The sequence below is a fragment of the Pteropus medius genome, unplaced genomic scaffold (genome assembly GCF_902729225.1).
Source record: "Pteropus medius unplaced genomic scaffold, Ma_sr-lr_union100, whole genome shotgun sequence".
In the NCBI taxonomy this organism is placed as follows: domain Eukaryota; kingdom Metazoa; phylum Chordata; class Mammalia; order Chiroptera; family Pteropodidae; genus Pteropus; species Pteropus medius.
In genome coordinates, this window is record NW_024349803.1 from 7,068,758 (window position 1) to 7,130,016 (window position 61,259).

The window sequence follows — 61,259 nt, forward strand, 5'->3', positions numbered from 1 at the left end:
AAATTACACATATAGACAAGCTGCATATATTTATGGAAAAGGCCTATCTGTGGGAACATTTAGACCAAGTAAGAGGGTAAGACAATTCAATTGTGGAAACCAGTAGTTGACATCAATTGTCTATAAATCTGTATAGGTCAGAGGTTTACTTTGGAATAGCAGGGAAATCAGGTGGAATTTGCTCTTCTCTTCCCATAGACAGCAGGGACATTAAATAATGGTGTTTGCTGTGAGGGCAATAGTGGGATCAGTGATCTGTTTGTTTTGGCCCTAGGAGCACTAGTCTCTGCTCAGCTTAAGCAGCTACTTCTCAAGGGCTCACCCGATGATCTCAGGATTTGGCTTTTCTGGGTGAAACAGTAATGGGGAGTGAAATCCCTAAGTAATCTTGAATGACACCTTTCAAGAAAATGTGTCACAGGATGGTGAAGACATTCCTTTACTGAGTCCGAAGTCCTAGGTTCTAGCTTTGCCTGCCTTGCTAGGCATTTTCCCAGTTATGTCCTCAATTTTCCTTTTTGTAAAATGAGATCATTGTATAAGGTGGTCTCCAGTACTTAACACATGCCAGGTGTTCTGTAATAATGATAGTCATTTACATCTATTGGTGACTGCTGCATGCTAGCTAGAGCCAGCAATTTAATAGCACTGTGAGTAATCTTCAAAATGACCCTAGAAGGTAGGTATTCATATTTCTATTACTAATGAGAAGATGGGGGCTAAAATAGATAAATAACTTGTCTAACACCACACAGCTTCTAAGTGCCCTAGGATTCAAAGCCGGAGTCTCTGACTCCAATTTCATACCCACTTTATTCCACATATTGCACATAATACCCTGTAGTCCTTAAGAATGGACAGGTAAATAAAAGAAGTACACAGGTAACTGGTATACAGAGAAAACATGCTGCTAGGATCTGTCCGCTGTATTCTCTACGATGCATTGTTTAGGATCTAGTGGTCAGCGTGCTTACAGGGCTTCTCGATGTGGTGTGACCTGATGAGTTTGGCTCACATGAAATTCACAGCACTTAAATGGGGAAGATATTGGTAGTGACACAAATAAAAATAAGAATAATAATGTGCTGGCTACAGTACTAGATGATTTACTTTAATTGCTAATTTAGTTCTCTTAATAACCCTATAAATTAGATATTATCATTAAAAAGATTTTTTAAATAACAGTTGACATTCAACATTGTATTGGTTTCAGATTACAGCATAGTGATTAGACATTTATATAACTTACGAAATGATCCCCCCTTAAGTCTACTACCCACTTGAATTTTTACAATATTATTTACTATATTCCCTATGCTATAATTTACAGCCCATGACTATTTTGTAATGACCAATTTGCATTTCTTAATCCTTTCACCTTTTTAACTCAGTCCCCCCAACTCCTGTTCCATCTGGCAACCATCGAAATGTTTTCTGTATCTATGAGTTTGTTTCTGTTTTGTTTGTTTGTTTATTTTGATTTTTTTTAGATTCCACATATAAGTAAAATCAAATGGTATTCACGTTTCCCTGTCTGACTTATTTCGCTTAGCATAATAAGTAGATATTATTATTTCCATTTACTAGATGAGAAACTGAGGCACTGAGAGTTAATAACTTGCTGAATTCACTGAACAACTGAAAGTCTTACTGTAAAGAAGTGAATGTGTAAAAGCAAATGACCAAACCACACTAGCTTTAGTGGTGTCCCCATTCAGGGAGAACCAGGGCCATGTTCTCCTCTTGTCCTAATCTTGGCAGTTGTGATTATATCTCATATTTACTTAATGCCACTTCTACTACCACTCGGTTTCTGCTTTGTACTGAACAGATGATTTTTGAATACAAGTTTGAGAATAAACTGGGACCAGATCCCTTGACCTGAGGTCCTTTATTTTACAATCCAGACTTCTTGACACCCTGGTGTCCTAGCTCACTTTATAGCAGGCTCTCAGAATTCATCAGCCTTCCTTCCCCGTCCCTAGCATTCCACTTTGTAGCCTAGGAGAAGTCAATTGTCAAAGCGGTCTCTGGAGTGGGAACTAAAGCAGCTCCTGAGACAGATATGACTTGTTTCACAATTTTGCCTGAAGCCAGCCCTGCCATGGAGCTCTAAATTGTGCCTTTGGCCCTGACTTCTAACCTTTTCCCCATCTTTGCCAAGCCTGTCCAAGTGTTCTGCAAACAGTTGTGCCAGAGAAGACCAGCTTTTCCTATATGCCTACCTTTGATCAGGACTTTTGTTCCTTTACACATGAAAGTTTCCAAAGTCTACTCAGCTCCAGGGTCAGTGACCTCTGGAGCTGTTGGTCTAGAGTTCAGGTAAGGCTGGTTTAGGTTGAACTTTATACTTATGAGAAAAGGATTTTCTTAGGAGGTTCTTTTGCTTGCAAAAGGAATAACTCTGGCTTTTGAAATAAGGATACATGGCCTTTAGTCTCTCCTAGTCCATTATAGAATGATTGAATTGAGGAAAAGGAGCTCAGTGTTACAATTGAGCTTTGTAACACTGAAAAATGCTGACCATCTCTGTTCAGTTATTCCTCATTCTGCACATGATCTTGATATCTGCTTCCCTTTCATCTTCTTCTTCCCTTTCCCCACCATTCTCTCTTCTCTTCCCTTTTTTGTTCTTTTCTTCAGTTAAAAAAATATGTATTTGTTTTCCTCCCTTTCCTTTCCTTGAAGTGGCCCAGGGCAGTGGAGCCTGAGAGACTGGGGCTGAGGGCAGGGCTGGGTGGGAGTGGGGGCGGGAGGACTAGAAGATTGATTATGTACAGTCAGCAAAGATCTAAAAATATTGAGAATATTGGGATCCACATTTCTCACTATCAGAGAAGGGACTTGCAAACATGGAAAGGAAAAAAACTGGAGGATTAGCTGTGGTGTTAAACTGACAATGGAAGAATCACTGCAAACTCATGGTTGGAGAGAGAAAGGGAGATAGAGAAATAGGTATAGAGACGTATGTATGGATATCTATCTGTCTGTCTGTCTGTCCGTCTGTCTATCTATCTAATCTATTTTCTAGCTCTGTCTGTTGAAAGATCCTAGTATCAATTTCTCTCCAATAACAGTTACCACACCTAGCACTCAAATTTGGGTTCCTAAGTATATTTCTATGCTAAAAGGATAAAGTTTTCTTAGAGAAATGAGATTCCAGGAACAGAGATTATAGAGCTGATGCAAGGAAAGTACAAATAGGCCTGAATGTCTTATTCTGCCAGAAAGTAAGTGACTAAAAAATAATGGGGCTTGTAAAAAATACACAGGAAAAAGGTTGAAATTCACAACAGTCTGATCACCGACATAAAATGAAGAGGAGGATTCTGGGAAGATGGCAGAGTATGAAGAGCTAGGATTCTATCCCTCAACTAGACCACAATTGAACTGGTAGTATCTGCCTGGTGTAAGTATCTGGGAACACTGGAGTCTATTGCAGGCTTTCAATTTCTAGGGCAGGCTTGGAAGGTAAGTTGCCACTAATTTTAGTCAATTTTGGTTCTTAGCTTGTCAGTGGCTACGTCACCTTACTCCCTGCCTTGTATCGGGCAGCCGTATTTGTATTCCAGGAGCAGCTTGCACACAGCTTGTGGGAGCCAGGGTGGGCAAAAAGGATTCTGTCATGAAAATATTGGGGATACATGTTATGATGACTGATTGCTGCTTTTGAACAGGGAGATGCCGATACAGAGGAGGAAAACCATTATTGTTACGCCTCTCCTCATTGTTGCAAGACCCTCCTCCTCCAGCTGAAGTGACTTCCAGAGAATTTAAATGGCTGACATCTTTTTAACTGCTTCACTTTTTCTTACTTTCTCCCTTTTGAGAGTCAGACATTAAGACTAGGATATTCAAAAGCAACTGCATATCCATGGGAAATTAAAAAGTCACTGCACATACTCAGAGAAAGGAGCAGGATCAATAAGACCTGAAAAGATCTTAAGTTTACATTTCAGGCTGTTCCTCAGCACAGAGACAGCTTATAGCAATGAAATAACAAAAGAAAACAAAACAAAAAACTGCCAACCTTTAGGAAGAAGGAGAATCTAATTTCTAGAGTTACTACATTAATAGATTCAAATGTCCAGTTTTCAACAAAAAATCACAAGGCTACAAAGAAATAGAAAATGGCCCATTCAAAGGGAAAAATAAACCAACAAACTGTCTCTGAAAAAAAAAAATCCTGATGATTGATCTACTATACAAAGACTTTAAAACAACTATCTTAAAAATACTCAATGAACTAAAAGATGTGGAGAAAGTCAAGAAAATGATGTATAAACAAAATGGAAATACCAATAAAGAGATAGAAAGCCTAAAAGGAAACCAAAAAGAAATTTGGAAGCTAAAAAGTATAATAACTGAAACGAAAATTCCATAGAGGGATTTAAAAGCATATTTGAATAGGCAGAAGAAGAGTTAGTAAACTGAAAGATAGGACAATTGAAATTATCGAGTCTGAGCAACATAAATTTAAAAATATGAAAGAAAAGTGAACCAAGCCTAAAGGTTCTTTGCATACCATAATGTGAAACAACATGCATTGTGGGAGTCTCAGAAGGAGAAGAGAAAGAGCAGGAGAATATTTGAAGAAATAGTGACCAAAACTTTCCCAAATTTGATGAATTACATATGAATAGCCAAGAAACTAAACAAACACCAGATAGGATGAACTAAGGGACCCACACTGAGACATATTATAACCAACCGCCAAAAGCCTAAGACAAAAAGAGAATCTTGACTGCAAAAAGAAAAATCTATTCATCACATACAAGGGATCTGCAATAAGATTATAAACAGATTCCTCTTCAGAAATTTTGGGGGCCAGAAGGCAATGGCTGATATCTTTAAAGTGCTAAAGAAAAAAAAACTGTTACAAGAATCCTATATCTGGCAAAATCGTTCTTCAAAAGTGAGGAAGAAATTGAGACATTCCCAGATAAACAAAAGCTGTGAGAGTTTGTTACTACTAGACCTGCCCTTCAAGAAATGATAAAGGGGATTCTGCAGGTTGAAATCAAAGGACACTAAACAATAACTCCAAACTTTATGCAGAAATAAAGTTCACAGTAAAGGAAAACAATGGGAAATTATTAAAGCTAGTGTTATTATAACTCCACATTTTGTTTTCTACATATATGAGACTAATGCATTAAAAATAATTATTAATTTATGTTTTTAGATACACAATGTATAAATATGTAATTTTATGACATCAACAACTGAAAGTGGTGTAGAATGGAGCTTTAAAGGAACAGTTTTTGTATGTTTTTATAATGAAGATGGTATCAATTCAAATTACTGTTATAACGTTAGGATGGTAAATGTTATATTCATGGTAACTACCAAGAAAACAACTATAGAATATACACAAAAGGAAATGAGAATGAAATTTAAATGCTTCACTACAAAAATATCAACAAAACACAAAAGAAGACAATAATGCAGGAAATAAAGAACAAAAAAAGCTATACCACATGGAGAAAACAAATAGTACAATGACAGAGTCAGTCCTTCTTATCAGTAATCATCTTTATTTTTTATTGAGATATTGGTTTATAACATTATATAACTTTCAGGTATATAACATTATAATTTGATATCTATATATACTGTAATGTGCTCACCATCAAAAGTCTAGTTTCCATTCACCACCACGTATTTGACCCCTTTACCCAGGTTGTCCTCCCTTTTTCTTGCTTCTTAAGTAGGCCTGCATTGCTATAAACTTCCCTCTTAGTACCACTTTTGCTGCATTCAAAAGATTTTGGTATGTTGTATTTTTATTTTCATTTGTCTCTAAGTATCTTTTGATTTCTTATTTTATTGACCCAATAGTTGTTCAGAAGCATGTTGTTTAATCTCCACATATTTGCAATTTTTCCAGCTTTCTTCTTTTAGTTGATTTCTAGTTTCATACTGTTGTGGTCAGAAAAGATGCTTGACATGATTTCAACCTTTTAAATTTATTTAGAGTTGTTTTGTGTCCCAACATATAGTTTATCCTTGAGAATGTTACATGTCTACTTGAAGAGAATGTATATTCTGTTGCTTTTGTATAGAATGTTCTGTAATATCTATTAAGTGTATCCAGTCTAATGTATCATTTAAGGCTGATATTTCCTTGTTGACTTTTTGCTTGATGATCTATCCATTGATGTAAGTGGAGTGTTAAAGTCTCCTACTATTATTGCATTGCTCTCTATTTCTCTTCAGGTCTGTTAATAATTGCTTTATATATTTGATGCTCTTAATTTGGGTCCATATACATTAATAAATACTGTGTCTTCTTGATGGATTGTTCCCTTTATCATTATATAATATCTATCTTTGTTTCTTGTTACCGTTTTTGGCTTGAAATCTATTTTGTCTGATATAAATATGGCTACATCCACTTTCTTCTGGATACCACTTGCTTGGAGTATCATCATCTACCCCTTTACTTTGAGCTTACGTTTGTCTTTAGAGTAGAGATGGGTCTTTTGAAGGTAGCATAGTTAGGTCTTGTTTTTTACTCCACCCAGCTACTCTGTGACTTTTGATTGGTGAGTTCAGTGCATTTACATTTAGGGTAATTTTTGGCATATGATGACTTACCACTGCCATTTTATCTTTTGTTTTCTGATAGCTCTGTATCTCCATTGTTTCTTTTCCTTTGTGTTTCTATCTGCTATTTTAGTTTGGAGATTTTCCATGATGTCTGTTTCCTCTTTTTTTCTTTTTTCTGTTTTGTGTCTCAGCTCTGGCTTTTTGTTTTGTGGTTACCATGAGGTTTCCACAAAATTCCTCAGAGATAAAATAGCCCCTTTCTTCCAATAGCATCTTATCTTCACTTGCCAATACAAGTTCCATCTTTTTTTCCCTCTCTTCTTATGTTTAATTATTCCTTTTTATGCTGTGTGTTCATTACTAAACTGAAGTATCTATAGTTATTTTTCATGCTTTTCCCCCTTTAACTCTTACCTTATAATTAAGTGTTTAACACTCTATACGAAAATAGAGTTGCAATTTTCTGCTTCTGTCTGTCACCTTACTCAAAGTTTTGTGTACTTTTGTCTTTTTGTTTTAGATAAAAGAGCTCCTTTTAACATTTCTTGTAATGCAGCTCTTATAGTTGGTGCATTCTCTCCGCTTTTGTTTGTCTGGGAATGTTTTTATTTCTCCTTTATATCTGAAGGGTAACTTTGCTGGATAGAGCATTCTTGTCTGCTGGTTTCTGTCTTTCAATATTTTTAATATATCACTACACTCTCTCCTCGCCTGTAGAGTTTCTGCTGAGAAATATGATGATAGCTTGATGAGGTTTCCTTTGTAGTTTCCTGTATTTTTCTCCCTGGCTGCCATAAGAACTTTTTATCATTGACTTTTGACAATTTTAATGTAATATGTCTTGGAGAAGGTCTTTTTGTGTTGAGATAATTAAGTATTCTATTAACTCCTTGTACTTGTATGTCCAGTTACTTCCCCAGGTTTGGGACGTTCTCATTTATTGTTTATTTGAGTAGGCTCTCTATTCCCTTCTTTGTCTTTCCTCCTTCTAAGATACCCATCAACATTATGTTGCCCTTTCTGATGGAGTTGAATAGTTTTTGTAGAGGTTTTTTTAATGTTAGCTCTCTCTCCCCTTCCACCTGACTCATTTCTACACTTTTGTGTTTCAGCTCGCTAATCCTCTCTTTCACGTGGTCTGCTCTATTTCCAGTGCTTTCTAATGCATGCTTCGTCTCATTTATTGAGTTCTTCAGCTTCATAATTTCTGTATGGTTCTTTTTTAGAGTTTCGACCTCTTTTGTAAAATACTCCTTTTGTTAATTAATTTTATGAACTGCCTTTTCAAATTTTCTTGTATCTCATTGAGTTTCTTTGTGACTGCTATTTTGAATTCTCTATCATTTAGATCACAATTTTCCATGACTCTGAGTTTGGTTACTGGACAGTTGTTACTTTCTTTTTGTCATACTATGTTATTGTGGTTGTTCATGGTGCTTGATGGTTTGTTTCTCTGCTGGTGCATTTAAGAAGTACCTTTCTTATTTAGGTACCATTTTGATTTTAACAATTCGGCAGGTTGATAATTAGAAGTTTTTTGTTTGTTTCCCAGTAGATGGCACTGTCATGCAAGTTTTATTTTCTCTTACCTTTACTACTTGTGCCTCAGGGTTGCTGTTATGCTGTTGCCTTCCAGGTTCCTGTGGTGAAGGGATGCTGCTGCGGTTGTGGGCTTCATCACCTGCATGACCAGTATGGTGGGTGCTCCTGCTCTTTCTAGGTTGTCTGAGTCTTGGAGTATTGCCGCCATGGCTGGAGGATAGGGTAGTTGAGGTTAGCCTGTTTGGGGGCCCTCCCCCACTACCTGGTTCCCTATGTATGCTGGCATTGCTGTGCTGTGGCTAGGATGCTGGACACGCATCTCCACTGCTGCTACTGACCTCTACAACAAGAGAAGAGAGCCAGATTATTGGGTACTGATGCTGATACTTCCCTTCTTACACTTTCCTTGGCTGTGGTGTGGTGTCTATATCACTGCTCCTCCACTGCTATCACATTTACTGGGGCTACAGGCTCAGTTGAGCAGCTGGGGAACCAAGGCTACTGGCCCCCTCCCTGTTCTTCCTCTTGTTCTCCCTCCTCTATAAGTTCTCATATGCCAGCATTTAGATTTACTAATGTGTGAATCTCTCTGGTGTCCTAGTGTTCGGAGCAGAGGAACTTCTGCTGGGTCATAGATGTCCCTATGTTGTAGATTGAAGAGAAGAGACAAAGAGTTCTTCTCACTCCATCATGATGTTGATGTCATACCTATCAGTAATTACCTTAAATGTAAATGGATTAAATTCTCCAATCAGAGGACTGAAATTAGAATAATGGGGAAAAAAACCCTACATGATCCAACTATACACTATATACAAGAGACTTTGATTAAAAGACACAAATAGATTGAAAGTAAAAGTGTGAAGAAAGATATTTCATGTAAATAGTAACCAAAAGAGAGCAGAGTTGACTATAATAATATCAGACAAAATAGTCTTGAAATAAAAAAAAAGTTTACAAGAGACAAGGAACAACATTTTATGTTAATAAAATTTTCAATACAGCAAAAAGAGATAACAATTATAAACATTTACACACCTAATAACAGACCATCAAAATATATGAAGCAAAAATTGACAGAATCGAAGGGAGAAACAGATAGTTTTACAGTAATAGTTGGAGACTTCAATACTCCACTCTCAATAATGGATAGAAGAAGCAAACAGTAGACAAGTAAGGAAATAGAGGACTTGAAAAACTCATTAAATCGACTAAATCAAACAGATATATACAGAACACTCTACTAAACAGCAACAGAGTACATAATCTTCTTAATGTGCACATGAGACAATAGACCAAATTTAGGCCACACATTAAGTCTCAATAGATTTTAATAGATAGATACTATACAAGATAGATATCTTCTCTGACTGCAACAGGATAAAGTTAGAAACCAACAACAGAAGGAAAATGGGAAAATCCACAAATTTGTGTAAGCTAAACAATACATTCTCAACCAATGGATCAAAGATAAAATCACAAGTAAATTTAGAAAACACTCAGATGAAAGAAACTGAAAACACAACATACCCAAGCTATAGGACACATCAAAAACAGTGTTAAGTGGGAAATTTATAGTTATAAATACATTAAAAAGGAATAAAAATCTCAAGTCAATAGCCTAATTTAACTTATGGAACTAGAAAAAGAATAAACTCAAATCTAACAAAAGTAAGAAAATAATAGAGACGAACGTAGAGATAAGTGAGCAGAGAATTAGAAAAACAAGAGAAAAAAAAATCAATGTATCCAAAAGTTGGTTCTTCCAAAAGATCAATAAAGTTAATAAACCTTTAGCTTGTTTGCCTAAGAAAAACAGAAGACTTGAATTACTGAAATCAGAAATGAGAGTTGGGACATTACTACTGATTCTACAGAAATAAAAAGGATTATAAGAGAGCACTATAAACAATAGTGCATCAACACATTGGCTAACTTGGATGAAATGGAAAAATTCCTAGAAAAACAAAATATATCAAGACTAAGTCATGAAGAAATAAAAAATCTGAATAGACCTTTAGTTAGTAAGGAGATTGGAACAGTAATAAAAAGTCTCCTAACAAAGAAAGGCCCTGGACCTGCTGGCTTCACTGTTGAATTCTACTTAACATTTAAAGAAGTAACACCACTGTTTTTAAACTTTTCCAAAAAAAATTGAAGAGGAGGGAATACTTTCTAATTCATTCTGAGGCAAGCATTTCCCTGATATTAAAGCCTGGCAAGAATACTATAGGAAAAGAAAACCATGGACCAAAAACAGACTAGAATAGAACAGAACATTTATTCAAAAATCCTCAACAAAATACTAGCAAATTGAATTCAGCAGCATAGTAAAAGGATTATGTACCATTACTAAGTGGCATTTATTCTTGGAATGCAAAGATGGTTCTACATATGAAAACCAATCATTGTAATATATCACATGGATAGAATAAAGGGGGAAAGCCACATGATCATCGAAATTGATGCACAAGAAGCATTTGGCAAAATCTAACATTCTTCCATGATAAAAAATAACGAACTAAAAATAGAAAGAAATTACCTCAATATAATAAAAGCCATATATGAAAATCCATGGTAGACATCATACTCAATGGTGAAAGACTGAAAGCTTGCACTCTAAGATCAGGAATAAGGCAAGGATACTCACCTTCACCGCTTTTGTTCAAGATAGTACTGGAAGTTCCATCCAGAGCAATTAATCAGGAAATAAAAATAAAACCATCCAACTTGGAAAAGAAAGGAAAATGATCTCTGCTGGCATATGATATGATTTTATATGTAGAAAACCCTAGTGATTCCACCAAAAATTTGTTAGAACTAATTAACAAATTCAGCTAAGTATCAGGATCCAAAATCAACACACAAAAATTAGTTGCTTTTCTATATACTAGCAATGAAAATCCAAATAGGAATTTAAGAAAACAATTTCATTCATGATAACATCAAAAAGATGTTTAGAAATTATCTTAACTAAAGAGGCAACTCTAAGACATCGATGAAAGAAATTAAGGAAGACATAAATAAATGTAAAGACATCTATGTTCATGGATTAGAAAACTTAATATTGTTATGATATGATGTCAATACTACTGAAAGCAATCTACAGATTAAATGCAATCACTATTGAAATCTCAATGACTTTTTTTTTGCAGAAATAAAAAAAAAATCCTAAAAGTCATATGGAATGTCAAGTGATCCTAAGCAGCCGAAACACTCTTTAAAAAGAACAAAACTGGAGGACTCATACTTCCTGATTTCAAAACTGTGTAACTCATAATTTTAAAGCTATTGAAAGGGTATGGTACTGGCATTAAGACATACACATAGACCAACAGAATAGAGTAGAGTGGAGTGGAGTGGTGTGGAGTGGTGTGGAGTGGAGTGGAGCGGAATAGAGTAGACTAGAACAGAACAGAACAGAAGAGCCCAAAAATAAACTCACATATTTGGTCAAGTAATTTTCCATAAGGGGTCCAAGGACATTCAATGGGTGAAAGAACAATCTTTTTAACAAATTGTGTTGGGGCAAACTGAATATAAACATGCAGAAGAAAGAAGTTGGACCTTCCCTTTACCATATACAAAAATTAACTCAAAATTATTTAAAGACTTAAACTTTAGACCTAAAAGTATAAAACTCTTAGAAGAAAACATAGGGGAGAAGCTTCATAACATTGGATTTGTCAGTGATTTCTTAGCTATGACATCAAACACAGGGAACAAAAGCAAAAATAGATGAATTGGACTTTATGAAAATTAAAAGTTTTGTGCATCAAAGACACCATGAACAGAGTGAAAAGGCAACCTATGGAATGGGAGAAAATATTTGCAAATCAGATAATTGATAATGGAGTAATACCCCAAATATATAAAGAACTCATAAAGCTCCACAACAGAAAAACAAACATCCAATGCGAAAATGGTTAAAAGGCTTGAATAGACTTTTCTTCAAAGAAATTATACATATGGTCAATAAATACATGAAAATCTGCTCAAGATCACTAATCATTAGGGAAATGAAAATCAAATCTATAAGAAGATACCTTCTTATACCTGTTCGATGGCTACTATCAGAAAAACCAGAAAGTAGTAACTATTGAAGGTGTGGAGAAATTGGAACTGTTTGTACTGTTGGTGGGAATATAAAACGGTACAGCCATTGTGGAAAACAATATGGAGGTTCCTAAAAATTAAACATAGAATTTCCATATGATTCACAAATTCTACTTCTGAGAATATATCCAAAAGAACAGAAAGCAGGGTCTTGAAGAGATATTTATACACCCATGTTTATAAAAGTATTATTTGCAATAGTTAAAATGTGGAAACAACCCAAGTGTCTATCAGTAGAGGAACAGATAAGCAAAAGATATTCATACAATGGAATATTATTCAGCCTTAAAAGGAAGGAAATTATTGGCATACACTACAACATGAATGAACCTTGAGGACATGGTGCTAAGTGAATAAACCAATCACAGGAGAACAAATATTGTATGATTCCATTTTAATGAGGTACTTGAGCAGTCAAAATCAAAGAGATAGAAAGTAAAAAAGAGGCTGGGAGTAGCGGGAAATGAGGAGTTATTGTTTACTGGGTATAGAGCCTTCCAAGATGAAAGGAGTTCTAGAGATGAATGGTAATGATGGCCACGCAACAATATGAATGCACTTAATACCACTGAATCGTACATTTAAAAATAGTTCAGATTGTAAATTGCGATGTGTATTATGCTAAGTGAAATAAGTCAGACAAAAAAAGACAAATACCATATGATTTCCTTTATGCATGGAATTTAAAAAATAAAATAAACGAACAAGCAAAACAAACAAACTCACAGGTACAGAGAACAAACTGGTGGTCACCAGATGGGAGAGGGGTTGGAGGGATGAGTGAAAAAGGTGAAAGGGATTGAGAAGTACAAATTGCTAGTTATTAAAGTAGTCACCGGGATATAGAGTAAGCACAGGGAATATACTCAATAATATTATAATAACTATGTATGGTGTCAGATGGGTACTAGGTTTATCAGAGTCATTATTTTGTAAGGCAAGGGTCCCCAACACTGGGCCACAGACTGGTAGCAGCCCATGGTCTGTTAGGAGCCAGGCTGCACAGCAAGAGGTGAGTAGTGGGCTAGCGAGCAAAGCTTCATCTGTATGTGCAGCTACTCTCCAGTGCTAACATCACTGCCTGAGCTCCAGCTCAGATGATCAGGCATTTAATTCTCATAGGAGAACCAGTTCCTGGTGCCAAAAAGGTTGGGGACTGCTGTTGTAAGGTATATAAATGTCTAATCACTATGTTGTATACCTGAAACTTATATAACATTGAATGTCAACTGTAATTGAAAAATAAATTAAAAAAAGAAAAAAATGATAGTAAAGGATTATAAGCCACTGAATAAAATAGGATCTCCTGAGTTCATGCTGATAAAAACAAATAAAAGGAAACAAACAAATAAACAAACAAACAAATAAATAGAGAAAGACAAGCATTTGTTTACTTTAGAATGCTAATTGATAAATGTACAAGGAATGATATAATCAGAATATCATTTGGCCACCAATACAGTTATATCTCCACGAACTACCCATTAATTATACAGATAAATTTATAGTATGGAAACTTGTCAGACACTGCCCTAACCAAGCAAAGTTAACAGAAGCAATAATGGGACAAATTAGTACTGTGCCTCTTCTAATGTAACACCCTAAGAATTTAGCATCACTTCTGTTAAGTGGCTGCCAAAAAAGCACTCTCTGAATCAAATCACAAGGCAACATCAGACAAACCCAAACGGAGAGACTTTCTATGAAATTCTGGTAAATACAAAATAACACCATGGGGGTACACATCAGCCAAATCTGGAATGTTGGACATTCCAAAGGACAAATGATGCAAATAAATAGCATAAAAGGTAGACCGTTTTAGAGTAAAAAGGATTTAAGAGATATAAACAATGCAACTCCTGGATCCTATTTTAGGTTCTAATTTGAATAAAGTAACTTAAAAATTTTTTTTAGACATCTTAGAGAAATTAGTGTATTAACTGGGCAGTAGATGGTAATATGGAATAATTGTTCATTTTGATAGGTGTGATACACAAAACACATTATGATTATGTAAAAAAAATTTCTTAGCTATTAGAGATGCATGCTTTTGTGGGTAAAATAATATAACATTCGTTACTCCAGGAAAAAAAAAGTGGGAATGGAAGGATGAATGAAATAAGATTGGCAAAATATTGACAAATGTTGAAGTTATCTAAGGTGTGAATGGATGTTTATTACATTACTTTCTCTATTTTTGTGTATGTTGGAAATTTTTCATATATATGTAAAAGGAGGAGGAGGAAGATGAGAAAAAGCTGAAAAATACTTTAAACCATAGTCAAGAGTTTAATTTACTTCTTAACAAAGAAGAATTGGAATGAGCATAAGAACTAGACTATATATCAATTGTGGTGGATATATATATGTCTACAAATCTTTAAATAGTGAACTGCATATAATTTTCATTTCATACTACTAGTCTAATATCAAGATATAGAAAGAACTTATGTAATATTATTGATAACGAACATATAAATTGGATGGACTGACAATTGTATTACAGATCTTGATGCTCAGAGCTGGGCAGACAAGGTTAGGAAAAAATGCATTCTGTTCTTACCTTGGTGTGCTACAATTTACACATGCAACCAAATTTCTATTTTAGGATTTTTGTATTTCCATATAAACTTTAGAATTATATTGTCAATTCCCACTAAAAAATTAAAACACTTATTGGGATTTAGATTATAAATACATTGAATCTATGTATTAATTTGGAGAGAATTGACATCTATACAATTTTGGGTCTCTATGTTCTGGGTATAATCTTTTAATAACTTAGAGTGTCTTTAATTTTTCTCAGTAATATTTTATGATTTGGTGTGTAAAAAATTAGACATCTTTTGATAAACTTATTCCTAGGCACTTTTTATTATTATACTACTTTAAATAGCATTTTTTCATGTTTTTTTTCATTTCGTATATAGTAACACTATTGATTTTTGTATATTTACCTTGTATTCAGCAATATTGCCTAACAGTTATCTTTCTAATATTTAATCATTTCTCTAGAATTTCTCTACATGTACAATCATATCATCTATGAAAATGATAGTTTTATTTTTTCCTTTTTAATCCTTTTACATATTATATATTTTTCTAACTTGTCTGGACTGGCAAGGACTGCAAGTAAAAATGTTGAATAGAAATGATAATGGTAGCTTCTGATTTTTTTCCTTTTTTAAATTAAATTTATTTATTTAAATTAGTTTCAAGTATACAGTACATTGGTTAGACATCTGTAATGTTCATAAAACGATCCCCGCAATTGCTCCCTCCCTCCCCTGGCCCTCTGCTTAGCCATTATATTAATGCTAACTACATTCCCTCTTCCATGGCCCCTGTGCCCAACTACCAACTACTAATTTGTACTTCTTTAACCCTTCACCCCATTCTCTCAACCTCCCAACCCCCTTCCTCTCTGTCTGTCACCAAATTGTCCACTATATTTGTGAGTCTGTTTTTGATTAGTTTGTTTTTTTTGTTCCTTAGATACCGCATATAAGTGAAATCATATGGTATCTAACTTTCTCTGTCTGACTTATTTCACTCAGCACAATAACCTTTAGGTCCATCCATGACGTTGCAAATGATAGGATTTCATTTTTTTTTAATGGCTGAGTAATATTCCATTGTATATCTATATGAACCATAATTTCTTTATCCAATTGTCTGTTGATGGGCATTTAGGTTGCTTCCATATCTTTGCTATTGTAAACTGTGCTGCTATGAATATTGGAGTACATAGATCTTTATGAATTATTGTTTTGGTTTTCTTTGGATAAATACCCAGAAGTGCAATTGCTAAGTCAAAAGGTATATCCATTTTAAATTTTTTGAGGAACCTCCATACTGTTTTCCATAGTAGCTGTACCAATTTGCAATCCCACCAACAACATATGAGGGTTCCCTTTAATCTGCATCCTCGCCAACACTTGCCGTTTTTTGACTTATTGATGATAGCCATTCTGACAGCTGTGAGGTGATATCTCATTGTGATTTTAATTTGCATTTCTCTGATAATTAGTGACCTTGAACATCTTTTCATGTGTCTGTTAGCCATCTGTATTTCCTCTTTGGAGAAGTATCTGTTCAGGTCGTCTGCCCATTTTTTAATTGGACTTTGTTTTTTTGTTGTTGAGTTGTTTAAGTTCTTTATAAAGTTTGGATATTAACCCCTTATCAGATGTATCGTTAATGAATATTTTCTCCCAGTCGATTGTCTTTTTGTTTTGTTGATGGTTTCCTTTGCTATACAAAATCTTTTTAGTTTTTCTTTTGTTTCCCTTGCCCAAGGAGATATACCTGATAAGAAATTCCTGTTAGTAATATCAGAGAGTTTACTGCCTATGTTTTCTTCTAAAAGTTTTATGATTTCACGTCTTATATTTAAATCTTTAATCCATTTTGATTCTTGTATACGGTGTAAGAAGATGGTCTCCCTTCTTTTATTTTGCCTGTATCTGTCCAATTTTCCCAACACCATTTATTGAAGAGACTGTCTTTACCCCACTGTATATTCTTACTTCCTTTGTCATATATTTAAGTAAGCGTATAGGCGTGCATTTATTTCTGGGCTCTCTATTCTGTTCCTTTGATCAATGTATCTGTTTTTATGCCAGTACCATGCTATTTTGATTACTGTAGCCTTGTAGTAGAGTTTGATATGAGGTAGTGTGATACCTCCAACTTTGTCTTCTTTCTCAAGATTGCCCTGGCCATTCGGGGTTTTTTATGGCTCCATATGAATTTTAGGATTATCTGTGCTAGCTCTCTGAAAAATGCCATTGGTATTTTGATAGGGATTGCATTGAATCTATAGATTGCTTTGGGTAGTATCGCCATTTTAACAATGTTGATTCTTCTTACCCATGAACAGGGTATATGCTTCCATTTATTTGTATCTTCTTCAGTTTCTTTTTCAATGACATAATTTTCTGAAAAGAGATCTTCTTGGTTAATTTGATTCCCAGGTATTTTATAGTTTTCGACGCAATCGTAAATGGGATTGTTTTCTTAATTTCTCTTTCTGAAAGTTCATCATTGGTGTATAAAAATGCCACTGACTTCTGAATATTTATTTTGTGACCCGCTACTTTATGGAATTCATTGATCAGTTCTAACAGTTTTCTGGTGGAATCTTTAGGGTTCTCTATATATAGTATTATGTCAACAGCAAATAACGACAGTTTTACTTCTTCCTTTCCAATTTGGATGCCTTTTATTTCTCTTTCTTGTCTTATTGCTGTCACTGATTGTTTTCTTGATCTCAAAGTTTCTTAAAAGGTTTCATTCACCATTCTACTACTGAGTATGATGACTTCTTTTACATACAAAACATTTCTTTTATATATGTTTATATAGGTATACACAAATATGCGTACTCTTTATCAGATTAAGCAAGTTTCCTAAGACAATTTGCTGAGAGGTTTTAAAACGAATGAATGTTGAACTTTACCAAATACAGTTCTTGTACTGATTGATGTGGTCATATAATTTTCCTTCTTTATTCTGTTAATGTGATTAATTACATTGATTTTTAAAATGATAACTTGCATTCCTGGAATAAACCCAACTTGGTAATAATTTAATATCCTTTTTAAATATTGCTGGATTCAATTTGTTAATATTTTGCTTAGGATTTTTGTATCTGTATTCATAAAATAGGTTTTTTTTTTTTTTATCTTTGTCATGATACCCTTGATAGTTTTTGCTTTAAAATTGTACTTGTTGGCCTCAAAAAATTAGTCAAGGAATGCTCTTTATTTTTTCTGTTCCCTGGATGAGTATGTGTAAGATTGTCTAATTCTTCTTAAATGTTTTTAGAATACGTTTGTGAAGCTATCTGGCTTGGACTATTTTCATGAAAAGGATATTTTTTATGGATTCCCCAGAAAGAATGGAAACCTTGAGAGTCTTTCATTGTCCAGGAATTTCTGATGGGTAAGACAGAGAGGTTGGGGTATATGGCATTTCAAATTGCCTGACGTTTTCCTAAAATGACCTTGCCCTTGGTTCCCACCTATCTTGCCACACTTTCCCTGAGCAAGTAGGTCTGTGGGACAACAGGTTTATGAGCACGAATCTATGATCCAGACTCAGGCCTTTCAGAGCAGAAGGCCCTGTTGTTGGGCAGAGTGCAAAAAAGTGGGGGGTGGAGGAGGGACTGGTTTAAGCAGACAGAGGCTCTTTGTTTGCTCTGTTTCTTTGTAAATGAAGCAACATTTGGAAACAACAAATATTGGTTCAGAGAACAAATGCCTTTCTGCCCATCCTCTGTAGTTCAGCTACCCAACCCCCCTGCACGTACACACAAATTCAGCTCTTTCTATAGGAGGGCCAAACTTGTTGAAATTTAAGAGTTTTATTCAGTTTATGATAGAAGATTTGGATCATGACTTGGATTGTTCTATACCTGGAAAATCTCCCATCTCCTCTCTCTCTCTCTCTTACCCCTTCTTTTCCCTCCTTCCCCCCTTTTCCTTCTGTCTCTGTCTCTGTCTCTCTTTTTCCCTCTCCCCCTCTCTCTCTCCCTCTCTCCTTTCTCCCCTCCTCTTCTGGATAAATAAAGAGAAGATCAATATTAAAGAAGGCAGCTATGGTCTAGAGAAGGCTAGGACACAGGATTTTCGAGTTCAGGTTCCAGAGCTTTGTGAATGAGTTGTCATTTTACTGAAATGTCCACATCTGAAAAAAGAGGATACTGATTTTATCTCCTACGGTAGTCAATCAAGGTCACAAGAGCATGACCCAGAACAATGCTTAGCACATGGAAGGGCTGCAAACATGACTTTCCTTCCATCTGAGCATAAGCCAGTATGTGTCTGAGGTTCTGCAGTTGGGGTACTCAGACCTCTCCCAGATGGACCTGCCCCTCTGCAAACACAAAGCTGGGGCGGCATGTCTGTGTAGAAAGGACTTAGAGTGCTCTTTCTGTTCTTGCAGATGAGCCCCTGGGTTCTTTGTGTCCCTGTTTCCTAGGAGAAGGAGTATCCCTGATGAATGGATAGATACACCCTGAAACCAGACTGCCTGATTTGCATCTTCTTGGGCTTGGAATCAGAGGGTTCCACTGAGGCAGGGCATAGGGTTGGCTGGTCTGGAGAGGGCTCAGCCTGGTCAGATGGTGCTCTCTCTCAATGGCTCAGACTAGGCTGTGGTCCTGTCCCCAGAGGAGCAGCCTCAGGAAATGCTCACTATGTGAATGCAGTAGGGGCCCAGGGAAGAGAATCATGGTCCATTGGCCTTCCATAGTGCCCACCAAGTTTCCCTGAGTTTGTGGATTAGCTCAACATTTGGCAACCCTCCCTACTTCCAGGCAGACTTTGCTACCTCACCGTAGGGCATAAGGAAGGCATCAGTTGAGTGTGGGCATGCCTGCTCTGCAAAGTCCCCTCCAAACCAGCCCTGTCCCTGACTTTTCCCCTTCCATCTTCATCTCTGTATCTGAAGGTCCCCACATGAAACCAGACCCCCTCCCCTCAATGCCTTTCAGTCATGAGAGGAATACAAATTTATGAAAAGATAAGTTAGTTTACTTAGTTTAAAAAGTTTAAATATATTAGTTTAAAATATATTACTTTAAGTATATATTAAGTATATATTAGTTTAAAAAGTACATATGTAGAATGTACAACCTCACTAGTTTTCCTCATAAAGATATACAATCAAAACGGTTTGGAGACGGGTAAGCTGGAGGGAGCCCAGGATGACCCAGGACTTTGAGATCAGGCCAATCCTCCCCCGGGGCCCCTTTCTCTGTGCTCATGTCACTTTGTTCTGAGTCTTACAGAACCTTGACCACATTCCTGGGCAGCTTTTGTGGGAGAGACTTTGTCTCCCCTGTGACTCTGTCCCTAGGCCAAAGTGTCCAGCAGGCTGCATGTAGGGGAGGTTTCCAGTCCCAGGGCACAGGGGAGACAGCAGCTCCTCGGTGAGGCAGGCCTTTGAGAGCCCAGGATCAGAGTCTCTGGGGACACCTGGGAACAAGTGAAGGGTGTCAGCCTGTTTATCTTTGACTTGAGGCCAGCTTTATTCTTCTTTGACATCTTCTCCCAGGAAGGTCTTTGCCTGTCACTCCCCGGTTCTAGTTTGGATCTCGGTCAGTTCTCTTCCCTCTTCCATCTGTGGAATGACCAGTTCTGCCATCTAAGGATTCAGGAACAGACCTACCCGCCCCTGGCCGCCGCCCCCTCTCCTCCTCCACCCCTCCACCCCACCACCCACCCCTCGCTCCTGCACCCCCTCCTCCGTGTCCCCCCCTCCTCCCACACCCCCAACCCCTACCCGTGTTCCGCTCCTGGCACAGAGCAAGCGCGCATTAACAAGAGAATGGTTTTTCTTTAATTTCTTTTCAATCAGCATTTTTGTGCTGGATTCCATCCACGGGTCTTTCCCAGAGCTCAGGAAATGAGATGATCGGCGGGGGCGAGGAAGGAAAGGGGGAGGGATTAGGGGCGATTGGGCAAGCGGGCTGCGCAAACACTGGAGGTCAAGGATTGTGCTTTGCCCGCCCCGCCGGGGATAAAGGGGCGCCGGGTGCAGAAGCGGGTCGTTCTGTCGCTGCTGCACGCTGCAGTCCTGGGAAGATGAGGCTCGCGGTGCGCACCCTGCTGGCCTGCGCGGTCCTGGGTGAGTGTGGACGCGGGGAAGGCCCGCAGCGTCGCCGGCCCAGGCGCCCCCTGCAACCCGGACCCCACCACACCTGCCCCTGGGCTCCGCGCTGGGGCTGGAAGCACCCAAGCCTGTCCTTAGCTCTTCCCCACTGCACCCCTGCCCCTGCTTTAGCACTGCCTCAGGGACCTGCTGATCCTGCTTTTGCCTCTGCCGATTTTTCATTCTCTTCTTGCTTCCTTCTCCCCGTAGACTAGTAAGTCTTGTAGTAGTGGAATACAATAAATTAGAGCACTTCCGTCACAGTTTAGCAAATCCCTTTGCTAGGGCCTCCTCAGTCAAGCCCAAACTGTTTAGCGTGGCATTCAAGGTCTCCCCAGACCTGATCTCCCTTTGGCAGTCTGATGTCCCAGGGATTTCTTGGCGCTGATAATGTCCTGCTAATGAGGTAGGGCAGCGGAGGGGTTTGGAGCATGGGATTTGAAGCCAAACTCCTTGGGTCCTCACCAGTGAGAAGGGTAGTACAGTTCTGCCTGGGAGGGTCAGGTGAGGGTAATTGAGGTCACAGATCCAGGCACTAGCTGAGTTTGCTGCACACATCCCTCAGGTGGGGCCTGTCATTGGGTGACCTGTCCCATTCTCATCATCTCCTGAGATTTTGGCCCTCCCCCATTTGCCTGACACTTATGGTGCATTTGTCACACCTTCCGAGACTTCCATGTTTAGTCATTTCTCTCTCCTGAAAAAGTTTACCCTTGAGAGTTGGACCCACATTATTTGCCTTTGCCTCCTCCTCCACCCCCAGCACCTCATAGGGCTATGCAAGGTAAATCCATGACTGAAGACAAATTCCTGCCCAAGGGACCCCAGGAGGAGTGGTTTTGGTGAGGGGCTGCCACTGACTCCTGATGCCTCCTGTGATTTCCATGGGCAGAGGTGGGATAAAGGGTGGTTTGGGGCTATAAATTCCCTATGGCCCCTCCTTATGCATGCTGGAGAACTGGTGCCCTCCCCCTCTCCTGCTTTGTGCTTTGTGGATATTCATGGGCTTACCTGAGTCAGCTCTGTGCTATTGATTCACAGAGAGTAGAGATAGCAGGGCTTTGGGGACAGTGCCAAAGCTCACATGATGGGGACAACACATCTGCAACCACATGGATTTTAGTAGCTGCAACCACATGGATTTTAGTGGCTGGCTTTCGCTTCTCTTACTGGCAGCCAAAAAAAAAAAAAAAAAAAAAAAAGAAGAAGAAAGAAAGAAATTAAAAGAAAAAGAAAGAAAAGAAAAACTAGTGAAAATGGAGGGTCATTGGAAACAGAACCAATGAATACCTGTAGTTTCTAGTTATTCCTAGAATAGAGAATGACAGAAAAGTGTCACAGGCAAATTCATTATATCATCAGTCATTTACCCCCATCTACTGGCCAAGCAGATGTAAGTAATTCAGAATGCTATCTTCTTTTGTTTCCTGGGCAAAGACCAAAGTCTGGAGATGTGGTTTCTATGCCAGTAAGAATCACTCTCTGAGCAGAGTCCTTCCTCTTGTAAAAATGGTAATTTTGTTGGTTTCCACGAGTTGTGGTATTAAGCCGATGACTTGAGGTGGCTGAGATTACCCTGTCACATTGATGAGGCTTATGTTCCTCTGCAGTCTCATGATAGTGAGGGAAAGGGGCACGAAGAACACAGAAGAGCAGATCGTGGTCTCCAATTGAGAGCAGAAAGTCAAGCCAGCATCCATTTGGCCAGCAAGCAGGAAACTGGGAGGTCATTAGAGTTCCCTTCTCTTGTTCCCACCCTAGAATGCAGTGGAACCTGTACTCTTCATTGTTCAAGGGCTGGAGTGAGAGGACAGGACAAAGGGGATGTAGCCTTCAAGTCCCTGCAGAGGGTGCTGCTGTCTCTCCCACTGGCACAGGGACCTCTGCCCTTTCTTTCCTAGGGCTTTGTCTGGCTGTCCCCGATAAAACTGTGAGGTGGTGCACCATCTCAAATCATGAGGCCAGTAAGTGCTCCAGTTTCCATGACAGTATGGAAAAAATCCTGCCTGAGACTGGCCTTCATGTCACCTGTGTGAAGAGAAGCTCCTACCTTGAGTGCATCAAGGCCATCATGGTAAGTCAATGCTGCCTAAAGGGGAGTGGAAGACAATCCATACTTTCTTGGGCTCCTGTTGTTCTGGAACAATTCTGTACTCACAGATAGGAGGATGATGTGTGAGGCAGTAACCCCCACTGTTAACAAAATCACTTCAGAAATAGAAATAGGAGTAATCATCTTTAACAAGTCTTAAAACAAAATCCAGCGTGCTCTGAAAGAGGACTATTTTGAGGCATTAAGTTCTCTGAACTCAAGAAAAAAACAAGAATGTTTGCTATCAAAATGATCATATAACATTGTTTTGGAAGTTCTTCATACATCATAGGAATTAGATGAATAATGCTCATAGAGAAGAGGAATTTTTGTGATTGCAGATGATGGCCGATCCTTTGTTTTCTAGACTTTCCAAAATCCTCTTCACTCCTTCGACTTTGTTCTTGCTCATTTAAATGTGTGTCAGACCCTGTTCTGGGCAATAGGGCTGCAGTGGTGAGTTTGAACGCACATAGTCCTTACTCTTGAGGAGCTTACAGTCTATCCAAGAGAAAAAAATGCAAAAAATAGACACGTAATTTCAAACTGTGTGACATACAACGAAGAGGAAAAGTGGAATGCTCTGACAGAGACTTTCACAGGAAACTTGCTTTGGCCTGGAAGGGAACAAGGAAGCTGAGACCCCAGGAAGGAGCATGAGTAAGCCTGCCAGGAGCCATGGGTAGAATACTCCAGGCAGTGAACAACAGCATGTGCAAAGGGCCTGAGACGGGGGAGAGCTGGACCTCTTTGGGTTTCTGTAGGGAAGCCAGGGTGACAGCAGCAGAACAAACAGGAGACTGGAAGGAGGGGTGAGGTGAGAGAGGTAGACTGAGCCAGATGGACCTCGATTAATTCAAGGAATCAGTGATTTGGTGCAAACAACTGGTCTGTTCCGTTTTTTTGTTTTTTTGTTTTTTTAAATTGGACCTCAGTTACTGTCATTGCTTAATTATAATATTTGAATTATGACATATGTTCAGCTTTGCTCCATGCATGCCTCTCTTTATTTTTAAATATGTGAATAATATAAAATCATACTATCCATGAATCCATCACAGTTTCTCTAAATTTCATCATTGCCAATAGCTTCTTTCTAGGGCTACTGAGCTGCAGCATTGGATTCTAAGGGCATGCTGCCATTAGGGTGGTGTAACCCACTGGCCCTCCTTACAATGACCCATGTGTTTCCCCATCCTGAGCAAACAGAATCCTAAGAACTTTTTGCCTTTTATTTTAATTTTAGGACTTATATAGGTATGCATGATTGCAGTTTTGCTTCTTAAATAATTATGAAAATAACATTACTATGTGTTGTCTTCTCATACTTGCTTTTTTCTCCTCAATATTATGCTGATTCACCCATGTTGTTGAATAAAATAGCTATTGTTCACATTCATTTTCAAAGCTCTACAATAGTCCATTATGTTAACATGCCATGATTTATTTGTTCTTTTCTATCATTAAGCATTTGGATTGTTTCTAGTTTTTTGTTATTCTAATTAGGGCTTGAGGACTAAATCTCCTGGGACACAGGTATAAATGTTTCTCTTGAATATATATGTAGGGGTGATTTGCTGAACCATGGGATATGTATTTGATTTTTAAACAAACCCAATATGGTTATTTCAATTTTTACTTCCACCAGCAGTGTATGAGAGAATCATCCATATCATTCTTGGTGAATTTAAAATTTTATCTTTATGAAATAATCTGTCAGTGCTTTTTGACTAAACTCCACTTTTCTGATATTAACATACTACATTGACTCTTTTAATTAGTATTCTCCTCCTTTATCATTTTTCCATTCCTTTATTTTCAACTTTCTGTGTGCTTATGCTTCAGGTATGTCTTTTGAAAACCACTTATTGCTGGATTTTGCTTATTAATGCAATCTGACAATCTAATTTCTTTTATATGGTAAATTAGACCATTAATAATTATGTTTATTATTGATAAATTTGGACTTATTTGTGCCATACTACTTTTTGTTTTCTCTTAGTCCTGCTTCCCCGATTCCTGATTTTTAAAATTCGAGTTTGTATATATGTGTTCATTTGCATTGTTTCCCTTTGTTCCACTTTCTCTTCCTACTGGTGGTGAATTTAAATACTTTATTTATATTCTTTAATGTTTCCTTTAAATTTTTACTGTACATGTTCAGCTTACTAGTGTTATAGTAAAACAATTTGACCCCCTCTTGTCAAATATTAAAGGACTCGGGAATACAGTAGACTTCCCTCTTCCCTGTTTAGATTACTACTTAATATTTTATACCTATCTTTTAACCCCACAATACAGATACTTCATGTATTTGTAGATATTATATATAAATATAAATATATGTGTGTGTGTGTTTGTATGTATCTGTGTATGTCTACGTATATGTATGTGTATATACACACCCAAAAACTCAGAAAGAGGGAAAGAGAGAAAGAGAGAGAGAAAAGGAGAGAATATTTGGATTTACCAACATTTTTGCCTTTTAATTAGTTTACCATTCTTTCTCATATTTCAGACCATCTTTCTAGGATATGTTTCCTTCTTGAAGTATATCCTTTTGGTAATCCTTCAGAGTGAATCACTTGGTGTTAAATGATCTCAGTTGCTTTCTTGTTTTCTAAGCAGATGATTTAACTCCTACTTATTCTTGTGTGGTAATTTCTCTAGATGTATAATTCTAGTCTGACATTTTCACAGTGTTTAAAAATACTATTCCACTGTCTCCCGACTTCCATTGTAGTCATTGAGAAGTCTGGTGTTGTCCTGCCATTCCTTTAATCATCTCTCTGGATAAGTTTGAGTTTCCATTTTCTTGGTCTATGTTTCACAGATTCACTGATATTTCCAGTTGTGGGAATATTGATACCTATCTTGCTTAGGATATGTTAGATCTGTGGAATCATGTTTTTCATCAGTTCTGGATAATTTGCAGCTGCCATTATCTCTTTAAATACAGCCTTTTCCTTAGTCTTTCTAGTTTTTCTTTTAAATTCTAGGATTACTATATGGCACATGTTAGGCCTTCTTTAATCTAGCCTCCACATATTTTGATCCTTCTTTTATAATTTCTATCATCTGCACCTCTTTTTGGCAGCAGGCAGAATAAATTCTTCAAATATAGCTTCCAGTTTCCTAATTTTCTCTTTAACCACATCTAATCACTTGTTGCTCATTCATTTAGTTTTTGATTTCAACAGTTACATTTTTGTTTCCAAAAGTATGAGTTAAATTTTTTTCTTTTTATTCCTGGTAATTTCCTTTTCTGTGAGTGTAGCCTTCATTTTGTTCATAAAACTAAATACCTCATAGGTAGCTCTTCTTCATTGTATCTGACAGTTCCAACCTCCACAGCCCTTGAGGGCCCAAATCTGTTTTCCTGTTGATGCCCATGCATTGTGGCTTGCTTTTCTTTGGGTTTGGTTGTCTATACCTGGGAGGTAATGCTTGATTTTACTCTTCTCCTCTTTGTTGGTTCAGGTTCCCCTCAGAATCCCATGAGTTAGGCCTTGGCTTCTTGGTTCCTGAGCCTCTGAGTCTCCAGTGATTCCTGCCCAGAATCCTGGTGTCTTGCCCAGGAAAGTCCCTGGAAAAAGCTTTTGTTTATTTGCTTATTTATCTTTACTCTACATTATGTGGGGTGGGTCTGGAGAGTCTCTGGAGGTTTCACCTACCTTTTGTGATACCAAGAAAACCTAAAAGATAGTTTTACATCTGGTATCTAGTTGTGAAATTAAAGGGTTCTTCACCAATATGAATGAATACATTTAATGTCACTGAAATGTACACTTAAAATCGTTCTATGGCAAATTTTATGTTACCTATTTTATTACAATAAAACAGCAACAAAAATCACCCCAACATTAAAAAGAAAAGCTTCAGCTAGACAGATATATAGTTTGGCTTGCATTATTATTTTACTTCATTTAGAAATATTATTGTCTTATTACTTACCAGTAACATGACATACATCATGGAGCTATACCTTCTGCCTTGTAATTTAGTGAACAAAAACTACTCCTAGACTACTGGCGAGGGCTTCTAGAAAAATGATTATGATTAAAGATAATTGGGAAAAAGGCAATATAAATAGGTTTTTATGTGTCTGTATAAAAAAATAATACTTCTAATAACCTGGCTGTCTATCAACAGAGTAATTAACAACAAAAAAAGGAGGTATATTCATATAGTGGAATATTACTTGGCCATGAGAAGGGATGAAGTACTGATATATAGCTACATCATGGAATATATATTTATAACCTTGAAAACATGCTAAGTGAAATAAACCAGACAAAAAAGTACAAATATTGTATGATTCCACTTATATAAAATATCTAGAATAGGCAAATTCATAGAGGCCAAAAGTAGATTAGAAGGCACCAGGGGCAGGGAGAAGGAGGGAATGAGGAAGTATTGTTTAATGGTTACAATTTCTGTTTGGGGCGAAAAAAAAGTTATAGAAATAGAGACTGGGGTTGGTTGCACAGTGTTGTGAATGTAATCAATGCCACTGAATTGTATGCCAAAAAACAAAAACAAAAACAAAAAAAACCGATTAAATGTTTAAAATGGAAAAAAAACACAGTGCTTCTCACTTTAAGAGAAAATAAATTCTAGATCCAATGGAAAGGCACCTATAATATATCAAGTGAACTATTATTTTAAAGATGAGATTTAGTCAAAGCAGAAACTAAAATAAAAATAACAATAGTTATAATAACAACAACCAGCAAGTAACAGTGTAATGTAAGAAACAAACCCATACTGTTTAGATTTAAAACCCAGCTCCATGACTTACAAGCTATAGGGAAATGACTTAAATTTTCTATTTTTACTGTGTAAAATGGAGTTGAATTGGACAGTGGTGAGCTATGATATGTCTGAGTAGTCCATTAAACAAACAGTGAGCCATAATGGAAATAATAATCATTTAACACTTCAGACTAAAGCAAGAAGTTAAACCTAGAGAAACACCGAATCCATGAACGAAAGACTCCTCAGTTACACGGACCCAGGACAGGAAGGAACAGTACCGAGCACTGAATCAGAGTGGAGGAGAGTGTCGTCAAAGCTCCAGTCTCCCACAGGAGGGCTTCACAGTGGCTCCTGGGAAAGACCTCAGCAGAAGGCCCAAGGCAAAGAGGTCCCCAAATGAAAGCATTTGGCCTCTCAATGTAAACACGTACAAGAGCCTGGCAGGCAGACCTGAGTAATTGACTGCAAGCCCTTTCATAGCCTGTGGTGCATGGGCTGTGCACCCAGTCTGGTGTGGGGAGGGCAGCTTTCCCCCGTGAGGCCAGCGAAATTCAGATTGATCCTAAAAGATCACACATGGGTTTCTGGGCCAAGAACCAGACTTCTTACCAGGGAAAGAGAAAAATTCCTTCCTCTATGCAGGAGAAATAGGAACATGGTGGCCAATCTCCTCACTAGGGAGGTAAAGTCAACTGAAGCTCATGCTGTGGTATGTGGTCTGGCCAAGTTGGAGGTTTTTCTGGTCCCGGATCCAAGAAGCCCCACCAGTCATGGCCACTGGCAAAGGTTTCGGAGGGGCTTCGTAGAAGTGAGTGCTTCACTGGTGTCCGGTCTGTTCCCTTTCAGGCAAATGAAGCTGATGCTGTGACACTGGATGCAGGTTTGGTGTATGAGGCTGGCCTGGCTCCCTACAACCTGAAGCCAGTAGTGGCAGAGTACTATGGATCAAAAGAAAGTAAGTTCTCCCTGGGGGCCTAGGAGAGAGTTTGTGGCCCTTCTCTCCTGGTAAATGCTGAATCTTGTCTTCTTTAGGCAGGTAATGAGCATTCTCCATTGGAATGTAAGTGGGGAATGAAGGGCCTTATCGGCCCCCACAGGCACAACTGAAGGACTGGTGCTCCTGACACTGACCTTCTGGGCCAGGAAATGTGCTCTCTGGAGAAACAGAGTGGGCTGTGTGCAGTCTGACCCAAACTATTAGAGCTTAGGACTGCACAGAGAAGTCTTCCAAGAACCACAGGTCCACAGACAGAGGAGAGACCACACTGGAGCATATATTCAGAACCCTGGCAGCCTTGTATCTCTTCTGAGAGCAACCTGACTATCCCTGGCCTGTGTCGGGGGACAGGAAATACTTGGAGTCAGGAATGTGGCCTTTTTGCCATAATTCCAGTCTCCTGGTGGGCTTTGGTGGATTGGTATAGGCAGACACCCTGCAGGGTCAGGGTGGGAAAAAGCCTTTGGGGTACATGTGCTGGTGGCCTTCTTGCCCCTGTAGGGCTGCCTAGAGGATTATTACAAATGTCCCCTCTGTGATCTTTCTTTCCCTGCATGCCTGGAAAAGTTATTCTGATCCCAACCCAACATACACGTGTTTTTTGGGTTCCCCTTCCCTGGTCAGGAGCCCAGTGGTGCCGGGCACGGTTTCCCTGTGGCCCAGGTTGAGGGGCTTCTTTCATGTTGTCTCTTTGCAGATCCACAAACCCGCTATTATGCTGTGGCCGTGGTGAAGAAGGGCAGCGGCTTCCAGCTGAACCAGCTCCGAGGCAAGAAGTCCTGCCACACAGGCCTGGGCAGGTCCGCTGGGTGGAACATCCCCATGGGCGTACTTTATTGGGACTTGCCTGAGCCACAGGAAAATCTTCAGAAAGGTAAGCAGGCAAGACGTTCATGGAGATGTCCCTTCTTTATATGCCGACAGAGGCCACACTGGGGTCACACAGACATGACCACGTGTGTTGCCCCTTGGGTGGAGGTGGGAGGTTAACCAGCTTTAGACTGGTTGGGTCTGCTGCACCAGCAGCCCTTGGGAGGTGTCAGCTGAGTCTACTCTTTGAGGTCCCAACACCCCAGCGGTGGCTGTCCTGAGGAGTAAGGGGAAGGGCATCTGGCCTGACAGAGGGCTCTGGGCAGGGCCAAGATTGCTGGGCCCTATTGTCCACTTCCTGGGTGCTTTCCTCTCTGTGGCTGATGTGTTTCCCATTCTGCTGGAGCTTCCTCTGGTTGCCATCCGCTGGCTATGAGCTTGGCCTGTACCTGTCCAGGCAGGTGTCCCATTTCCTAGGCATGGCTTGCAAAGGAGACCTGTCTCTGAGCTGTTCCAGTATGACAAGGCACGGAGGGGAGCTGACAGCAACCTGAGACAGGTTTTTCTTGGTGGCAGGCATAGGCCTGGTTTTGGAGAGGGGGTGGGAAAATGGGTTAATTGGTTTAATTTTAGAAACCCTTGATCTTGAAGAGGGCACACACATAAGGCCAAGCTGGGATTGGTACGCTGATTTTGTTCTGGTCACTCTCTGTTCACTCGTGAGCTTGGACTGGGAGCCGTAATGGCCTCTGGCCAGGCTGGCTCATGCGCCGTGTGTCTCTTTGTTGAGCAGCAGCGTCCAACTTCTTCGCGGGCAGCTGTGTTCCCTGTGCGGATCGGACAGCCTTCCCCAAACTGTGTCAACTGTGTGCGGGGAAAGGGACAGACAAGTGTGCCTGCTCCAACCACGAACCGTACTTTGGCTACTCGGGTGCCTTCAAGTGAGTGAGACTGGCCATTGCTCAATAGCAGCCAAAGTAGTCAATGTCCTCAGGCTGAGAAATCCTCCCTGGCCACAGCAGAGCCCAGCCTGCAACAGGGGTATTCAGGAGGCCTAATCCCCTCACAGTGACTCAATGATCCAGCTGGGACTCCCCGGCTAGGCTAGGCCAGTGCATGCTTCTTTCATGTAACACTGATAAGGAGACCCCTCTCCTGGGGACCTTTCTGTCTCCCTAGAGTCCTTGAACCTGGCAGTGTGCCTTTCACTGTACTGGGCCAAGTCTGAGGGGACAGGCACGTCCCCAGTGTTTGGGCCATTCTTCAGTGACTGACCCTCCATTCTCTATTGCAGCAGTGTCATCCACTCAAAGCAAGTGGCCTCTCTCCTGCCTCCCCTCATGGCCTTTGTGCCGATATCTCACATGGCTCATGTCTTGCTGCTTCTTTTCCCTTGCTTATAACTTAAAGTTTTATACCCAGCTATGGGCACGTTTCCTCTCTCAAGAGATACTATGCCTTTATTTTCCATTCCAGAAGTTTGAAAACTCTTCTCTGTCTGTACTAAAATGTCTGCAATGCCTTTTGGCTGCTTTGGGGCACATGGTGAGGGACCTCTAGCTCCTGTGAGCTCATCTCCATCACATCAGTGGTACCCTGGGTAACAACACCCCATGGCTGTCTTCATGAAAATGCTGGACAGTGTGATCAGACCCTCAAGCCTGAGGAGAAGGGCCTGTTCTGCAGGAACCCTCTCATTGTATTTTTTCTCACAGGTGTCTGCAGGATGATGTTGGGGATGTGGCCTTCGTCAAGCACTTGACGGTATTGGGTAAGTGACAGAAGATCCCCTCCAAGCTGTGGGTCTTTTCTTTTCCTGCCTCCTTTTTCATGCTCAGTAGTCAGACATGAGCAGTGTTTCCTCCTTTAACATTGCCTGGATTCCTACCTATGCAGAGGTGTGTGCCTGTGGAGTCCCCACCTGGACTCCTGGGCCTCTTTCCATCATTTAATCTCCTGGATACAGGGACCCTTCCTTCTGGTCAGTGTTGTCATAGCAAGGGATTGGGGGAAGCTTTGGCCATCCTTGGCCTGTAGTCAGCCTGCTGACATGAGACCAATTGTGGGGTGTTGGGTAGTCACCCCTGCACTGAATATCGGAAGCTTCCTTGCCTGTTAACTTGGCTGTGGGATCTTGAGAAAGACAGTTTCCTTATGTTCTCAGTTCACTCCAGGCTTCTCAGCTCTCACATTTTAGGATGCAATGGGATTGCAAGGGATGGGGAGGGGACCAAAGCTGATGGCTCTGCCTGCAGTAGGTTCATCTGGGATTTCTTTCCTCAGATGACCTGACACAGAAGGCTGACAGGGACCAGTATGAGCTGCTCTGCCTGGACAACACCCGAAAGCCAGTGGATGAATATGAGGAATGCAACCTGGCCCAGGTTCCTTCTCATGCTGTTGTGGCCCGAAGTGTGGGTGGCAAAGAGGATTTGATCTGGGAGCTTCTCAACCAGGCCCAGGTACCAAACCACTGTCCTCCTTTCCTGCTTAGGAATCCTTGCTTACATTTGGGGCATTTTCCTTCATTCCCTTATTGCCACTGTAGAACCTTCTGTTTTCAGGACATAGTGGGAACCATGCCACATATGATCCACTTGTCTAAAAGCACCCAGTAGAGACTTTTCTCAGAGTAACACAGAGTCTAGTCCTGCATTATCATCTGCCAGTTCCCTACATTTTGGATTAGTGACATGAAGATGCTCCTTAGTGCTCTATTCCATTTCTTTCCATCTAAATCAGGCCTCCTAGGACAAGGGCAAACATTCCCTCCCCTATGAGGTCATCCGTGACCTCCCCAGAAGGCAACTATCTTTCTCCTGATGTCCCTCAACCTGACTGCAAGAGTTGCAAGCACAACCAGCTTTACTTCCATAGAGCAGCAGAATGCCAAAATGAGCCAACTATCTGTCATCCAGCTCTCCCATCCATCCATCAAGAGTTTAAGTGACAACCCCACAGTGGCAGCCTCTAACAGAGGTGCTTTCCTTGCACTCATTGAGCCATCAACCCAGCTAGGGAGATAGGCATAGAAACATATCCAGAGAAATAGGGTGTGGCACATCCCCAGGGGGCTGTAACTGGAAAAGGTGATGGACAGGAAAGAGCAGACCCGACATCTTGAAAATTTCATGGTTTAATTTAGTTTTCTGGGTTTTTTGTTTTTCTTCAGTCCCATTTCACAGCCTACCTTGTCACTATAGTCATTCACTATTGTTTTTCTATCAACAGGAACATTATGGCAGAGATACATCTGAAGGCTTCCAGCTCTTCAGCTTCCCTCAGGGCAAGGACCTGCTGTTTAAGGACTCTGCCCAGGGGTTTTTAAAGATTCCCCCTAAGATGGACTCCTGGATGTACCTTGGATTTGAGTATGTCACTGCTCTTAGGAATCTTAGAGAAGAGACACGTAAGTACTCGGGAAGGATATTGTGACCTTGAGAGCTTGGAAACCTGGTGTAGGTGGGGACCAGTGATAGAGTCTGTCCAGATACTGAATACCTACCCTGATGCTCCTTTATGTGTCCTACCTGTGCTCCTCTATGTTGGATGGATGCTAAATGGCATTCATCATCATGAGATGGGCCTGGACATTACCAAAGGGCATTAAAGGAAATTCATGTTTAAAATGACGTGGATTGATATCAGTATTATTTCTCTTGTGTAACTCAGGGCTGCCCTACCTGCTTTGTGAAGCCAGTCAGCCTGGCACAAAGTAAGTCAAAGAATGAAATTGTTGGAAACTTGCATCTGTAGCCAGTATTGTGGTCAACATTTGGCACAGTGAAGGTGGAGCTCTAGACAGGTCCATCTTGCTCCTGAGTTTCCTTGGGTCACTGGAGGTTTGTTTGATCATTCATTCATCCAACAAACATTTATTATCTGGCCATGAACTGTGCTAGGTGCTGGGTATACAATGGTGAGACAAACATATATTAGATTCTGCTATCATGAAACTTTCTCACCAGTGAAGAAGACCAGTGTTCAATGAATAGTCATTCTACTAAATGATCAATTAAAAAGGAGAGATTTACTCAGAAAAAAGAAAAAAAAAAAAGAACGAAATACTATGGTCCTATGAGACCATGATAATAAAGGAAAACAGGTCTTGGCATTGAGGTAAACCTTCCCTGAGGAAGTGATTTGAGCTGAGTTTGAAAGTGAAGCACATTCATTGTGCTGACCATGAGCCAGGCCCTGTCCTGAACATTGAGAGTGCTGTGGACAAAAAGACGGGCATGGCCCTTGCCCTGGCCAAGCTTATGTTCTCCAACAGGGAACAGACAATAAACATGAACAAATAAATAAGAATAGCTCAAGTGGTTAAGTGCTATTTCAAAAAGAAATTAAAAAAAGAAAAAAAAGAAGAGGAAAAAACCTAGCCTGAAGTGATAGAGTGTCCAGGGGTGGTGAATGGTTGTTTTTTCAGCAGAAACACTTTTAAGCTAAATCTAAATGATAAGAAGTCATCTGAGAGATTGTTATTGCCTTTGCTAAGACGATTAATACCTTGAATGGGATCTGTTTGCGTATTGCTAGCAAATTCCAGCATTTTCATGAAGACAGTAGAATCACTAGCAGACAACTTCTGGTGCCTCTTCTGAACCCCTGGTTCCCTTTCTTATGCCCTAGACCCAGATACTGCAAAGAATGTATGCAAGAAGGTGAAGTGGTGTGCAATAGGCCACATGGAGAGGGTCAAGTGTGATGAGTGGAGCATAAACAGTGACGGGAAAATAGAGTGTGAAACAGCAGAGACCACCGAGGACTGCATTGCCAAGATCATGGTACGTCACTCCTGCCTCCATAGGGCAGTGGCCCCGCCACTACTGCCTGCCTGTCCCTAAGACTTAGTATTCCTGGGAATGATATGAAAACCCAGGTTCATAGGAACCTTGCCCTCACTGTGGGAGCCCAGGCCCACAGGAGATTCAGTACTTTTGAGCGTGTGGATCTGATGGGCTCTGTAGGGCTCCATTTCCTCCTGGTGTCAAAACATGGTAGAGGGCAATCTGAGCAGTGTCTGCTTAGGAAAGCTGGACCATGGTGTGGGAGTGTCTGAGACCCACGGTGCACCATGATGAGTGTGATAGGGCCATGCTGATTGTGCAAGCAGGTAGAAGTTTAGTTTTGTTCATCTAAAGAGTATTCCATGTTTGCTTTTAGTTTTTTGAAAATCCTGAACAATGTAAAGAAACAAAGAAGTACTTGAAATCTTCAAATTCAGAGAAAATTCTGTTATTTACCATATCATATACATAGCTCACTATCCTCCTCTTTTAATCTGATATCTAATGAAATTTTTCATATGTTAAAATAATTTTTAGAAAACATGATCTTTTAAAGTTGTATCTATTCCATAGTGTGTGTGTGAGGCAACTTATTTAACCATTTATCCATATTTTCTATAACATCATCTAGTCTGTCTCTATCTTTTTGCTATTATGAATACTTTTTGAATATTTTTTCCTACTTATATATTTTGCCCAATGAGTTAGTCGCCCACATATCTGATTATCTCTTTAGGGGGTACTTCCAGAAATATATTGCTAGACCCAATGGAAACATTGGCATCTTTCTGAATTTAAGCATTTTTGTAATTAAGGGCTTAATAAATCTGAGGATTAGATCATTTGAGTGATCTAATACCACTCAGCCATTGTGGCCGAGATTAAGGCCTGGATCCCCCATCAGGATGCACTCTATCCCACAGGCACAGCCTTGAGTCCCTGACTTACTCATTAATCTTACAAATGAGAATTCTTGGTGTAAGAAAGGTATTGTGAGAATGTCTCCAGAACAATGTGTCCTATCAGAGGACAGGTGGATCGAATATGGGTCTTAGCTCCTGAAGAAACTAAACAAGGCACCCAGAGTTGGTCATAAGTTCATGATGGTTAGGGTGAAAATGAGGACACATTTTATTTTCTTGCTGAATGTGCCTTTTGGGGGTCCAGAGCTAGCACCAGCTGTCTCCCTGGTCCTTCATGACCTGTGCTGGGAAGGCTGCTTCAAGGAAACATCTAGAAGGGCCAATGGGAAGGAAATGGCCTCTTTTCATCTGCTGTGATGTGCTATATTTTTACAGAAAGGAGAAGCTGATGCCATGAGCTTGGATGGAGGCTTCATCTACATAGCGGGAAAGTGTGGTCTGGTTCCTGTCTTAGCAGAGAACTACAGTAAGTGGAGGGGGCACCTCTCAGTGTTTTACTTCCTCTGGGCCATGGAGAAAATCATAGCCTGACTAATATCACATCGGCCATAAAGCTCTAGCTTACTGAGAATCTACTTCCCAGGCTCTGGGCTGCCTCATCTGTAACCCCCACAGTCATCTTGAAGGATAGATCTTCTCTTATACCTTCCGCCAGGGGAAATGGAGGCTTTGCATTTGGAAGTTCCAGCTAACAGTGACCCCAAATGCAGAGGACATTTAGGATTCTCACCTGGGATTCCTGGCAGGTCTTTCTGCTTCCCAAACACACATCTCCTATTGCTCTAGTGCAGTGATTCAAGTACAGTTGGCAGGGACCACTATGGCCACAGGACAGACAGAGCAGGAAACCTGAAATTCACAATTTTGGGCTAAATTCCAGAGGCCGGTGAGTTAAAGTGAAATTGCATAATCAAGAGGGCCTGGACTTTTTGGAAGTTGGTGATATGTAGTTTTCCTGGTGCTTTTTATTCTGATCTGCAACATGGGAAAGGCATAATTTCCAATCTATAAATGAGTATTTAATGACTTCTTCATTTTCTCTTCTCCAGAAACTAACAACTCTAATTGTAAAAACACACCAGAAAAAGGTGAGTTGGGATTGGTAACCTCATGAGTTTAAGATATATTCTCATTGCTTTTAAATTCAAACCAAAAGTAGATAAGGCAATGGAAGAGACCAAGTTTTAGAATGCAAAAGAGTCATGGAAAGATAGTAATTGGTAATGATAGTTATCCTATTATACTTGCCATGACTTACACAAAGGATTTCTCATTTAATCTTATAAGGTAGGTCTTGTCATCCTCTAAGGATGCATAAGAGGACCAATGGCTGAGAGAGTTTACAAATTGTCTAGGCTCCTATATTCAGCAGGTATTTCCACACCCTCCTGACTGCCTTGCATTACATGAGGCCTGCACAATTTTAGATGAGAGTTAGCACCAACCAAGGAGCCTCGTGTATTTGTTCCCGGCAGGGCAAAGGAAAAAGGCTCACACAGACAGATGTCTAGGAGCATGAAATTACACAGCCTACCAGCCAGGTCTGGGTTCAGGAATCCAGGCAAACCTGGCTCTTGCTCAGAGTATTGGTTGGGGTGGATCTGGGAGCAAGTCAGAAAGTCTTACACCATGGTGAACACTGGGCCCCAGAGTCCATATGCTTAGGCCTCTCCAGGTCATTTTCTAGCCACTAGTGTGGCAAATCTGTCCTTGTGACTTCCTTTGATTACAGCCTTCCAGCCTTTCACTCTGGGAGCCAAGCTCAGTAACAGAGTATAGCAAGGCCTATTCCTATTCTATGGATAATATGACTTCTCTGTTTTCTGTTATACACAGTTTACTGAGTTAATTAAATTAGAAAGTTGAAAGCATGGATTTGATATTCCATTCCCAATTTTAAGGATCAATAACTATTTGCTGCTGAAGATGGCAGCTGACTTGACAGTTTCTACTTAGCATACTTCTTCGCATAAGGAGAATACAGGTGCTATTCTCCTTATCACAAAATATCTGGCCAGAATATTCACTGCAGTTATCAGTCATTTAGTACTCTTTCCTAATAATTGTTAATGTATATAACGTTGGAGTTACATGTACTCCTCAGTATCCATTCCTCTGAGTGGAGGGTGAATTGGTGGTTTATAACTTCAGCGGAGAGTGAGTTGCTGGTTTATAACTTCAGTAGCTTTGTGCATTAGGGAAGGGTCATACACCAGCCATTGCTCTGATAATAATGTATTCTTACTATTTGGTTTCAGTTTACATTAATCTCCACCTGACAGAGTGACTTATACTTCACCTCACTCAGTCATTGGGAAGGGCCCTTTGAAAGACAGAATCATTCAGAATAATTTTGCTTCTATAGGGAAATGGCAGGCTTTGATTGCAGACAGACACTCTGCATGGCCTAGAGGTGTTTACACATCCTTTTCTGGTATCTTCCTTGTAGGGTATTTCGCTGTGGCTGTGGTTAAGTCATCATCATCAGATGACCTCACCTGGAACACTCTGGAAGGCAAGAAGTCCTGTCACACCGCGGTAGATAGAACCGCGGGTTGGAATATCCCCATGGGCTTGCTCTATAGCAAGATCAACCACTGTGAATTCGGTGAGTGAATCTGGGAGGGCATTGTGGTCAAGGCTGGCTGAGAAGAGAGTGGTATGGTACAAAATGCTGTGTGGCCCTCATTCTACAGTAGTTAAAATTTGGTTAAAGCGAACTTCAAGGAAATAACTAAAAGAAATGGTAGGATTGGGGAGCTGAATCAGAATGGTTCCTTTCGGTTACACACAATGGCTTACTTTTCTCTCTCATGAAAAAGATGAGAGGTGAGCAGTCCATGCTGATATGGTCATTTGAAACCCAAGGTCCTTCTCTGTTTATGCTCTACTATTCTGAGCATGAGGCCTCCATCTTCAAGGTCACCAATGGTTGCTATAACATCCATAATTCTGGAAGCCTCAAGGAGCAAGGAGGAAGGGCCATTTAAAAGGTATGCCACCTGCTGTTAACTTATTAAAGAAGCCATCCAGAAAATCTAACCCAATTACTTCATGTAACTTCTCATTGCTTGGAACTTAGGCACATAGTCACACTTAGCTGTAAAAGAGGCTGAAAAATGTCATCTTTTATTTGGGCATGTTTCTGCCCAAATAAAACTAGATCTTTGTTTAGGAAATTAAAAGCAGAACTCCCATATGATCCAGCAATTCCACTTCTGGGTATTTATCCAAAGAAAACAAAAACACTAACTCAAAAAGATATATGCACCCCTATATTCATTTTAGCATTATTTATAATAGCTAAGACATGGAAACAACCTAAGTATCCACCGATAGATGAATGAATAAAAATGTGATTATATATATATACACATATGCACACACACAATGAAATATTATTCAGCCATCAAAAAAGAAGGAAATCTTGCCATTTACAACAACATGGATGGACCTGGAGGGCATTATGCTAAGTGAAATAAGGCAGACACAGGAAAGCAAATACTGTATAATCTCACTTATATGTGGAATCTTGGGCAAAAAGAAAAGAAAAACGAGCTCATAGATACAGAGAACATGTTGGTGGTTGCCAGAAGTCAGGGGTGGAGTTGGACAACATGGGTGAAGGGGATCAAAAGGTACAAACTTCCAGCCATAAAATAAATCCTGGGGATGTAATGTTCAGCATGGTGACTATAGTTAATAATGTTGTGTTGCATATTTGAAAGTTGCTAAGAGATCTGAAAATTCTCAGCACAAGAAAATCATTTTTCTAACTATGTATGGTGACAGATGTTAACTAGACTTATTTTGGTGATCATTTCACAATATATTCACAATCATGTTGTACACCTGAAACTAATATAATGTGAAATGTCAATGATATATCAATAAAAATAATTAATGGAGAAAAAATTTTAAAAACTAGATCTTTGTTACTAAGGAACAAGGGGAAATGGCTATTGAGTTAACAGCTACAATTCCTGCCATAGGGCTTCTAGGCAATGTGAGTGTACAGGGTCTCCAGGTCTCTTTAAGGTCTTGGCAGTCTCACTGAGTGACTGCCCAGTTCCTAGGCCCTTTCTAAGTGGTAGAAGTCAGTATATCCCGTCCTCTGAATAGCTTTAGGTATGAGCTTAGTTATGCGCCCTGAAAACCTATGTGTAAGTTTATGTGTAAACCTATGTCTAAGGACAAATGTTTTCTAATGGTTCTTATTTACATTAACTTCCTAAGTACGTCCTCCCTGCCACATCCAAATATATGCAACTGATTTAAAAGGAGAGGCCTCCAAAAACAGTTATGAACCAGACGAGTCCTATGTGTGGGAATTGGAGACAAGATCATGTTTCTTCACCGGGGTGTTCAATAACACCAATGTGATAAGAATCAAAGAGCGGCTGGGTTGACATTCAAAAGTTCTGGCTCCCAACTAGCAAGAGCACCACCTCTGCTCTCCCGAGTCTCCTGGCAGTTTACCAGCCATGGGAGGGCACCTGAGCTGTGAATAGAATTCCCCAGCCCTTTTTCTGAGCTTGGAGTTCTGAGTTCCATTAAAGCTTCTTCTAATAAATGGTAGGGGAAGGAAACATCTAATAGGTGGCACAAGCTCAGGGAGTAACCTTCAATTTTATCTCTTTCACGTCAAATTTTATGTCATTTCCATTGCTCCTTTCTAGATGATTGACGACACTATCAGGGTGCACATGGAATCCCCTCCACCTGAATTTTAATGGTCACTAACTTCTATTCCCAGTCTAAATTAAGTTTCCTTTTAAATCCTACAGTCTGGCAGGTCCTGGGTTGGTAGCAGGTCACAGGATGAATGAGTATGTTCTACCTATGTGGGGCCGTACACACTCGTTATGTGTTAAATGAAGCTAACTTCCTCTTGTCCTTCCGCAGATAAAATTTTCAGTCAAGGCTGTGCCCCGGGGTATGATCGCAGTTCCAATCTTTGTGCTCTGTGTATTGGCTCAGCAAGTGGTCCAGGAAAGGAGTGTGAACCCAACAACAACGAGAGATATTATGGCTACACGGGGGCTCTCAGGTAAGTTTTATAACTCTGAAATGAATGTAATAATACTCCTAACTCTGACAAGATTCCTTTTTAGGAACTATGGTGAGATTCTTATGTCCCTCACCTGTTAGTCCTGCACGTGTCAGGGTGCTATATTTAGCAACCATATGTAGAACCCTGTGTGAAGGGGCATCCAGGTCCCTCCAGGACACTGTCTCTAGATCTGGTTGTCATACACAGCAAAGACTGGCAGTATGGTGCAAATCAGAAGTTCTCAACAGAGGGCAATTCCCCCCACCCCGTCTCCTACCCCAGGGCACATTTGGCAGTGTCTGGAGATGTTTTTGATTATCTCATGGGGTTGGGAGGTAGGAAGGTGCGACTGGCATCTAATTGGTAGAGGCTGCTAAACATCTGCATGCATAGGACAGCTCCCTACAACAAAGAGCTATCTGGCTCAGAATATCACTACTACAGCTGAATGTAGGAGTCAGATCTGGCTCATGCTCTTCTATGCACTTCTGGGGAACCTACAGCCATCCTTACCTGGAACTATATAAAAGTAAAGCACATGATTTCTACATTCCCAACTACAATTTTCTCTCATGGAGTGTTTATCATTTTTGTAAAGACAACTGTGCACCTTATGACCTTATTACTTTTTACCTATCCTTTCTGATTCAGGGCTGTGTTTCTTAGTAGGTCATGAATTCATCAACTGCACAATGGTGGTAGCATTGTAGTTGAACTTTTCAGTAGTGAAGGAAAAAAACAAAGGTTATCCCAATTTGTCAGCTAGAACCACCTTGTGAGTTACAGTAAGTACAATTCACAGTCCACACATTTCCGATTTTTACAAAGTAGAGTGTGAGTAAGGAATTACCTTACTGAAAAACTACCCTCAAATAACTGTGCTGATGCTAGGAAAAGGATGTAGCTCTCCCTATTGGAGAAAATGTGCCAGAATTTAAGATTTTAGTGTGTGGAACTGAGATTGTGTAACTACAAAGCAAATCGGAGGTTTCGTTTTCTTTTTATTATTTACCTTAGTGATATGTAAGATTACTGGTAATAGTAGATTAATGCTAATCTATTATTATTAATAATAGATTAGTGATAGAATGGGAGTCATGAATGCTGATATCAAATGGCCAGCTCTAGATCTATAAGGTGGCTCTCCTGAATAACAGATGCTTCCCGCTGACTTCCTCTTCTCTTTTTTTTGTCTGGCCCTCTGTAGGTGCCTGGTTGAGAAAGGAGACGTGGCCTTTGTGAAAGACCAGACTGTCTTCCAGAACACTGGGGGTATGTGCACATGTTCCTCTGTTCCTCTGTAAATCGGGGTCACTGGGTTCACTTGTGTTCAGGATGCATTGATGGAAATGTTATGGACTCTGTCAAGTTCCAGAGCTCTGATTCTCAATCTTTTTGTTCAGTGAAGAGAGAAGTTTTCACCTGGGTAAGCAGAATGGTAAGGACTGTGAGGTTCCAGTGGCCATGAATTATCTTCCAGAAACCCTACCACAGGGTGCTGCCTGTCCCCTGAATACTTCAGTGCACGTTTCTTAAGAACAACAACATTCTCTTCTCTACCTTCATTATAATTACCAAGATCAGAATATTTATATTGGATTTAATACTCCTCACATCCATAGTCCATATTCAGATTTTCTGAATCATCTCCAAAAGGTCCTTTATAATTATTTCCTATATTTCCAGGTTCAACATATATATTCCAATGTATTCCAAATATATTCCATGTCCACTGAAAAAAAAAAACCTAGAGACAGTGGCACACCAGTAGGAATGAGCACCAAGATCTTGGCTTCTAGAACTATTTCCAATAAAAGGGACCAGGACCCTTTGGAAAAACAGCTGATTCTAGGGCTGGACAGGAAAAATATAAGGTGAGCTTGAAACATCATGCTGAAGTGGTCAGAGTTATGGGACATGTCAAAGCATGCAGGAGCCATTTTAAAGGACCTCCCACTGGCCATATCTGGGATATTTTCAACATTAAAAGAAATAATAACTCATTGAATAAAGTAAGAATACATGAATCCATCCTGATTGAACAAATGAAGTTAAAGGGAAAGATCTTCCTTATCACAGAATGCTAACTAATAAATGTAGAAATAATTATGAAGTTAAAAAGCTATCATTTGGCAACCAAAATAGTAATAATTGATTCAAGCAAGGACCATTATTGGGTACTAAAACTAGTAGGTGAATATTGGATGGCTATGACATTAAAACACAAAAGAAATTTTTTAAAAGATTGGTAAGAATGAGTACTCCTCTTGCCCACACTGCATCACTAACTGCTTACAGAACCCACTACAGTCCAGGCAGCTATTACTTCCCTTCCTTTCCTCATGTCCCTTCACCCAACCTCAAATCTTTCTAGCAATTAATCTGCAATGAACTAGCATGGCACCAACGCCTCCAAGAAGCCTTCTCTGATGGTAAGCCCACATCCCGCAACAGAATCCTCTGTCCATATTGCTCACATTACTGAATTCATCACATTCTATAATAAACAGTGGCCACAGGACATCTTTGAGCTCTTTTCCCTCCTTTTATATCCCAGTGCCAACATGGTATGTGGCATACAGAAGTTGCTAAGTACTTACTTGAAGGAATAGTAGTTTGGCTAATATTTCTTCCCTCTTAACTAGTTTTGCTTTTTTCTTTAAGAGCTGTCCTTTTTCCTGCTACCAGAGAATTACCCTAAGACTGGTTCTTCTGAGGAGGGCTCCCCTCTCTAGGCCTTAACTCTCTAAAAGCCTTACCTCCTGAAGGAAATTTAGACAGGAGGCCTAACCTCCCATCTAAAAGCCTCCCAGGATCTCTATTTGCCACATGGTCATTTTTATGTACACAGTACACTGGCACTGCAACCACAACCTGTATAAATCCAAACTCCCAAAATCCAGTCCTCTTTCCACAGCCTTTGTCCCTGAAGACTTTATTATATGCCCTGCCAGTCAAGCCTAGACTAGTCTCTCAGTCAGAATGTTTTTTGTTTCTTCAAAATATACCTTTATTAATTCTATGGTATGTTATAGAAGAATCAGGATACGAAAGCATGTAGATGGTATGATCTAATTATTTAGATGTGTCTGCATATTATATGCGTGTGTTAGAAAAAAGACTAGAAGAAACACACTAATGTTGTGGGATTACAAGTGTTTCAAATTTTTCTTCCTTAAACTGTGTAGCATTTTAAAAATGACTTTTGTACAAAAAGAAGGATTATTTTTATTGGAAAGAAAAATTTTTATCATGTGCTTCTAGATGCCCACTGCTACTCTCCCAACCCAGACTGAATCCCCTTCCATCTCATTATTCTTAATTGTCCCATTCAGGCTTTGGCTCATACATTAACATTGACTTCCATTCATAAATCCTCATAGACCTACTTTTTCTCCCACCTAACTGTCACTCTATCCCACACTCCAGGCCTTTAGTGCCTGGGTGTGCCTCACCTGTTTAGCCCCACTGCCCAATATTCTGTCCCAATGGGACCATTCTCCTCTCACCCATTAGAAAAACCAGGTTCATTCCTGTCCCTGAGTCGTACCAGTACTCTCCATCTTCCCTCAGACAGACATTCCTTTCTCCTCCTCTTAATCCTACACATGTTAAAAGACACACCTAAAACCTTGCCTTCTCCAGCTAGCTTCCCCTAATGAATATACTCAACACTGTGCTGGTCCTGAGTTCACGCAGCATTTAGAATATGTGCCACAAAATATAAAATGTTATTAACTGTGCCCTGAATTTTTGCTTTTGGTATGTGTGCTATTTCTCCCCTCTAATCATTGTTTCTCGCAGAGGGCTGAGAACATAGTTATTGAATAAATGCTTAAATTACTAAGTAGAACAGATGGGTTTGGAGAGAACAATGATGAATTTCATTTGGAAGGTGTTGAGTTGGAGGGACTGGTAAGAAAGGAAAGGAGGAATATTAGAAGGTGAGCAAAGATGTGTGTAGTTACTAGTGAGAGAGAGGCAGGTAATTTGGAGTTTTCTATTAAAATTAAAAGTGTACATTTTGAGTGTAGGAAAAGAGGTACTTTATATACAAATAATATAAAATTTTACGATGCTACGTTCTTGTATCAGTTATTCAGTTAAATGAAGAAAATTAAATGAAAATTAAATTAAGAAAAAGATTGTAATGCTGTATTTTAGGAGAGAAATAAAAACTGGGAAAACATATTTGAGAACTTTTGTGAGGAAAGTGCTGAAACCCTGAGAATGGGCAAGATTTTTTTTTTCAGAGAGAATAAAGAGAAGATGAAACAAGAGGCTGAGAACCATATCCTTATGGACCTGTATGCACAGAGGAACGTGCACATTTTTGCATAGAACCAGTATGAGCACATCAGATTTCAAACACAGCTACAGCTTCCAGAAGGGCTTCTGGGGAAAGTTTCTACTTGCTGGTGCAAGAAGATATAGCACAGAGATTGTCAACCAGTTGAGGGTCACGTTCTTCCCACACTGGAGCAAGAGTTCCAAATGCTTTGGAATTTAGTAGAAATGAAGATCGTTTTGAAGAGCATCCACAGAATATAGTTCACTCTTTCCCGGTTGGGTGGAACAGGTGGGAAGGGGTGGTCACTAGGGATTCCTTTCCATATCACTGTAACCCCAGCGTGTGCACTTCTGCTGACCACTGGATCCAGGCCCTCCACATACCAGTGGATCAGTCACATCCCCCTAGTGAGGGTGCCTTGACCAAAGCCATCAGCTGTGGCTGACCCACTTTCTCTATCTCCAGGAAAAAACAGTGAAGATTGGGCTAAGACTCTAACGCAGGACTACTTTCAGCTGCTGTGCCTCGATGGCACCAGGAAGCCTGTGACTGAAGCAGAGACCTGCCACCTAGCCCGAGCTCCAAATCATGCTGTGGTCTCAAGAGAAGATAAGGCAGACTGCGTTAGGAAGATATTACTTGAACAGCAGGTACGGACCACCTAGGGCCTCCCACCCTTTCTTTCTGGGTGGTGTGGATTACTTGGGGGAAGTTCACAGCTAAGTGCAACCCACATTTTAGCATTCTCTTTCTGAAAACTAGATATGTGGAACTGGATCTCCTGGGCCTGGCTCTGTTTATATCTCCTGGTCACTGGAGATTAGTCCCTATCTGATCTGCATGTCCTCAGATCCAGGCATCTGCTTTCCTGCTTGCTCTTGACCTTGCTCTGTGGCACCCTCGTGTTATGAGCATTTGCATTTATTTAAATGAAGGAGACTGATTTTGTTTTCCAGCCCTCCTTGATACAGGTCATGAAATGCGGATCTGTGTTGCCCTTGCTTAGACAGACTGAGAACCACGCCAACATCCAGAAAAACCCAAGACCCCTGCCTTCAGGGAGCTTGTTCTCTGGGGAATACAACCAACCTAGGCCTCCTTTGGTGCGGAGAGGGGCTGCCTTCACATTTTAATACTAAAGGCTCCTCTACCAACAAACTCTATCCTATCATTCAGCGACAGCTTCCTGCCTATTGATTCACCATTAGTTTTCTTTTTAAAAATTAAGATAGCTTATCTATGTGAGTCCTCTGAAGGTAAATATTATTAATAATAATAATTATTCAGATTTAATGAAGATTTTCTAGGTGCTAGGTGGAATGCTAAACTTTTTGTAGTCACCATTTCACTTATAACCTTAGGAAACCTGGAGTAACTGAGCCTCTTGCCCAACACAGGATCAAAGATGTAGTCACACGTGAACTTTTAACAACTACCTGTACCCCTTCATCGCGTGGCTCATGTTTAATATCTTCTTCGAAAATAACACTTGGAAGGGACAAGTTTCTGTCCTCTCATTTCCTGGAAGCGGCACCCATAGCCATGGCCAATGAAGTGGAGAAGAGAGATCAGAGAAGTCAGGAGTGGGTGGGTAGGTGGGTGGGTGAGAGGGACTTTCCAGAGGAGGAAGGACCAGGAGGGACCCTACAGAGGACTTTGGAGCCTCACGAAAGCATGAAGCCAGGGCCAAAAATGGATGGACCACAGGTGAGGGCAGTGGAAAAATTCCTGAAGCATCCTCTGTAGCTTCCCTTTCTTCCCAAGTTGGTCTCCAGCTTTCAGCCTCCTCCATCCCACCCATGTGTTCCCAGCTGCTCAGTGCCACAGGTCCTCATGTACTTTCCATCCATTTGACAGCTCCAGTATGGAAAAAATGGAAGTACATGCTCCAGCAACTTTTGTTTGTTCCAATCTCAAACAAAGGACCTCCTGTTCAGGGACGATACATTATGTTTGGCTGAACTTCCGGGCAAAGTAACGTATGAATCCTATTTAGGAGCGGAGTATGTCACAGCTGTGGGTAACCTGAGACAATGTTCAACTTCAAGTGAGTAGGAGGAACGGTGTGGGGAGGCTGCAAAGCCAACACGGGCAGGGTTCTGGGTGGCTGGTACAAAATGAGAAGTGGGCTGTAGCCCCAGGAGATGACCAGTGGACAAGATGGAATGATGAGGGAACAACGTAATCCCAGCATGTATAATAGGCTACTTATGTGGGTAGATGGTTAGGAGGACACAGGCTCAGGGCACTGAAGTAGTGACCTGGCTGCATATGCAGAATGCCGTGTTATTACTAAGAAAAGGAAGAGGTTTATGGGCCCATGCCCATTGTTCTGTGCTAGATTTTTTTTTTTTACAAGGCTGCATTGTCCAATATGGTAGCCTCTAACTACATATGGCCATTTAAATTTAAATTAATTAAAATTAAACAAAATGAAACATTTAGTTCCTTAGTCACATGAGCCACAATTCAGGTGCTCAATAGATACATGTAGCTCCACACAGGTGAGCAAAGAGAGCATTTCCATCACTGCAGAAAGTTCTTTAACACAGCATTCCTCTTGAGAGCTTGAACAATGATAAGTCTGGTAACTATAAAGCTGACGTATACACTACTTATGTAGAATACCATTTTCTAAGAAGTAAAATACCGTGAAATACACCTTTGCACTATATCCATGTTAGACATCATTTATTCACTTGAAATCCTTTGGAAGATGTCTGAGATAACATGTGGTTCTAAGGCAGCTATTCTTTAACTTTTGTGTGCATATAAGTGAGCAATGGTCCTTGAAATACTGATTCTCAGGCCCTGTGGATACTCATTCAACAGTTATGTGCCATAGTCAGGGTTCATGTATCTTAACAGCTGCCCTGAACAATTCTGATATAAGGAACACGTTTGCCCACGGCCACTGTTGTGGGCACCCAGGTTATATTTACCTAACCTATATCCTCCAAGAGGGGAGGAAGTCCAGCTCTATTGTTCTCTGCTCCATTCTTAGCCCCCAGGATGGGAACTGGCACATGCCAGGTGCTTAGGGCATCTTGCTATGGTAGTTCATCACCTGCCTAAAGAGGTCTGAGAGGACAGTCCTCCCAGGCTCCTTCCAGCCACATGGACTCAGGTGGACACACCTATAAGGCACAAAGTGGAGATGATGAAGGGCAGGGAAATCATGTTACCATCCTTGGCAGGGGGCACTGCCGGGGGTAGGCACAGAAGCCATGGAGGTAAGTGCAGAATGCCACTGGGAGAATGGCTGATCCACCCATCAGAAGAGCAGAGCGACAGTCTGAATGCTTTTATAACAGGTTTAACTGTTCATTCACACAATAGAAAATAAATATAGGTAGATTTTGACTGTCTTACCTTTCTTCTCTGTCCCCACAGAACTCCTGGAAGCCTGCACCTTCCACAGAGCTTAAAATCCAAGAGGGGGGTCCACCACCAGGTGGAGATGGGAGCTCATGTGACCCACAAACTTCCCCCGGTCTCGCTGGCCTGAGTGGTTTGGCTGCCTTCATGTTCAATGTTGCCACCTGTGCAGGAAATAAAATAAAAATTATTATTGGTTTTATCTTCTAAAAACTTCATTCTTTCCAAAATGTTTGTCCTGGAAGCATTTCTTTTATACTATATGACTAAATACGTGTGAAACTGAGTCCTTCCTTCAGAGTTCAAGATTCATCTGACCTTTCCCATAGCTTTGGTTGTGGTGCCACAGCCACACCTTCTAGATACAGTCCAAACAGGAGTTCTTTCTAAAAAGGTCTGCATGGCCATTATAATAGAATCAAAAATGTATGTGTGTGTGTGTGTGTGTGTGTGTGTGTGTGTGTGTGTGTGTGTGTGTGTCTTAGGAAAGGCAAAAGGAGGATGCAATGTGAGTTATTGAGATGGAGTATTCAAGGGAGTACAGAAAAAGAATATAAAATATTTATATATTTAAAAAATATTTTTAATGAATCTTATCAGGTATACTTGAGGTCCTGATTCTAACTGTTAGAAAAGTGAATCACTGCAATATCTCTTGACCCCGATTCCCACAGCGGCCATTGCCCCTTCTCAGTCAAGCTCCTGAAATGTAGAGGCTCACTCTTTCCACACCTCACTTATTATTATGACTGAACATATAGAAATAAGTCTTTTGCTCCACTTACTTCCCTGCAGCTGCAGTGGCTAAGGTCACTATCTTTTTGCCAACTAAGAAAACCAAGTTTAGTCCTTTCAGTCCTGAGTCTGTTTACTGCACTTGATACAGCTGACTACTCACTCTTCCTTGGAACTCTCCCCAGCTTCTGTCACAGCCTCTCTCTGCTTTGATTCCTACCTCTCTCTGTGCATTTGTGGCCTCATTGTGGGCTCATCTTGTCAGCCCTGAAATTGTAGGGAGATCTTCCTGGGGTTCTTCTCTTCTGGCTTTCCAGTTCCTCCCTAAGCAATGTGAATGCCCCCTGCTCCCAGCGGTCCATACTCATACCTCCTCCTGTCTGTGTATCTGTACTGTGGGGTTCTCACAGCAACCAGAAGTCCAAAAAATCAAAAACAAGTGGTCATCCTGCCCCTCCCTCCCTCTCCTGTTTCCCTAACCCAACTGTTGCCTCCTCATATTTCACATCAGCTAAAGTCATGGTCTTCTACCCTCCCAGGAACCGTAAGCAAGGGGTCAAAATTTAATTTACTGTTTTCCGCCATTTCATGTCCAATGTCAGCAAGTTCTGTTGATTTGCCTTCTAAACAACTCTCCAGTTTGCCCCTTTATTTCCTAACTCCTATCACAGCTTCAATTTACACTTGGGGCAGAGCTGCAGATAGGGGGGTTTCTGAACCCAACAGTCCATGTCTCTTAACTTTCTAGCATCCAAGGAAATAGGACCCTGGGTCTACTTTGCGGTCAAGACCTGATGTTGACTTTCTTATACACAGCCCTACTTTACTTTGAGCCTATCAACACTCTGCCTTATAATATTAATATTCACCTAAACTCCATCTTCACTTCAAATCCTGCAACTCTTCCTTTGGGGACTGTCTTATTTCGATGAGTCAATAAACCGAAATTTGTCAACAAAGTACAGAGCACCTACCATGAGCCTGACACTGTTCTAGGGATCGCAAATACAGCAGTCCATGCTATAGTCCCTGGTATTTTTATTTATTCTTCTCTCTAGACTGCCTTCTTATATATGTACAGAAACGTTCTGAAATAATGTTCACCGGAAACTATAGGCATAAAAATTGAGGTAATTTGTAGCTTTCTTCTTTAATCTTTCATTATTGCTTGAGTTTTTAATATAAGTATGTCTCATTTTAATTCTTTTTAAAAAATCCTCTAAATATTTTTTCGAGACAGAGTAAAAGAGATAAACCAGAGTAGGGGAATCATGTGATTGGTGTTCCTGAGTCTGAGGTAGGTTCCATAGGGGAGGAGGGAAAAATGTTTCTAGTGAATGAGACGTTATAATTAATGAAAGAGAAAGAAAAATTGTCTCACTATGTTTGTTTCATTGCAACTCTCTTATCTGCTGCTATTTGAATCAAGGAGCAAAATACTCTCAGCAAGCTGCAGTCTGTATCTGCATGTCCTTCCTCTGCATTCATCCCCACAGAGCTCCTGGAAGACTGTGGTGTCCATGAGGTGGAGCTGTGAGGACAGGAAGCAGCTGATCTCAGCCTCTCCTGCTATCATTCCTTAGAATGGCAGCACCACCTTGTGTCTTGAATGTGGAAGGTGTGCACATTTCTTCTGCTTTCATAATACCCAGGAAACGAATTGGAAAAAAATATCTATAAATAGATATATAGAGAGAGACAGAGATAGATATAGATATGACTGTGTGTTGTTAAACCTTTCCTTATTCCCAAATTTCATCATGAAGGCATCACTTTTTCATTTGCTAAACTCTAGAAATTCTTACATGGTTAGGACAATTATGGTATGTGTTCTCCATGTCTGGCCCTCCCTTCTTCTCTGCACTTTTAGTTTCTAACAGAGGAATCAATGGTTATTATAAAGGAGATGTGTGTGTGTGTGTGTGTGTGTGTGTGTGTGTGTGTTGGGTGGTGGATACAGAGCAAGGATCAGGACTGTAAGAAAGAAAAGAAATACAATGTGGTAAGATTACTGTTGTTTCTGAAAGTTTTAATTGACAATGCTAATTTAAAATAAAGTAGTTGGTTTACTCATTTCAACCTCACATTCTGAACATCTTTTCTTAATCTGGAGTCCCTATTGCCTACATTTAGCAACAAAAATGCCTGAGAAATGAATTGTACTATGTTAGAGCATACAGTTAAACATAAGGAAGTCGAAGTGCCTGGCATTAATGGATAAATTACTTAACCCTGCATCGGTTTGCCCTCTGTAAAACTGGGATCATGAGTCACCGTGAAAATTAAACAGATTAATAAATTTGGGACAATGTCTGACAGTAGCAGCACTCATGAATATTCACAGTTATTCTCATTATCTATCCTCTTCACCTACTACTTTCTTGCTTCCATATACAAGTCCCACCTCCACCTTCACCCTACTGTTCCCCCTGAGCTCACTTTTCATTCAAGCCCTCATCACAGGACCCTATCTGTTTTAAGAGATGCTGCTGACCACTTCCAGAACATGTTTTACTCCTGTGTCACTGATTCTTCCTTTTTAGGCTTCTTTATGGGTTCCTTTCTTCTTCTCACTCTTCATACTTACCATGATCTTAGTGACCATTTGTTTACATATGACTCCCAAATGAAAATCTAGCACCTATTGCTGAAACTTTACATTTGTTTCTTGTATCATCTACATGATATAAGATTTTTGATTTCCCAAAGGCACCTGAAACTCAATATACATAAAAGAGAGGCAATTTTCATTCTGGCTACGTCCCCAGCTCCAAAATTTCTCCAACTGAGTCTTCCAATTCACTTTATGCACTCTGATATTCCCAGTAACCCACACCAATGGCTTCAGCATGTCTAATTAATTAATTACCACATTCTATGTACTTCCTTTCTAAACAGCTCTCAAATCTGTGCCATCCTTTCCACACCTACCTCTGTTCCTGGTTCAGACCCTGTGTATATTTTGTCAAAACACTGCAACAGCCCCCTCTTCCCAGCTAGTCACCCTGTCTACAGTCCTTTCTCCCTCAAATGATAGTTCTGCATTGACCTGCCAATCACCTATGTCACCCCCAAATGAAACTTTTTATTGCATTCTGTATAAAGTCTAGGTTCCTCAGCATAGCACACGTCCCTTCAGGTCTGATTCCTGCCAACGTCTCCTGCTTCATCTCCTGCTACTTCTGTTGAAATGACATCTGCTTAATGACAGAGACTGCAAACTGGCAGTCCCTAGGCTGGCCACTTCTGGCCTGATAAAGTGTTTTATTTGGGTCACACATTTTTTAATGTTTTCCATTACTTGTTGGAATTTGAAAAGTGAAGAATTTCCCATAAAAATCTTGCTTTTTGGCTTCTCTTAAAAAACGGGAAGAACTGACCATCTTGGTCCCACATACCTGCCTGGCAGAGTTCTGGCTGTTCCTCTGGGCAGGAATGACAGCTGCAATTTTCAAAGGCTCCATCCCTCCTATTGATTTTCCTGGCTGCTTCCTTTAATGGAGACCTTTTAGCAGCCCTGGATTTACAGTGTATGGACACTGAATTGCTCGTTTTCTTTTGTAGAGAGCACTCTTTCTCCTTTAATGCCGGCAGAAGCTGTCACCCTTCATGGCTCATTTCCGGTCACTTTCCCCCAGGAGCTTTTATAGCACCATACAGCCTCTGTCACATCCCATGCCACATTATATTCAGGTGAAATGTTTGTGTAATGCTTGAATTCCTCACAAGACTCACCTCATAAAGGGAGCGATGGAAATCCTCAGTGGAGATTTCTTGAGCCACTAATTTTATTCATCCACCATTCTGTCAAAAACCATGAAGAGGGCGGCGACATTTGACTCATAGCTTAAACTTTAAGACTTAAAGGATACGTGTGTCACTAGAGAAATCAATACGAGCAGTGTCCAAGAAAACTACATCTCCCGTCAGGACCTTCCGAATCACGGCCCTCGAACAAAAAAATCCAACTTAGAAACTACCACTCCCGTGATGCTCCGCTTCAGACGTCTGCGTAGAGCTCAGGGACACGTTGCGCTTTGCGGCGCCGGAGACCACGCATCTCAGCATGGCTTCCGTGGACTCTCGGCGAACGGGGAATGATGGCGGTGTCGGGGGTGCCTTCCAGCCCTACTTAGACTCCTTGCGGCAGGAGTTGCAGCAGAGGGATCAGACGCTGCTGTCTGTCGTGGTGGCGTTTCTCGTGGTGCTGCTGACGCTAGGTAAGGAGGCGGCGGGTGGTTATGGCGGATGCAGGGCGGGCGAGTCCGCGCTTGGACTGGAAGGATGCGGGGCGGAGAAGGCACCTGGGAGGGCGTCTAGAGAGGGAGACTCACCCCTTATGTCACCCTACCCTCTACTTGAAGCAACAGGATCCCGTGCAACCCCAAGAGTGATGTCTCGGTCTTTGGGGCACGGGTTATTTTTTCTTCATCCGCCCCTGTTTTGCCTGTGCTCATTGTTTCTTCCCTTCCGTTGATTTTAATACCAAGACTCACAAGGTCTCTACTTCAGGTTTGAGCGTCTTGCGTATGGGAGCTGGGATAGAAAGTTAATAAAACAGAATTGCACTTGAGGAGTCCACAGTGAGGGTAGGGGGTGCAGACAGAAAAGTCGACAATTGGTAGAGGCTGCCACTCAGCGGGGTCCCTAACAACAATAACGATTATAATGGTGATAATAACAATAAAAAGTAGTTCCAGATGATCGAGGTGTTCTGTGGTAGACTTCTGTTAATTTCTCCACCCAACTATAACACGCATATTATTAATAATCAAGGTATAATTTGGGATATTTTTCTCTATTCCACAGTGTTCTGGAAGTTCATCCGGAGCAGAAGGAGCAGTCACAGAGCTGTTCTTCTTGTTGGCCTTTGTGACTCCGGGAAAACGTTGCTCTTTGTCAGAGTAAATGCTTTGGTTTACATCTCTCCTAAACTTGATAGAAAATTTTAGGGCATCTCATTATTCCTGTATGGTTTACTTTGGAAAAGAAGCCGATGCTGACACTGGAGAGTTAATTTTTGACTCAGTGGGGGAGAGAGGGGCAAAAAGATTCTTGAAAACTCATAAACTGGAATTTTTTGACCATTTCTGTTTTCTTGCACTTGCCAGATACTGATATTTAGTCCTTATCCCATTTAAAGGTTTTTTTGTAACTCTCTTAATGCCTAGAATAGCTGAAGAAGTAGAAGACAATGATCTGTATATGGTGTATAATTTCTTGTATAATCTACTCTCTTGGGATCTTGTCAAAGAAATTTTTTAAAAAGGTGATTCTTTGACATATTGGGCTACTTAGGCTTCATTTCACTAATATTTATTTTTAATCTACTTAGTATTTTTAACTGCTTTTTTGTTTGTTTTCTTGCTTTGGAGAGTAGCAGAGGTCTTTATTATCTTCCTTTTGAGCATATAAATTATTTCCCTTCTAAAGAAATATATTCTTTAATCATTTTTAATCATTAAAAATGTTTATTGAATGTTGGTAAATCTGGCCACTAACCATTTGAAACTATTATTTGAAAATAATAGTTTGAAACTAATTGTGAATTTTCCCCCTTCTCTTGGGAATCGGGATGAAGTTTGCAATTAGATTTTTCTAAAAGTAAAGGGAAAAAAATCAGTATGGTTCTCCTCAGCTATTGTAAGCAACATTCATTTATTTGACCAGACATCTAAGAGTTAGGACAGAATTACTCTTCAGGTTTGCTATTTAGATGTTTACTCTGATCACCTCTGTATTCTTTTTTTTTATAGTTGTTAACAGGCCTTTACAGAGACACTCAGACTTCCATCACTGACAGCTCTGCTGCTTACAGAGTCAACAATACCAGGGTGAGGGGTTCCTAAAACCTTGGGAGTCTGACAGCTTTACTTTACTTTGGTGTGTCAGGAAGGGACATTTCTAGGATAAATTATACTGAGGGTGTAGCTTATTTTTACGGATACATATAGCCCATGTGACAAATTCTGCTCTTGACCATCCAAGCAGCAGATTTAATCATGGCCTCTGCCTTGTAACCTCCTGTGCACTGATGTTACATCACACTGTATTAGTTTACAATTTTACCATAAGTTCTTAAGGATGAGCATTAAGTCCTTTTCTATTTATGTTTTGATATATAATACATGTACATGGGACAAAAATTTAAAAGAATATTTGTTGAAAAGTATTTTGCCTTTCCTGTCCTTACTACCCAGTCTTCTCTTAAGAGGTAATAACTTTCCATTTTCCTGGGTACCCTTCCACAGTCTATATGTATATGAACATATCTGTATATCCGTTAGATTTTTCTTTTTAATATTCTGTTCAGCCCATTATTTTATTTATTTATAATTTACTTCTTTAATTTAACAATATGACTGATAATTTGATTTTTGTTTTTTCTCCCTCATTTGGACCTGGTTGATTTATGAGCTGCATAGAATTCTGTCATGTGGCTGTACCATGCAATTAAGTTCTTATTTAATAAGAGCCCTGTTAATAGACATTTAGTTTGTTGTTGTAATCTTTTGCTTTTACAAATAGTCTTGCAGTGGATATCTTAAAGAGTATACGTGAGTATATTTCAAAAAAATACCAATAAGGAATCACAAGAAGGACTTTTTATGTACTTGTGTAGCTCCAGAAGGTCGTTAGTGACCACCAAGCCAATTATAATGCTTAATAAGTATTTAATGAGTGAGTGGAGGAAGTCTGGTGGGTGGCTGATTAGAGAGGTAGATGTAGATATAGATGAATTTGATGGTGATATTAAAGACCTTGTCCCCTTTTCCTTGTGTTATCCCTATTTTTCTGGTGCCTCCAGAATTAAACGTAAGCAAAGAGAAAGAGATCCATTTAAATGTCTTAGAGATATATTTGCTTTTTTCATTAATGGCACTCTTTCTGGTTCAGTCCTTTTAAAACTCCCAAGGATTCAGGTTTTGAAATTTTAGATTTGGGAGATCGTCAATTCTTGAGGCAGTTGTATCAGATGTTTTAAGTGAGGTGTTCCAGGGTATGCCTTAGACCTGTACTTTCCAATAGAGTTGCTTCTGGCCACTTGTGACTACTGAGCACCTGCAGTGTGACCACTCCAAATTGAGCATGCTATTGAGACTTGCATATTTCCACTGAGTATGTTGAACATTCCTCCCTTCTTTTTTTACTCCTCTCATCCCCCTTATGTTTTAGATCTAGTCTCTCTCTCCCAAGATAATAATGGATATAGTAATGTATCTTCTGGATTGTTTTTGTAGTGTGTAGTGCAGTGCTGATTATATTTGGTAGTGAGTCTCAACTGGAGGTCCCTAGATTCTTACCAGTATTTAAAAAAAAAAGGCCAATACACATCGTATATTTACCCATAAAAGACTGCACAGACTAAGTGACAGGAAACCATGAATTCAGGTGTAATTATATAAGATCTGTACATAATGTTGACTCCCTCCTGCTGAATAGTGGTTAAGCCTGGCTGTGGATAAAGTAGAACGTCCAAGAAATGATCCAGAGGTCTGATACATGCGCCAGGGCATCTGTGAGTCTTATCATTGAGCATAGTTACATCTACATTGAACCTGAGCTCAAAAATGAAGGCCTGGAATGAAAAGCACTTAATGAGTCTGCTCAGTAGGGGCACAACCCCTCCCTGTTTCAATGACATTATCTGGATCAAGAATTGACACAAAATATCAACAGAGTTGGAACAAATGATATGTCTAGTATATCAATACTTAAATTATGATGAAAATGTAAAAATGTTTTGTTATAAAGATTGGGGGTCCCTGTAATGGTAGCATGCTTTATGACAAAATATAGATTCTTATATTATTTCATTTGTGAATATTCATTACTGTTATTCACATGTATTTGCTTTTATTCACACCAGTGTATTTCCCTAGCCTCAGATGGACCCCAGACTACCCCAGACAGGGTCATGTTTCTCATGTACCCTAAGAACATTTATCAAAGTCGTGATTTTACATTTACATATTTACAAATTTACATTTATGTATATGTAATTTTACATTGTGTTGATTTTTCTGATTATATTATAAGCCTTGTTAGGGATAATATCTTTTTACTTGTGATTTATAAACACAAGATATTTACTGAACATTTGATTAATTAATTATAGTGAACATTTTTTTTGATTAGTTGGCTACTCATGTGATACCTGAAATCATATATGAAAGGCTTATGTTATGAACATGAATCAGGACTGAAACATTAATGTTCTTGCCGCTGTCCTTAGGGCACTAGTCTGACCTTGATTGACCTCCCTGGCCACGAGAGCTTGAGACTTCAGTTCTTAGAGCGGTTTAAGGCTTCAGCCAGGTAAGTAGGAAGTGGAATGGGCTTGTCTGAAATCTGTATATAAAGGCCACCCATGTTGTTTGCTCTGGTGGTGTTCAGAAGGCAGCTTGATATCCTAGAGTGGAAAGAGCATGGACCTCCATGAACCCTGGGGTCAGCCATTTCTGAGTGGCATGCCTACGTTTGCTAGGATTTCATGAGAATTTTATGAGATAATGTTTGAAAGTGTTACTGTGTTGGTACACTTTTTTGTGTACCATCTTACCTTGCATTCTCCTAGGCATGATGTTCCTTCCACTCCTTTGTGCCTTGCACAGACTACTTTCCAGACAGTCCGTGCCCCAATTTTTAGTCTGGCTAAAATTCAGCTCAACTGTTATATCCTCCCTTAAGTCTTCTTGACTTGGTCTCATGTAAATGATCTTCCTCTTTGTTCCTATGACAGCGAGTACATAGATCTGTCTTTGTATTTTATCACACAGTTTTGTTTATGGCATTTTCCTTGTCTTTGAGAGCAGGCATCATTTCCTGTTGTCTTCATAGATACAGTCATTGATAAATAGTGGTACCCAGTAGTCCTTTGTTAAGTGAGCACAGTGTGTCCTCTGCATCCATAGGTTCCTCATCCTCTGGTTTAGCCAACTGTGGGTTCAGCCAACCAAAGATTGAAAATATTTGAGGGGAAAATGTTATGCTGTTGCTGATGTGTATGTGCTATGTAGTTAGACCTGTGGTGGTTGTGTCTGTACTAAACATGTACAGACTTTTTTCCTTGTCATTTTCCCCTAAACAACACATAACAACTCTTTTCATAGCATTTACATTGTATTACATATTAAAACTAATCTAGAGGTGATTTAAAATTACGGGAGGATGTGCATAGGTTATATGCAAATACTATACCATTTTATATAAGGGACTTGAACATCCGTGGAGTTTGGTATCCATTGCGGGGGGTGGAACCTGGAACCAGTCCTGCTGCAGATACAGTGCAATGACTGTTGTTGTGTGACCACATGTGCACATACCTGCATGTGAGTCTGTTATTCATTAGGATTGAATTGGACAAAATTAAGGATATAGTTTTTCAACATAATGCTGCACTATTGCATGCTCACATCCTTGTTTTTCTTTTTCCCCCTCCAGAGCTGTTGTGTTTGTTGTGGATAGTGCAGCCTTTCAGCGAGAGGTGAAAGATGTGGCCGAGTTTCTGTATCAAGTTCTCATTGACAGTATGAGTTTGAAGAACACACCGTCATTCTTAATTGCCTGCAATAAGCAAGGTGCCATCTGTTTTTTGGCTCTAATAACTGACATTTTTTTCTGAGATTGCAACTAAGAATTACTATAGTTATTACCTACAATTGTTATTATTTGGTTGAGAGGCAGTTGCTAATGAACTATAAACTGAAGGATTTTTAAGTCTTAAAGTATTTACTCCTGCATTTTCATTAGTCTTAATAGGCTGTTCTAAGGAATGACAAAGGAATCATGTTACTTTACCTAGTTAAGTTCCTCCAATTGACAGTTCGTCATATCAGGTAAACAGTTGTGGAGGAACAGATGAAGTCTCTCAAACTAGTTTACCATCTACCATATTTCATCAAAGGGAGTTTGCACTAGTTGTTTTTCTTTAGCCCAATAACCATTAAAAATGTTTAATCACACCCAACAAACCAGGCTTCAGTTTCATTACCTCTAAAATAAAATAAACTAGTTGATCTTTACAGGCCTCTTTCAGATCTAAGATTCTGATTCTCTGAAAAGCCCAACTCATTTCTCAGAAGTGATCAGGTAATAATGCTAACAACGCCTAATCAAGAATTGGTCTTTGCATCATTACCTGACCTTCTCTTTATTTCTTCTATTTAGCGTGAGGAGAAGAGGTAATATTTTTTTGGCTTCTGCTGTATATCCAGCCAGCACTTGTTTCTTACCAATGTGCACTTGATGCTGTAACATACCATCTTCGTATCAGCTGGAAATGTGCTTGGTTTACTTTTATGTGACAGGTTATTTCTGTTGGAGGGAAGGCTCTTGTTACAATCATAAAGCTGACAGGTTTTCTTTTTGTTACACTGGCTGGATTTATATATATGTTGATTTAAAAGATCTAACGTGTGGAAAACTTTGATGATAGAGCTAGTCAATTTTAGAGTCACTAGCTTACTATATTTATAAGCATTATTGTAGGAAAACCCATACATGCAAATATAAAGCTTACTTTGATAATGAAGCCACTAGTGATAAGAAGCTCTTTAAAAAAGGGAGTAGGGGAAGAAACTTAATGGTTTAAATGGGTATTTTCCATGTGTGCAAGAAGTTTTGGGAAAAGACCCTTTCCGGTTTAAACTACAACGTCTTTATTTCTTTACAGACATTACAATGGCAAAATCAGCAAAGTTAATTCAGCAACAGCTTGAGAAGGAACTGTAAGTATGAATAAATCCTACTGGTTAATTCTGTATTGTAACACTTAGGAAATGGCTGCCTGAGGTCTTTAGTATACAATTATCACAGCCTGAGGTTAGTGTGAAATATACTTGTTAAATAACTGAAAAAAAGAATTAATGGAATTATAAAAAGCATTAATAGAATATTTATAATTTAAATTTTTATGGAAAAAAAGTCTGAGGTTATTGAGACTGTAAGCTCAATTTATTTCCCCACTGTTTGTAACTCCTTTGTAGTAGATGTGAAAGGTCTTAGAAACTAAAAAATTTGAAAGCCATGGAAATTTTTGTTGACAGCATAAGAAAGGAACACTTTGAAAGAATATAAAAATCTATGATTCTGTTTTGTAGCTTGATTATTTTCAAACTATGTGGCAATATTATTTAGCTTGATTTTGGTGTTTAAAAATTTATAAATTGAGCTATACAGCCTTTTGAATTTTAAGGAATCTAGCAAGTCCTCGTGTTCTGCCAGTTTGTAAGCTAGCTGACAGCTCGCTTACATAGGGGATACCATCTAGCATTGTAATAAACAAGTAATGTTTTCTTACTGCTGTTGTGTAAGGAGTTTTTTATGAAAGAAAAGAATCTGATGAGGAAAACTGTATAAATTCAGCTTTTAGAACATTTTCCCCCACTACGATTTACTTACTCATTTATTCATTTAACAAGCACTCGTGCTTCATCTAGTGTGTGCCATGCTCTGCACTTGGGATGTGGCTGTAGGAAGAAGGGTGATGTAGTTCTGTACGCAGGAGCTTAAGAGTCTAGTAGAATATGTTTTGCTTCAGAGGCTGACAAACTCCTCCTTTGAGTGTGCAAGCAAAGAGTCGTTTTATATTTTTAAAGGGCAGGTAAAAAAAAAAAGGAAAATATATGCAGATGTTATATGTCATCCACAAGCCCAAAATATTTAATTTATTGCTCTTTACAGAAAAATTTTACCAGCCCTGGTCTTTGGTCTGGCATTTTCTGTGGCATCTTTTTTTCCCCTTTTAATTGAGAATGACACATTTATTTCTACATGCTTTAAATGTTTTAATATATAAATAGAAGAGTAAAGTAAGCCATTTAATCAGATTTATCAAAGACATCATGCTTCAAATTGAACATCAAAAGAAAAATTTTAAACCCATTTAATGAAATATATAATTGGCATGTTAAAAGTTGTACATACAGCTCAATGCATTTGGGGATAATTGTACACCTATAAAACCATCACCACCATCAAGGCCATAAAAATATCCATTACTTCCAAAGTTTCCTCCTGCCCTCTTTAAATTTGTGTATGAGTGTTTTAGGAGAACACAACATAAGATCTACCTATTAGCAGATTTTAAGTATATAATGTATTATTGTTAGATATAGACTATGCTGTGTGATAGAGCTCTAGCACTTATTTATTTGCATAACTAAAACTTTATACCCTTTGACCATAAACTCTCCATTTCCCCCTCCCTGCTGTCCTTGGTAACTACCAGGCTATTCTTTGATTTTATGTGTTTGACTCTTTTAGATTGCATATATAAGTTTGATCATATAGTATTTATCTTACTGTGTCCATGTCTTTTATTTCCGTTAGCATAATGTCCTCTAGGTCAAGGGTCCCCTGGGCCACAGATCGGTACTGGTGCGTGGCCTGTTAGGAACTGGGCTGCCCAGCAGGAAGTGAGCGGTGGGCAAGCGAGTGAAGCTTCATTTGTATTCGCAGCTGCTCCCCAGTGCTAGCATCACCACCTCAGCTCTACCTTAAATCATTAGGCATTAGATTCTCATAGGAGAATTGGTCCCTGGTGCCAGAAAGGTTGTATAT

At 39.8% G+C, this 61,259-nt stretch overlaps 2 protein-coding genes and 1 long non-coding RNA gene across 3 annotated transcripts; 2 read left to right on the forward strand and 1 right to left on the reverse strand.

The window, feature by feature from the left end:
• The first annotated feature begins 20,722 nt into the window (after positions 1–20,722).
• On the forward strand, positions 20,723–48,183 carry LOC120582091 (serotransferrin-like). The gene is made up of 17 exons (XM_039837173.1): positions 20,723–20,844; positions 22,770–22,942; positions 28,565–28,673; positions 29,413–29,589; positions 30,319–30,466; positions 31,241–31,296; positions 31,809–31,987; positions 32,757–32,934; positions 34,158–34,312; positions 35,614–35,704; positions 36,288–36,326; positions 37,688–37,846; positions 40,144–40,288; positions 41,499–41,563; positions 45,048–45,232; positions 46,440–46,629; positions 47,976–48,183. Exons 1-17 carry the CDS (start codon positions 20,802–20,804, stop codon positions 48,008–48,010), a joined length of 2,127 nt encoding a protein of 708 aa, XP_039693107.1. The 5' UTR covers positions 20,723–20,801; the 3' UTR covers positions 48,011–48,183.
• Positions 40,164–48,088, reverse strand: LOC120582093 (uncharacterized). Its single transcript, XR_005647456.1, has 2 exons — positions 47,955–48,088; positions 40,164–41,713 (listed from the first exon to the last, which is right to left on the reverse strand). It is a non-coding gene; the product is annotated as an uncharacterized LOC120582093 (long non-coding RNA).
• Positions 48,184–52,695: 4,512 nt separating the features above from the next.
• Positions 52,696–59,569, forward strand: SRPRB (SRP receptor subunit beta). The gene is made up of 6 exons (XM_039837175.1): positions 52,696–52,915; positions 53,505–53,599; positions 54,452–54,529; positions 56,932–57,014; positions 58,140–58,276; positions 59,371–59,569. Exons 1-6 carry the CDS (start codon positions 52,762–52,764, stop codon positions 59,427–59,429), a joined length of 606 nt encoding a protein of 201 aa, XP_039693109.1. The 5' UTR covers positions 52,696–52,761; the 3' UTR covers positions 59,430–59,569.
• The last annotated feature ends 1,690 nt before the right edge of the window (positions 59,570–61,259 follow it).

Bases quoted from the DNA above. Each gene is read 5' to 3' on its own strand.
- LOC120582091 (XM_039837173.1), top strand. From the start codon at position 20,802: ATGAGGCTCGCGGTGCGCACCCTGCTGGCCTGCGCGGTCCTGG. The intron at 20,845-22,769 runs GTGAGTGTGGAC...TTTCTTTCCTAG, and splicing joins GCTGGCCTGCGCGGTCCTGG to GGCTTTGTCTGGCTGTCCCC. The intron at 37,847-40,143 runs GTGAGTGAATCT...GTCCTTCCGCAG, and splicing joins GATCAACCACTGTGAATTCG to ATAAAATTTTCAGTCAAGGC.
- SRPRB (XM_039837175.1), top strand. From the start codon at position 52,762: ATGGCTTCCGTGGACTCTCGGCGAACGGGGAATGATGGCGGTGTCGGG. The intron at 53,600-54,451 runs GTAAATGCTTTG...TTTTTTTTATAG, and splicing joins AAACGTTGCTCTTTGTCAGA to TTGTTAACAGGCCTTTACAG. The intron at 54,530-56,931 runs GTGAGGGGTTCC...CGCTGTCCTTAG, and splicing joins ACAGAGTCAACAATACCAGG to GGCACTAGTCTGACCTTGAT.